The sequence below is a fragment of the Carcharodon carcharias genome, chromosome 19 (genome assembly GCF_017639515.1).
Source record: "Carcharodon carcharias isolate sCarCar2 chromosome 19, sCarCar2.pri, whole genome shotgun sequence".
Taxonomy (NCBI): domain Eukaryota; kingdom Metazoa; phylum Chordata; class Chondrichthyes; order Lamniformes; family Lamnidae; genus Carcharodon; species Carcharodon carcharias.
The window spans coordinates 9,984,874-10,056,962 of record NC_054485.1 but is presented as its reverse complement, the minus strand read 5'-3'; positions in this window follow the sequence as shown (position 1 = coordinate 10,056,962).

Genomic DNA, 72,089 nt, shown 5'->3' with positions numbered 1-72,089 from the left:
GAAATAGCATTTTATTGCAGGTGATTTGGTTGGTGCTAATTTTCTCGAAAGGTTTTGCCATTTTTAAACTTGGACCTGAAACCAGGAGTCATGCGCCAATAGAATACATCACTGTTAGTTCAAGATATTTGCACTTGTACATGGGATTGATGTTTGCGGTGCTTCCGAGTCTTTTGGATGTTGCTGTCTGGGTTTTGCATAGGACCAGGTTCAAAGAAGCGGCACTGGTTGCATAATATGAATGATGAAGTTGTGTGTAATTGTCTGACAAAGCAGTGGTTGTAAAGCATAACAAACTGAAACCTGAGCTTTTGATGGGCTTTATAAATAAAGGAACAGAGTACAAAAGCCAAGAAGTTTTGCTAAACCTCCATAAAATAGTTTGACCCCACAGTGACTATGGTTCCTAATGCTGGGCACCTGAAGCAAGTGAGAGGGAGGATTAAATGGCCTGGGTGTGGGGATAAGGGGCCTGGAAACAGAAAAGGAATAAGGGCCCTTGATTTCTCTCCCTGGCCCTGGCTTCAGTTTCTCAGGCTCATGCTCCAACCCCACTAACCTCTCTGCTTCTCCACCTTCCTTTTTAAGCTTGTCCATAAAACCCAACGCATTGACCAAATTTGTAGTCACCCCTCCTGATGTCACCCTCTTTTTGGCTAGGCTTCCTTTTTTTCAATTATGTACCTGTGAAGCCCCTTGGGCATTTGTCTCCATTAAGAGTGCTGTGTAAATATAAGTTCCTGATGTTGTTTTATATGGTTTTGATCCAATTAAATTGTTCACTATGGTGAAGGGTGTTGTACATTTTATATATCTCAGAGGGTTCAGAGTTAATACTAGTTTCTAAGTGTACAACAGGTTTATTTACAAGAGTTTTAAAATATCTCTGCAATCACAAAATGTCTGTATCATGCTTATCCCAGCTCTAGATTCTAGTTTCTAACAGCTTCTGTGGTGTGTTTACTTTTGCTCTGTGTCAACACCCAAGCTTAACCAATCAAGCACAGTGAGCATCGATCAGTTAACTGACTAAAAGGACGAAATCATCCCAGATTTGTACTCAGTGAGGTCGTGGGCAGGAAAAAGGACGTTTTACCCACCGGCTGCAATGGCCACATTTCTCGTCGCATTGTCCCATTCCCACCTCTTTCATGATGCATTCCCAGGAAACACACCAGATTGCGGGGAGGTGGGGGGTGGGGGGAGGGGGGGGACACAGCCTCCCCTGCCCCGCTGTCACCTCAGGCCTTCAGTAAACCGGGCACCATATTTAAAGGCCGCCCCTGCACAGAGCTAGCGCTGTTCAAGGGATAGGAAGCTGCTGCAAACTGATGGCTGCCAAAGCGAGGAAACATGCTGCCCCCAGATTCAGTGATGCCTCCCTCGGGCGCCTACTGGACACAGTGAAGGCCCCGCCGTGAAGTCCTCTAGCCCTGCTCTGGGTGAAGACCAGCAAGCAAGGTCACCAGTCCAGCATGGGAGGTGGTGGTCAGCGCCAACAACCTGCAAAAGAGGACAGCCACCCAGTGCCACAAGAGGATGAATGATCTCCTCCGTTCCGCCAGGGTAAGTCACTCTTCTCATCACTCTCAACTCACACATTCACAACCCATCACACATCCACAGGGATTTCACTCACTGCCAGTTCAAGGGGCATCACCATCCTTTCCCTCACACAGAAATTCATCTGCCCTATGGGTCATGTCCTCATCCCATCCTTGGCACCACTCACCACCCACACGTGCCAGGTATCCTTATTATCTGGCCTGACAGACACCCTGCTTACACTCTCTCCATCTCTATTTACACAGCACAAGCTGGCGCACAACAAGAGGGAGAGGTCACAGACTGATGGAGGAATGCCTGACATCAAGGTCCTCACAAACTTTGAAAATAAAACCATCCAGCTGGCCAGCAACAACCTGAACCATTTCTGTGCTGATGGTGATGTCGAAGGTGCTCAACCAAGCGAGGATCCAGCAGTGCAACATCCACCAGACAACCATGCTGTGAGTCAGTTCCCCTGTTCCGCAGTCCCCAGCTATGCACTAAGTATCTCTCCTTGCTTTCGCTGGCACATCTGGGAAGCTGCTGAAGGGGATCGACGACCCAGGTCCTGGACTCAAGACTTGAATAAGCCTCAGAAGAGGAATCTGATGACACCCTCATTGAAGTCCCGTCACAGCGCTCACCCCACACCCTCCACCAGCGCAGAGACACACACCTCGGTGGGATCTAGCTCTAGGGTAGCCTTGGGGTCACAATCCGGTGGGCACATTGCACTGTCTGACCCACAGCAGGCAGCAGCAGGGATTTCCCATGTCTCCAGCATTCGGAGGACTGCTGGAGGCCAGGGATCTGCTGAGTCCAAGTCAGATGACCAGCCTCTGGACTCGGTCATACCTCAGTTTTTGGAGCTGCAAAGGAAAGCTTGGGAACACCAGGAAGGGATGTCTGCTGCGCTCCTCAGATTGCAAGGCACAATGGAGGAGTCTGTTCGCCTTCACTCTGAGGTGATAGCACCAGCATGCCAACGCACCAAGGTCAACACTGGTAGAATGGCAGCCGCCATGGAGACCTTGGTCCAGGTCAAAGGTCTTGCACTGCTACGTGAGCTGAACTCCATCGCTGACACCATAGTTGGCCTCCAACAGTGTTGACATGAGAGGGGTGTGGGGCAGCTCTATCTACTCCAGCTTCCCCTTCTCCCCAAGGAGTGAGCCAGGGGCCCTCGGGCACCCATAGGGAGGAGGATCAGCAGGTGCACACCACAGGGCCATCCACCCAGGTGACTCCGGGAGTGTCCGGCCCATCTGAATCCCCTCTTCCCGTGACCTCAGCAGCTCCAGCTCCACAGGCAGAGGGGGGAGCCACTGCCACACATCAGGACCCCTAAAAGAAGTCCGGGGGCCCTCCAGGTATTGGCCCTCCAGTGGACTCCCATCAAGGTCATCACAGGCAGGGCGAGCAGTCAGCAGGCTGCCCCCACCTCCCCTGTGGATGTCCGGGCAGAACCAAGACGTAGCGGCAAGGTTAGGTAGGCAAAGAAAATGTAGTTGCACAGCCTGGGCGCAGGTGTTAATCACTTGTACATAACATTCACTATTGTAAATAAACTCCCAAGAATGTCTCCTTGTCTATGGCTCCTTGTTCTGATGAGCAGTGTTCGTGTCACTCCGATGTGAAACCATGGTTCCTGCACAGGATGAAGGAAGGCATCTCAGTCCAGGGCCTCTTCCCTGTGCTTTGTGCTACCTTCCCAGCACACTGACGGTGCACCTCCACAATCACTGGACACAGCAGTCGTGCCTGCACCTCGATGGGGCTTATCATCGCTGCCAGAATATCCTCAGCTGGCAACACAGAGCTCCATCGAGCTCTCTGTGTGCTCCCAGCACCTTTAAGGTGCAGCTGGCCCCCATCTCATCAGCATCTCTGACCAGTGACAGTGTGATCACAAAGGATGCCACAAACCCACCACAAACCTAGCAGCTATGAGGGCCTCCTGAGCACACCTGCCTCGTCTGACCAGTCTGAGGGCCGCATCGCCATCATTGCTGTCTTCAAGGACTTCCTCACCCTCATCCCCGTCAGCTTCCTTCTGGTCTGAGGAGACATCCAGCTCCTCCAGCTCCTCCTCAGCCAGAGTTTAGTGCACCGCACGGCTGCCCGAAACCCCACCCACCTCCGCCCCCACTCCACCTGACCGATTGGCAGCAGCTTTGCCCACTGGACTGCAGGCTGTGCTCTCAGCTCAGGCACAGGCATTCTCCTAACCCGCACTGCAAGTCTGCGCTGTTAGCTTGAACCATGAGGGGAGACTGGTCCAAACCGGGATGAAGACATTGCAAGGAGCTGTGAGCACCTCCACCAGTGACTGCTCCATGGCCAGCTTTAGCAAGGGGATTGTACAACGTGCACAGGCATCCAATTGTTCTGCAGTCCATTAAAATGATCATTAGTTTGCAGTCTGTGCCCGAGGGGTGAAAAGTTCTGGAGCACTTGGTGGCATTTTCATGCCTCTATGTTACTTGAGGGGGCAGATAAGCTAGAGGCCCGACTCCAATCATATCAATGTGGCCGCATCTGAACTGTCTCAGCTGCAGAGGACTAGTCACTTTATATAAGGTTTCCCTAATGCAGGGCCACTTCCCTCCTCCCTCCAACCCTGCATGTGTTTGTGCATCACCATCAGACCGGGCTGTCTTGCTGCCGCCCCCGCACCCCCCCACCACCAACACCATCCCCCCCCACCCCCCCACCCCCCCAACTCGCTTTGCCCTGGCCCTAACCACAATGCAGCCCTTGCTCCCGCACCAAACTGTCAGCCAACCGGAAAAATGTGACTTGCCCTCTGCCTTCGCCTGAATGCGCGGCGCCTCAACCTTGAAGTGGAAAAGGTGACCCTCGTGTGCCCTGCGCATTGTTACTGTGCACTCACCTCCGAGATTCCCTCGAAGTTCCATTTATCAGGTGCATGCATTTTAAATGCTGTTGTGAAACAGGCTGACGTGCCTAGATGATCTGGCATGGGGGAATGATCCAGACGGGCAGGGCTTATAATCGTATGCAGATGTATTATAATAGCTTTCCCGATGTCTGGTAGTGGGAAACGCCGCCTGTCATTAACGGGTGGATTGGATGATCGCACACTGGTTTCATGACGTCATGAAACCGATTTTTTGACCTTCCTGCCATATTGTCCATTCATGACTGTACTGATGCCCGCAGCAACAGGCACAGAAGATTCTGGCCATGTAGTCAAACACGGAACAATTGAACCGTACAAAGTGTTCAAATAGTAGAGAGCACAAATTAAAAATGAAGAAGTTTGGAGGAAATTTTTGTTCTGTCACAACCGCATGAGGAGGGGTGAAAATTTACCACTCCAGGTCTGACCATAACAGGGCTTTTTTGAATTTAGGAAGGATGTGCTTTGCCAATACTGCAGGAGCTCCACTATGTATGCTTTTGGATTATAAAGAATTAATCAGACAGATTTTCTGAGTTTAAATCAAAGAACGTGATAAGTTTATTGACACTACTCCCTGGATTATAATAAAACTAGGTAAATCCTCATTCATACGTCAAACACATTCTTTGGGCCCCACACACGCATTAGATGGCGGAACATGAGGATAGACATAAAGATGGTTACTCTGCAATATCCATGCACAATATTTCCAATAGAGAGAAAGAGAGAGGGAGAGAGATGGCTCTTTGTAGACTTTCAGTGTACTCTTCCGATCTCTGCCCTCCGGCTTGATAAATAGTTCTTAAAAAGCTTTGTTGGCTGTATATTCCGGAGGAATCCGATTACCGCGCCTGCTGTGGTCATTGTGTTATAGGACAAGTATTTATATTTTTGATGGCTCATCTCAGAACCATTTGACAAGTTTCAAGGTAGTGTGAAAGCCAACAGGGGATGGGGTCTTTCACACTCCTCAGGAGGGTTTGGGTGTCTTTTCCCTTTACATCCCACTTGGATGGAATGCAAGTTGTGTATTATGGCTGGCTAGCAGTTCCCCATTGTCTTAATAAGATTACAGTTTATTGTTTTTTTCTAAAATCCAGCCAGAAAAGAAGAATTAATAATTGTAACTTATTTTGTTTTAAAAGGTGCATCCTCATAACATTTGTTAAATGCACAAAGGGTAATTGACTTGAGGATTGAGTTACTAATGAGGACCATTGAAGTGGACAATATGAATAAAGTCAGCAGTCAACAGCTTGCTTTATTTTTTAGATAGAGGGCTTAAGTTGAGCGAGTTGATAAAAAGCTTGAATTAATTGATTCAATCCCATTAACCTTGTAGACAGGGGCTCTGTTAGTTGCAAACCATGGCAAAGTACTCTGTAAAATCCTGAATAACCCCATCCCTACTCTGTGAAGACTGAAGTAGAAACAGAATGGGAGTATTATCATTTCCATGATAACCGTCAATGCCCCAAGGTGTCTACATCACCGTTGAGCTTTGTCAAGTGATCTTTACAAGCTGTGTAGATTGCATGAAGCATGAAGTGAAAATATCACAAGGTCGTATTTTTTTAAACACACTAATATTATTAATGTCTATTTCTCTATTTAGAACTCTATTTCTCTATCATTTGAAAGAAAGTTACAGAGCAAATTTTTGTTTAAGTTTCTTCCTTACTGGGATGGGTTATAAAGGACATTTGCACTGCAGCCTGTGAGCATTGTGCAAATTCAGATACTGAAACATTCATTTTATTTTGAAATCATCTCAATGTACAAGCACTTGGGAGCTTGGTGCAAATTCACTCTCGAGAGCAATGTCTTCAGAACCACTTAACCCCGACTTTTGCCTTGTAATGCGTCTGTTTATAATACTGAACCACAGATCCACAACTCAATTGCTTTGTGTATTTCTCTTATTTGGACTTTATAGTGCTTAGCTATGAATCAGTAAGTGTAGAAAATCCTTTTCTTTTCTCGCTGGATGATAAGGACAGCTTGTAGCGAAAGCTATTCCCAGCTTAAGACGTCTGTGCAGCTCAATGTTTAAAAGGACTAATCCTCAATATCTTGAGGACAAATGATACTTTACCCAGCTGCTGTTCTGAGATCTACCATATGGAGGTCACAGACCCTCCCTTAATTGAGGAAGGACAATTGGAGGAAACATAGGAATGAGAATAGGCAGGCCATTCAGCCCCTTGAGTTTGTTTCACCATTCAGTGGTTTGGCTGATCTATAGCTTAAGTCTACCCATCTGCCTTGACTTCATTTCTTGTTATAATCTTGGCCAGCATAACTGTCAATCTCAGCTTTTAAATAATTAGCTAGGTTATACTGCTTTTTATTCCAAACTTCTACCCATGTGAACTTCTCTCCTGAATAGCCTTTCTCTGATTTAATGTTATGCCCCCTTGTCCTACACACTCTCACCTGCAGAAAAAGCTTCTCTCTAATTAATGTATCCATTCCTTTCAAAATTCCAAAAACTTTGATCAAATTATCCATTAACCTTCTATATTCCAGGAATACAAGCCTAGTTTATGTATTTTTTTCTCATAATCTAATCCGTAGAGCCCTGGTAACATTCTGGTGAATCTGCACGATGCTCTTTCCAGGACCAATATGTCCTGCTAAAAGCAAAATACTGCGGATGCTGGAAATCTGAAACAAACACAGAAAATGCTGGAAAAGCTCAGCAGGTCTGACAGCATCTGTGGAGCGAGAAACAGAGTTGACGCTTCCAGTCCATATGACCCTTCAGAAGATGCTGTCAGACCTGCTGAGTTTTTCCAGCATTTTCGGTGTTTGTTCCAATATATCCCGTGTTAGTTGCTGTGTCCAGAACTCTACACAATACTCCGAGATGTGACCTAACCTGGGCTCCTTAAGCTGTAGTGACCCAGCTTTATATTCTGAAAAGAAACAAATTGGGAGAGAAGGATGTCGGACCTCAGGACCAGCCAGGGGAACCGTTGATGCTAACCTGAGGACGGGCCTTACATTTAGGGTTTTCAAACCCTCCAGCAATGCCATGGAATCTCCAGGAATTAAAGAACATCCCCTGGAAAACCCTGGCAGGAAACAGTCTGAGCATTGAAAAGAAATGTGTCTTAGCTTTAATTTGTTTTAAACACTTTTGTTTGATAGCTATTCAAGCATTGCAGATGAAAGAGGCTGTTTGGATGGAGCGTTCGAAGGCAGGAGGCTACCATCAGTGAGATGTCCAAACCTCAGTGGTGACTTTACCTGCACTCACTATTTTGGCGGTGGAGATGTAGAAGACGCAAGATGGTTCACTTGGACCACTTAAATGTAAAGGAAACATAAGATGTGCAAAGGGAACTAGTACTCAGGATACAGAATTTCTGTGCTTTTGTTCCTTCTGTCAGACATGAAAAAAAATGTCAGATGGAAAATATTCTACACTCACTGCTCTTCACTCTCTAAGGTAAAACTCCATTACATCATATTTCTGCAGCACAATCCATTAATGGCAAGGCCTTTAGTTTACCAGCCTGTTCATATCAAAGTGATTTCAACAACAACAATCAGAGGAGCATCTATTTAGAACCACTTAGTAGTTAGCTGACAAATGCTACAAATGCTGCATTTCCTGTTTTACTTCAATACAAACTAGAATTTATGTAGAACAAAAATAAAAATACCTGGAAAAACTCAGCAGGTCTGGCAGCATCTGCGGAGAGGAACACAGTTAATGTTTCGGGTCCGTATGATTCTTCAAAAGAACTAAGATAAAATAGAAGAGAGGTGAAATATAAGCTGGTTTAAGGGAGGGTGGGACAAGTAGAGCTGGATAGAGGGCCAGTGATAGGTGGAATTGTCAAACGATGTCATAGACAAAAGGACAAGGAGGTGTTGAAGGTGGTGATATTATCTAAGGAATGTGATAGTTAAGGGTAGAAAGCAGGACGAGCAAGGTACAGATAGCCCTAGTGGGGCTGGAGTGGAGTGGGGTGAAGGAATCTAAAAAGGCTAAAAGGTAGAGATAAAACAATGGATGGAAATACATTTAAAAATAATGGAAATAGTTGGGAAAAGAAAAATCTATATAAAATATTGGAAAAAAATGGAGGGGGATCGGAAAGGGGGTGGGGATGGAGGACAGAGCTCATGATCTAAAATCGTTGAACTCAATATTCAGTCCGGAAGGCTGTAAAGTGCCTAATCAGAAGATGAGGTGCTGTTCCTCCAGTTTGCGTTGGGCTTCACTGGAACATTGCAGCAGGCCAAGGACGGACATGTGGGCATGAGAGCAGGGTGGTGTGTTGAAATGGCAAGCGACAGGGAGGTCTGGGTCATGCTTGCGGACAGACCGAAGGTGTTCTGCAAAGCGGTCACCCAGTCTGTGTTTGGTCTCTCCAATGTAGAGGAAACCGCATTGGGAGCAGCGAATGCAGTAGACTAAATTGGGGGAAATGTAAGTGAAATGCTATTTCACTTGAAAGGAGTGTTTGGGCCCTTGGATGGTGAAGAGAGGGGAAGTAAAGGGGCAGGTGTTGCACCTTCTGCGGTTGCATGGGAAGGTGCCATGGGAGGGGGTTGAGGTATAGGGGGTGATGGAGGAGTGGACCAGGGTGTCCCGGAGGGAGCGATCCTTGCGGAATGCTGCCGGGGAGATGAAGGGAAGATGTGTTTGGTGGTGGCATCATGATGGAATTGGCGGAAATGGCAGAGGATGATCCTTTGAACGCGGAGGCTGGTGGGGTGATAAGTGAGGACAAGGGGGTCCCTATCATGGTTCTGGGAGGGAGAGGAAGGTGTGAGGGTGGGTCCGCGGGAGATGGGCCGGACATGGTTGAGGGTCAACCTGTCAACGACCGTGGGTGGAAATCCTCAGTTAAGGAAGAAGGAGGACATGTCAGAGGAACTGTTTTTGAAAGTGGCATCATCATAATAGATGCAATGGAGGCGAAGGAACTGTGAGAATGGGATGGAGTCCTTACAGGAAACGGGGTGTGAGGAGCTGTAGTCGAGGTAGCTGTGGGAGTCGGTAGACTTGTAATGGATATTGATGGACACCAGAAATTGAGACAGAGAGTTCAAGGAAGTGAAGGGCAGTGCAGAGATGGACCATGTGAAAATGATGGAGGGGTGGAAATTGGAAGCAAAATTAATAAATTTTTCCAGGTCCAGACGAGAGCATGAAGCAGTACCGAAGCAATCATCGATATACCGGAGAAAGAGTTGTGGGAGGGAGCCGGAGTAGGACTGGAACAAGGAATGTTCCATATACCCCATAAAGAGACAGGCATAGCTGAGGCCCATGTAGGTACCCATAGCCACACCTTTTATTTGGAGGAAGTGAGAGGAGTTTAAGGAGAAATTGTTCAGTGTGAGAACAAGTTCAGCCAGACGGAGGAGAGTAGTGTTGGATGGGGATTGTTTGAGCCTCTGTTCGAGGAAGAAGCAGAGAGCCACCAGACCATCCCGTTGGGGGATGGAGGTGTGGAGGGATTGGACGTCCATGGTGAAGAGGAGGTGGTTGGGGCCAGGGAACTGGAAATTGTTGATATGATGTAGGGTGTCAGAGGAATCACGGATGTAGGTGAGAAGGGACTGGGCAAGGGGAGAGAGAATGGAGTCAAGATAGCAGGAAATGAGTTCCGTGGGGCAGGAACAGGCTGATACAATCGGTCTACTGGAACAGTCCTGTTTGTGGATTTTGGGTAGGAGGTAGAAGCGGGCCGTCCAAGGTTGGGAGACTATCAGGTTGGAAGCTGTGGAAGGAAGATCTCCAGAGGAGATGAGGTCAGTAACAGTCCTGGAAACAATGGCTTGCTGTTCAGTGGTGGGGTTACGGTCCGGGGGAGGTAGGAGGAAGTGTCTGCGAGTTGACGCTCAGCCTCCGCGATAAAAGCAAAGCAAAGATAAAAGCAAAAAACTGCCGATGCTGGAAATCCAAAACAAAAATAAAAATTCCTGGAAAACTCAGCAGGTCTGGCAGCATCTGCGGAGAGGAACACAGTTAACATTTCGAGTCCGAATGACCCTTCAACAGAACTAAGTAAAAATAGAACAGAGGTGAAATATAAGCTGGTTTAAGGGGGGCTGGGACAAGTAGAGCTGGATAGAGGGCCAGTGATAGGTGGAGATAGCCAAAAGATGTCACAAACAAAAGGACAAAGAGGTATTGAAGGTGGTGATATTATCTATGGATTTCCAGCATCGGCAGTTTTTTGCTTTTACCTTTGTATTTATGTAGCACCTGTAACGTTGTAAAACACCTCAAGGTGCTTCACAAGGACTTTGTCAAACAAAATTTAACACTGAGCCATATAAGGAGATATTAAGATGGATGATCAAAGATTGGTTGAAGTAGGTTTTAAGCAGAGCCTTATGGAGAGAAGAGTGGAAAGGCCGGCTTTAGGGAGGGGATTCTAGAGCTTAGGATCTAGCCAGGTGAAGGCATTGGCTGCCAGTTAAAATTGGGTATGCTTCAGAGGCCAGAATTGGAAGAACACAGAGATCTCAATGGAAGAGCCAGCAAATTTGCTTAGTTGCCGTTGCTGGTGTAGCACAGACCGAATAATATAAATTAAGACCCCTTTACATACTCATACATGTGATTCAACAATTTCAGTTAAACTCATTCAATTTATTGGCCATCAATTAAAAAGTGGTTACGAATTCCTGTTCTACATGTAGTCCTTATGACCTTTACTTTCCCAGTTTATGATACAATCATACAGCACAGTAGGAGGCCATTCAGCCCATCTTGCCTGTGCTGGTCCATTGTGCCTGTGGGGTATATTGATATGGCCTGTATTTTCTATAGTCATAGGAACATGTGACCGTGAAGAACAATGTGTGGTGAAGCTCGCTGTGGTCCAGACAGATTCACTGGTAATGGTATCAGTTGTGTAGCATGTGTATTCAAGTCTGTGGCCCTCAAACATTAAAAGCGTGAAAGTAGGGATTGCAGCAGGGAATAACGTTAAAAGGGAATGATGAAAGACTTGCTAGGAAGGCAAAAGTAAACAAAGGAATGCTTTATATAGCAATTTTCACAACCTCAGGACATCACAAAGTACTTCAAATAATGACGTACTTCTGAAGTACAGTCGCTGTTGTAATGTAGGATGCATGGCAATGAATTAGTGCACAGCAAGGTGCCAGAAACTGCAAGTGATAATAACCAGATAATCTGTTTCAGTGAATTTTGTTGAGGGATAAACATTAGCCAGGTTGGCTGGCCTTCAAATTGTACCATGGGATCCTTTATGTCAACCTAAGAAGTGATGAATAGGACCTCAGTTTAAAATCACAACCTCCAACAGTGTAGCACTCTTTCAGTGCTGGCAGTGGAGTGATTTTGTGCTCAAGTCTCTGGAGTGGAACTTGAACCCACAACCTTTTGACTCAGAGGTAAGGTGCCCTACCAACTGAGCCACTGCTGGCATTGGTGTCTTGGGAGAGAATAATGTGTCAAATGGTATAGGGATAAAGCCATCCACTAATCTGTCACCAGCTTAAAAATCCACCTCTGATTAATCACCAGCACGAAACTTGGGCCGTAAGTGCAGTGGAAACTCCACCTACACTTGGAATTTTGGTGGTGAAGTGGGTGCAGTTGTGAGGAAATTCCCAGCTATTGTTAAACAAAGTGATGGGTTGGGATGGTGCGGTGAACTAAATTTATATTCTCAATGGATAATTAATGTGGGTTGAATGTCTGCACTAATTTGTCTTCTTTTGTAAGAGAATCTAAAGAGTTTGCAGAGACTTATCCCACGTTGTGCTCACTGACTAAATTCAGCTACAAGCAGCCTTCTCATTCAATATCTTAATGACAAGAGCTTCATTCAAGCAATTCATAATGCTAAATCCTGGGATGTGTTGCTAGAAGCATCATGTTACCAGTCACATTACAGGTGTTGATGTAAACACGTGTAAATGTATCGATTGTGTGGTGAGGGAATGCATCTGGCACAGAATAACAGCTTGGTGGCAGCCAGCAGCTGTAATGAAACCAAGAGCTTTTAACAACATTGTTACTGATACAATTAAAGCCTGAGACAATTGCAGCTATCTGTTCTATATACATGAACACGTGCGGTCTTAGGTTTCATGAAACATTGCTTTACTGTGTTGCGTACAGAACTGCCAAGATTGGGCCTGTTTGTGTGATTATCAAATGTAGTAAGGTGCTATATCCCCAACAGCAGTAAAAGCATCGCTGCCTTTCTGCCTGCCGCTGGGCCAAGTGACTTTGCCTTAGAGACCCCAATCCTCCAGGGTTGCCCTGTATTCTCCACCAGGGTTAGTCCTCTGAACACTGTTGTAAGCAGCACAGGAGGAAAATCACAAGGGCAGTCAAAAAATGATGTTTCATCTTTTACTTATATGGTTTGAACTTCTATTTATTAATACAAAAGTATTGGAAATGGGCTGCTTGACTATGAAGGTTTGGAGGCAGGAGGTCTTTTGATGAAACCTCCAGCAATACGTCCAACCTGACGTGGCAACCCTGGCGCCCATGTAGGTCAGCACGTGGTTTAATTCTTGCTGGCCCGCGCAGACCACCCAGCCATTAATTGAGTGGTGTCTTACAAGTTCATTGTGTTTCTGTTCTGCTGGGAATCTGCCCTGTTGCTTCAACAGGAGGGTTATAGCATCAAAACACACGAGCAACCTTCCAAAACTATGGCTGCTAGGAGCAACTCTGCAGCGTAAATTGGCCACAACATGGCCCAGGCATTGAGGTACCAGTAAATGGCAGAGTACAGCAGAACACTGTCAAATAATAACGGAGATGCACTTCCTCTCCAGACCTGGTATCAGTTCCATTCAGGCTCTACATGCACTTTTTCTTCAGGGTCCTACTTTTGATGCATTTAGTTTTTCAAACACTTCCTTCCATTCTCCCCCTGAGTTTGAGGCTGCAATCTTCCAAATTCAGTGGCAGAACCAGGTGTCTACCAGGTTCCAGTGTCCGCTCGCTTCCAGGCACCATTTGCTTTCTGCATGCACAATACGTTATTGTTTGAGTGTGTGATTCATCACTCCAAATCCGGCTGGCTGATTGTTCACACCGTGCATTGAATATTTCTACATTGTGTGGGTATTTTCAATCTAGATGTCCCTTGACACTTTGCAAATCCTTCCTTGTGCAGAAATGGTTCGATTTACAAATATTAATAAGCGTGCGCTCCCTCTTGCTAGGCAGTGAGACTCTAAACTATCTCACAGAAAGTTAAACACTAATGAATATTTTATGGAAGATTCTGTCATATATTGAAACAATCATTCTCTGTGTACATACTTAGCTAAAACTGCTGAAGGATTTCTTTCTAATTCACGTACTTACAAGGTGGAGGTAATGCTTCATGCGATAAAAGTCATCCTTAATGGATTGGCCAAAAAGTAAAAACTGATATGAAGTTCAATTATCCAATTTTCCATTTCCTTGTCTCTTTGATACCACATGGCGTAGTTGAGGTGAATATCATTGATGCATTTAAAGGGAATTTTGATGGGTACACGAGGGAGAAAAGAATAGAAAGGTAAGATGAAGTAGAGTAAGAGGAGGCTTGGGTGGAACATGAACAGTTGGGCTGAATGGCCTGTTTCTGTGCTGTACGTTCTATATGTGATATGTATATCTTGTAAGACATGTTGCTAAGGGACCTACACAGAGATTCCACATTTTAGACCTTGGATCTTTTAGTCTGCGCTCCCTCCATAGCTCAGCCTCACTTTCTGAGTGGTAATTTGGCCAAGCATTTTGACCATTGTGGAACCCAACTGATTTTCATCATAGTGATTGCAATGGGATGAGCCTCACAGGTTGTATTAACAGGTGACGGTCCGCGCTGCCAGGTTATAACCCGAGCAGAGAAGATGAAAATTACCCCCATTCTGACCAGTTACATATTAATGATAAACATGTGGATTACCCAAGTAAAAGCTGGTAGGATGTAACAATGGCAGAATATTTTTAAAGCAACGCTGCCCTCCTTTCATAAACCTCTCATATTTTCCAGAAGATGAAATGTGGACAGATAGACCACAAACTTAATGATTGCTGGTGTCAAACCATTGATTTGCAATGCAAGATGTGCTTTCACTGAGATTACCAGAATGAACATTCCCTCCACATACAGCTCCACCAAGAGGCTGACACAGAACGAAAAGAAGGCTTACATGTATATCATGCCTTTTATGACCTTAGGATATCACAAAGCGCTTTTCAACCAATGAAATACCCCTGAAGAGTTACCACCATGTCTAATGCAGGTAACACAGCAGCCAGTTTCATCAGCAAATCCCCACAAACAGTAATGTGATAATGACTTGATAATCTGACACAGATCTGATAAACTGTAATTGTCACAGGAACATTCATTACTGTTGCAATATTAATGGACTAATTCTTACAGACAAGCAATAATCTCTTTTGAAAAATCAAATGCCCAATGGAAAAATGATTGACACAACTTTCTTCAGCAGCACAGCAGAACGTAATCTTTTATCATGTTTCCAGTGCCACAGGAGTGTGTGGATGAATTGGTTGCATGCATGGTGCTTTAGTAGACTGAACACATGTGCCCCAGAATATGTTTATTTTATATCTCTTGGCAGCAAATGGGAGAATTCTGGAGAAAACAATTTCACAGGATTTATAAATCCTCAACCACTGTGACTGATAATGAAACTGTATCCTTACTAAGCACATGCAATGTGACTACAATACATAACAGCCATCTGTTCTTAAAAGCAAAATACCATGGATGCTGGAAATCTAGAACAAACACAAAAACAAAAACAAAAATACCTGGAAAAACTCAGCAGGTCTGACAGCATCTGCGGAGAGGGATACAGTTGACGTTTCAAGTCCATATGACCCTTCATCAGAACTAAGACATATAGAAATGAGATGAAATATAAGCTGGTAGAAGGGGGTGGGACAGGTAGAGCTTGATAGGGGGCCAGTGATAGGTGGAGGCCATGAAGAGACTGCCAAAGATGTCATAGACAAAAGGGCAAAAGGGTGTTGACGGTGGTGAGATTATCTAAAGGATGTGCTAAGGGAAGCAAGCTAGTGGCAGATGGCCCTAGTGAGGGTGGGGTGGGGAGAAGGGAACGAAATGGGCTAAAAGATGGAGATGAAAAAATAGATCAAAATACATTTAAAAATAAGAGGGAAAAGAAAAAAATATAGTTGTAAAAAAATTATAAATTATTTGAAAAAGGGGGATCAGAAAGGGTTAGGGATGGAGGATAGAGTTCATGATCTGAAATTGTTGAACTCAGTATTCAGTCTGGAAGGCTGTAAAGTGCCAAGTCGGAAGATGAAGTGCTGTTCCTCCAGTTTGCGTTGAGCTTCACTAGAACAATGCAGCAGGCCAAGGACAGACATGTGGGCATGAGAACAGGGTGGAGTGTTGAAATGGCAAGTGACATGGAGGTCTGGGTCATGCTTGTGGACAGACCGAAGGTGTTCTGCAAAGTGGTCAACCAGTCTGCATTTGGTCTCTCCAATGTAGAGGAGACCGCATTGGGAGCAACGAATGCAGTAGACTAAATTGAGGGAAGTGCAAATGAAATGCTGCTTCACTTGAAAGGAGTGTTTGGGCCCTTGGACGGTGAGGAGAGGGGAAGTAAAGGGGCAGGTGTTGCACCTTCTGTGGTTGCATGGGAAGGTGCCGTGGGAGGGGGTTGAGGTGTTGGGGGTGATGGAGGATTGGACCAGGGTGTCCCGGAGGGAATGATCCCTGCAGAAAGCCACTGGGGTGGGGGGGTGGGTTGAAGGGAAGACGTGTTTGGTGGTGGCATCATGCTGGAGTTGGCAGAAATAGCGGAGGATAATCCTTTGAATGCGGAGGCTGGTGGGGTGATAAGTGAGGACAAGGGGGACCCTATCATGTTTCTGGGAGGGAGAGGAAGGTGTGAGGGCGGATGCGCGGGAGATGCGCCGGACACGGTTGAGGGCCCTGTCAACCACCATGGGTGGAAAACTTCAGTTAAGGAAGAAGGAAGACATGTTGGAGGAACTGTTTTGGAAAGTGGCATCATCAGAACAGATGCGATGGAGGCGAAGGAACTGAGAGAATGGGATGGACCATCTCTGTTCTTATCTGATGCTCTATATCTTGTACATTGGAGTTTTGAGGAAAAGTCAGATTGGACTTGAAACAATGGACTGAATATAATGGTGGGGTGGACTTGCTCCATGCCAGCCATGACATGCTGCGGGTGGGCAAAACAGGGGCCGAATGGGACTTCTGCCCCTCACTGGGGGGGATGTCCCACCCTTGGGAGCTGTTAGCAGCAAGCCTAATTGACCCTTGATTATCAATTTAAGTTTTATGCTTTTGGTTATCAAGTTGGCTTTGTCCGGCAAACGTTAGCCGCGACCTTGATATTAACACATTAGTTGGAGCTTGAAACAATATAGGCAGAGAGACTGATTAACTATACAAACACTGGTAGTTTATTGGAACTAAGAACAGAATTAACACCATGTTTGCTGCTTCAATCACCTCCAGCTCTAGACTTACAGTTACCCAAGAAGTCCGTGCTGTATAGCGATTGGTCAATATAGTCACATGGTCAACTAACTACATTCTCTTAAAGGCACATAGCACTCCACTCTACCACATTAAGTATGGCGGGTGGGCTGCTAATTTCGGGAGTTTTATGGGGGTTAGCTCAGGGTTTGGGTGGGAAGGTCAGAGGTGGAGTTGGGTCCTATAGTACATGTTGTCCCTGGCCGAAAACACACCCAGCAGGGGCACGGAAAATGCAGCCTTTGTTAACTCTTCCTTTCCCCACGGCTGCTTTAGTGATGTTGGTTGAGGGGTAACTACTGACCAGGACAGCAGAGAAAAAAAAACCCTGCTCTACTTCGACTAGTGCAGGTTTGCAACCAGATGAGAATCCAGAAGGAGCCTCAGTATCCCATCTCATCTGTAAGATAGCACTTTCAACAGTGCAGCACTCCCTCAGTGGTGTATTGCAGGATTATAGGCTGAATGAAAAGTCTGTTTGCCACCGAGTCCTTTCCACTACAGCTTTCAGCTGCTAATGGACATGCAGTAACAGTGTACAGTGTCAATGAAAGTTGATGGTTACCATTCCAAGGGGATGTTTAATTGGAAAGATCCCTTTGGTAATTGGTTGGAAAGGCCATCTGAGAGATGAACTAGCTTGTCTAAACAAAGCTGAAGAAATACCATCCTTTTCAATGTTTTTGTCAATTGTCTCGTTGTTTGGAATTACATTAGTCTAGAAATGCTGGTTTACAACACAGAGTGCAGAAATAATGTAATTAACTGAAGTAATCAGTTACGCAAATATTACATTAAACTGACATCCCACTAATTGAATCATTATCATGGCCATTCTGCACAGTTACATAACCTGTATTTTTAAACAGACACAATGTTAGCAGAAAACACTATCAACCCACAGATTGTAACTGATCGCTGATATCATTCAAGTACCTCCAGAAAAATAAGTGGAATGCATTTCCTCGGGAATGAGTAGTCACCAGCCTTGCGAGGGACCATAGCAGCATCCATTCAAAATGCCAAGGGCTAATTTTTCCATTCCTGTCAGTGGTGGAGATCGTGGCAGGTTGGGGGTGGGGGTGCGGGTGGCTGTGGTGAGGGGGCGGGGGGGGGTGGTGGCACTAAATTTGGCGTGAATGAAAAAGTCAGTTTCCTGCCGGTGGGAAAATAGTTTGGAATTTTGTGCTCCCGACTTTGATGGCAGGTTAAAGGCAGGTCAATGTCGGGAACCACGTTTGCATTCATTTCCATCTCATGAGTTCCCATTAAAAGGCCCGCTCGCAGGAATTACACCTCCCCCCCACCCCCCCACCTCCAAATTAAATGCCCCAGCAGCAGATAATTAGAATGTTCTGTTTCCTGACCATATATAAGTGAGCTTCACTTCATCCATGACTTGGAGGTCAGTGGACTTTGCTTCCACCTTCCTTTAACAATGTAACCGCTAAATATTGGGTGTCTATAGCACAAGCTGCCCCAAGGTTGGGAACGAGAGGCATGACCAGGAGGGAGGAGTGAGATGGAGGCAGGGCCAGTGCGGGTAGGAAGCCAGGAGGGGAGCGGTGATACGGAGACAGGACTGGTTGGGGGTGGGGGGAGAGGTTGGTTGGGGAAGGGGCCAAAGAACAGAGTGGAAGAGTGAAAGACTATCCGGGGCCAAGAATTAAAAGACAGCCCTGGACCTGAGGCTACTCCGCTGGGGGCATATTTCAGAGACTATCCTGGGGCTGTACAAGTCATGTTAGAGGGCTCTGCACATGGCATGCATGTCTTGGTCACGGTCTTGGGTTGGAGGAAGGCCTCTCTGGGCAGTGATGGGGTGTAGGGTGTGGTCAGTCACCTAAGCCATTCAGTTCTGGAGGTTCAAGTCATGGTATTGGAAAACAGGGGACACAGTAATGTTCAGGGGAGGCATCTGCATTTGGTATATCGGTAACTGAAGGGGTACTGGATGGTCTCATGGGGGCAGGGGGCGGTTGCTTGGGTTAAGGGGGCGGGTGTCCCGAAAAGTAAGTGTGCATGTGGCCTCGAGAAGGGCAGGGGTCAGGTCGACAAACGGTATGGGGACATTAACATTAAATGGTTCAGGGATGCGAATGGGATTACCCACATGGACAATGATAGGGTCAAGGGTAACAGGAGGAGACTGGATCGTTACAGGAGGAGTGGGAATTAGGAGGCAGTGACTATGGAGGAGGATGGAAGGAACTGGGTGGGTGATGGGGGGAGGTTGGAAGCTGGTCCAACTTACAAAAGTGATGGACACCATGTTCACAATCACGAATGAGTGACACAGTTGGAAAGACAAGATTGAAAAAATCAATAGTGGAGGAGTCTCAGGATATGTGGAAGGAATTCAACGCAACAATTTTGGCTGATTGAAGGGGCACCCTGTTAGTTTCCTGCTCAAACCATGGAAAGCACGGCTCATCTGAGTGCTGGACTCGTGGGTCTAATGCATAATGAACGAGTTTTGTTCCTTTATTAATGGTGCACATTCAAGCAAGAATCCATTAGGTTTTGGTGCTGCAGTGCAGTTGGTCTTAGTGGCCACCTGATCCTCATAGAGCAATGTGAAAAGGGAAAGAGGATCAAACAATCAAGGGCCACAGCTGCTGCTTAAAAGCTAAATGGACCCTACAAGCCTCAATGTTCCCAGTGTACTGGTCATGGATTACAAGGCACCGTGTTTACAGGCATGACATAAGGACAAGGATTGGGTTTCGATAGTTATTGTCCAGGCTACTGGAGGAGAACTGACAAGAGCCTGACTGAGGCACATGAGCCTAATGAAGATCCTCATTGTGAATGTGCAGTAAGGTCTGAGAGGGATGCTCAGCCACCTGTCGACATCCAGAATGTAATCAGCCTGCAAGGGGTGGCCTTTATATGCCATGTACATACTGAGGGCAGGTCAAGGACTTGAGACTGGACTCCTGCCTTGCGAATGGAGGGAGGTCATTCAAGAGGAACTACCATTGATTGCTCAATTGTATCCATTCACAGGTACAAGGAGGAGTTAGAATTCAGGCAGTAGGAAATACTGCCTTGTTAATAGCTTTCATTAGAATGAGGAGCAGAATCACAGACTCACAGAATCACACAGTGCAGAAGAGGCCCTTCAGCCCATCGAGTCTGCACTGACACGTGAGAAATACCTGACCTACCTACCTAATCCCCTTTACCAGCACTTGGCCCATAGCCTTGAATGTTATGATGTGCCAAGTGCTCATCCAGGTACTTTTTAAAGTATGTGAGACAACCCGCCTCCACCACCCACCCAGGCAGTGCATTCCAGACCGTCACCACCCTCTGGGTAAAAAAGCTTTTCCTCACATCCCCCCTAAACCTCCTGTCCCTCACCTTGAACTTATGTCCCCTCGTGACTGACCCTTCAACTAAGGTGAACAGCTGCTCCCTATCCACCCTGTCCCTGCCCCTCATAATCTTGTACACCTCGATCAGGTCGCCCCTCAGTCTTCTCTGCTCCAACGAAAACAACCCAAGTCTATCCAACCTCTCTTCATAACTTAAATGTTTCATCCCAGGCAACATCCTGGTGAATCTCCTCTGCACCCCCTCCAGTACAATCACATCCTTCCTATAATGTGGCAACCAGAACTGCACACAATACTCCAGCTGTAGCCTCACCAAGGTTCTATACAACTCCAACATGACCTCCCTACTTTTGTAATCTATGCCTCGATTGATAAAGGCAAGTGTCCCATATGCCTTTTTCACCACCCCACTAACATGCCCCTCTGCCTTCAGAGATCTATGGACACACAAACCAAGGTCCCTTTCTTCCTCAGAATGGCCCATTGCCAATTGGCACAGCTCAGAGAAGATCATCACCCTGAGGAGCAAGAGTCGGCAGGACCCCAGGAAGTCCCAGTTGCTTGCAAGGAAGGGCAAAATCCACAAAGACGTTTGGCGTGATCAAGGGTCTACAGAAAATGGAGCTCGTACATGGAGATTAGTGAAAGACAGTGCCACAGATGCCTTTGATTATCTAGGGATGTGGTAGCTCATATTTGCCACCTTCTCCGTGAGGATCCCATGCACAAGGACTTGGAGAGCATCCCAGGCTGGTGGCTTTGAAGGTTACTGCAGCACTGAACTTTTTTGCCAGAGGGCCCTTCCAGGGCTCCACTGGGGACCTTTGTGGAATCTCACAATCAGCGACACACAAATGCATAAGAGTGGTGACCAATGCCCTTTTCAGTAAGGCTCACCGTTACGTGCAGTTCCACAGTGGATAATGCAAGCCAGGCTGCCAAATCTGTGGATCTGTGATCTCAGGTTTTCCACAAGTGCAGGGCACCATCAACTGCATACATGTGGCCTTAAGAGCTCCCTGGCAGCAGCCTGTGAGATTAATTAATAGAAAATGATTTCACTCTCTAAATATCCAACTAATTTGTGATCACAGAAAGCAGATCCGGCAGCTTTATGGCAGGTACTAAGGGAGCTCTCATGACCCTCACATCTTGAGTCACTCACTCTTGCCACAAATCTTTGAGGGAACTCGGCGCTTAGAGGATTGGCTCCTCAGTGGCAAAGGGTACCCCCAGAAGACATGGCTGATGACACCCATTCATTGGCCATAGAGTGCATATAAGGGGAGATACAATGCAGCACATTCCGCCGCAAGGTCCTGAATTAAGCAAACTATTGGCCCCCTGAAGATACATTTTGGATGGTTAGACCAGTCAGGCGCGGCTCTCCAATACTCACCACGGAGAGTGCCCACATCATCGTTGTTTGCTGCACAACCTTGTGCTGTAAAGGGGGGGGATGTGTTTCCTGAAGGAGATATTGAGGAGCGAGATGACTCCTTGAACGAAAGGGTTGACTCTGAAGAGGGTGAAGGTTCCGATGAGCCACATGAGGATGCCACTGCATGGGCATGACATGGCAGATGTGCCCATGACAACTTTAGAGCTACAAGATTCCAGGGGGAATGAGGTGAGGGCAAATTTTCACTTTTGCCGGGGGTGAAACAACCCCTTAAACCTCAGCTTGAACAGTTCAGGAAAGGTCAGGAATCTCACAATGAAGCAGCATTAGTCACTTTTTCCCTAATGATGGGGTCATCCTTGGAAGGCAACATGTGCTTGCTGTGGAATGTGATTAGCACCCCCTTAGCACACATCCTTAAGCAATTCCACGTGGTGCATTTCTTTCATTCCTTGGTGTCACCAAGTCAGTATGCATGGCAGCTTGCAAACGGCTGAGAAACCAGTTCACACATGGATGCACTCATGTCTGTATGACACCAGCTTAGTAAGGCAACCCCAGCGCAAATAACATTCGCCCATCATTTGGTCCTTGGACATCTCAAGAGGGAGCAGCATCCAAAGAACACCATCTATTCCAACGCCAGCTCTCATGGATGAATAGTGGGCTGAAGTTTGCACCTTGTGGGTGGGCTCTTGCCTGGTCCAGTTGGGCGTAAAATAGTGTGAGATGATGTCGGGCAAGTGCCCTGACGTTATCCTGCGCTTGTGCGATATTATGGTCGGCGGACACGCTTCGGACTTTTGCGCTCGCCCTCAGACTGAAATTACAAGGGCAATTAAGCCCATTAATGTCGCAATTGACTCCGATTTTTTGTTGCCCGCCCAACATTTGCTTTTCTCATCAAAACTCATCCACCGGCAGGATGAGATTTCCACGATGAAATAAAATATAAATAAATTTCTGTGGACAGCATTTTCATTCGTTAAATTCTCGGGTGATTGATTATGACACATGGACACTTTTTATCAGCTTTTGAAACCTTTATTTTTGCTCTTTCAGGCCTTCAGCTCCCTCAAGCAGCTCTCTGCCCTCAGGGAGATTTCTGTCAGGGCTGGCCAGCGCCTGCATTGCTGTCATCGCCCGGCTCCTCCCACCCCCACCCCGGTAGCACCGAGCTGTTCAGCATGTGTTTCGCACTGCTCCGGTGGCAAGTGCACCCTCCTCGGTCTGATCTGCTCGAATTGATGGGGTCACTGGCAGAGGGGAGTTAGAGTGGCAGGGCATCCTTGGACTGTCCTGGGTGGATGCTCCCAGGATGCCTGGCTGGCACTCCTCCCTTCGGGTGCCCAATGGCCCCTCCCTGACTCCTTGAGGAGAAGGGGCACCTGGAGGGAGGTCGAGGTGCCCCCATCCCTCTCTCACTCAGCCACTGTTGGCGAGGGCGATGGTGTGTAGGCCTGAGCTCAAATCCAGCAGAAACTGCAGGGCCTGAGTCTCCAACGAGGCCGCCAACCTTCCAGTGGACACTTTGATACTCTCGTATGTCAGAGCCGCAACATCAGACAGAACATGGACAGACTCCTCCCTCTTTCGTTCCTCTGACAGCTCTGCCTGATGTTCCCCTGCCTGTCTCTACACCTCCAACATTTTTCTTGGTGCCAATTCCAGATGCTCATCATCAGACTCGGTCTCAGCAGGGGCCTCGTCTCCAGCAGTCCACCGAGAGTCAGAGACCTCGACTGCCACTGCCTCCACCTGCTGTGTACCTGTGCCTGTGAGGTGATGACCCAGATTGTGAACCCAAACCTAGTCTGGAACTAGGACCCATTGAGGTGTGTGTATCTGCGCCGGTGGAGGGTGCAGGTGAATGGAGTGTCTGATCTTCTGCTGAGGGTAGGTCTGCTTCCTCCACAGAGGTGGTCTGGGGGCTGGGGCTGAGTCTTATTGTCAAGGATGTTCCCCCTTATTTTCTTGCTGGTACCTGGAATAGAGAGAAGAGAGAATTAGTGATTGACTAGGCAGGTCGGCCACATTAAAGATCACTCATAGTCATTGTCCACATGTTTTTGATGTATAATTGGGGGAAGCCGATCTCGCCTTTCACTTAGGAATGATTCATATCTTCATAGCTTAGTGGCCACATCTGGAATGGTGAGAGGGTCCTCAACTCTAGGGTTCCCCTGTGTTGGATCCAGTGCCCTGGTTTGTTGGGACTAAAGGATCCACATTGCAGGCTTGTTTTAGAGTGACTGAGTTGGTACCTAGACAGAGAAGATCTGTAGACCATTCTTAGAAGAAACACATTCTGCTTATTTACAAAGGAACTCAGCAGCTACACGTGTGTGCTTACAACTCAAAATTCTTTACTCTTCAGACTCTAACTCAAGATTACTGACTAGCGTGGTAGCCCACGCTACTCTACCATTGGATACCAAGTTCATGTGATCTAACATTACAACATTTGGCTTAAAGGTATATTACACATCAGATTACTACACCCCGCCAGTCTTGGCTCTCTCCCATTTGTTATGGGCAATCTTGTCCTGCATGAAGACAGATGGATTGACTGTGGGCGCTATGGATAAAAAGGCAGTTCAGAAGCATGCAGGCTTGTTGTGTCTGCTGAGCCCTCCCCAGTAAGGGATTAAGATGCCGTTTGTGTAGGATCTTACATGAGATGGTGATCTTAAAGTGGTTGGCAGACATTCAGTGCTGATGTCCCATCTGCTGGTAGTGTGTGACATCCCTGTTCACTCTAATCCCTGGACTGCCTGGCGGCCCTATGAGAGTGTAAGTTTGGAGTGAGGAGAAGTTTTTGCTTACCCTGGCGGAGCAGAGCAGATCAGATCATTCATCCTTTTGTGGCACTGCAGGGCAGGCCTTTCTTGTTTGCCACAGGCGCTAACGTCCCTGGTGACCTCTCCCCTCAGGTCGGCTTGGTCAGGGGACGACCTCCTGCTCCCATCCCGAGGAAGGAGGACTGCCCACCTTTCCTGGGGAAGAACGCCCAAGGAGGCTTCACTGATCTGTGGTGCCATATGGTTCGGTCCTCACTGGCGCCACTGATTCCCTGTGCAGCACCACACCTGGCCTGCAGTGAGTGAGCGTCTGTCTGGGTGCCATGTAAATACGGCACCAGGACCTTCGACCCTATGAGGTAATGGTGGGTGGGCGAATCCCTGCCCGCCTTGCCACGAGATATGCTGAGCTCCTCACAGGTGCGTAATTATTGAGCCGAAAAGTGGAAGATTACACATGTCCAGCCGCCTGCTGCCCCACAGAAATCACACCGAATTTCCTGCCTGTCCCGGGACTTAGTCTCCAGAATGGAAAGTTCCGCCCCACGTATAAAAAGCAATTTTCATGTAGATGATACCATGAGTAAATGAATGCACTGAGTCCTTGCCTTCCTCTAATCTACTTTATAAAACTCAATAGCAGGAGCGCTTGTTCTTTGCAATTACATTCCTTATTGTGAGTTTCAAAGAGTGGCTTTTTATACAAATCCTTGGAAATGAAGGTCACATTTTGAAATAAAAAGAGAAACACCTCAGTAAAGCTCCAACCCTGCTGCTATCTTAGGCACTCCACTTTAAGGTGGTTTGATTATGAATTAGAAGTCCTTCTTTGCAAAGGAGAAACCTCGTCTGAGTCTGAAGTTTTAATTCAGGCTGTGTTGAAGGGTCATGAGGACTCGAAACGTCAACTGTGATCTTCTCCGCCGATGCTGCCAGACCTGTTGAGTTTTTCCAGGTATTTCTGTTTCTGTTTTTGTTTTGGATTTCCAGCATCCGCAGTTTTTTGTTTTTGTCATCAGTAGAAATTCAATTTCTGAGGATGGCAAGCCCATCTCTCACTGACAGTTTGAGGTGGGTTATTTTGTTCAGTTAAATCAGATGGTGGATAGAACAAAAACAGAATTACCTGGAAAAACTCAGCAGGTCTGGCAGCATCGGCGGAGAAGAAAAGAGTTGACGTTTCGAGTCCTCATGACCCTTCAATAGAACCACTTACTTGAAAAGCTAACATATGCGGATTGAAAGACAACACAATGAACAATTCTAATCATTCTGAACGCTGAGCAGCTTGGGGGAAATGTATGAAGGAGAACTCAATGTCCAGAAATTAACACCTCACCCTACCAGACATAAAAGATCCATTAAACTGTGTCTGTTTATTGATGTCAGTGAAATAGCCAGAATATGAATTAGCATAAATTACAATTCTGGATGTTCTGTATGCGTCTTGGAAAGAGATTTGAACTCTTTGAGTTTACTTGAATTTCCATTTCCTTAATACATGATCGCATCTTGGATTCTACCAAAGAAATTGGCTACCCAGAAATAATAGCATGGTGGTCAAAGGAAGCGCTACAAGGACACTCTGAAGGCTTCACTTAAGTGTTTTGATATCGACTCCAAGTACTGGGTGAATCTCGCCCAGGATCGCTGCATCTGCTGCAAACAAATGAAAAACAGTGGAGCTTATTTCAAAAGGAAACGCAAGGAGGGGAAATCCTGAGTCAGCAACCAGCCCGAAACCCAAGCGTCCGCAGCACCCTGTCCTATTTGCAGAAGAACCCTCCGGGCGCAGATCGGCCTAAGCAATCATCTATGTACCCACAGGAACCTTATACCAAACACCCGATAAACAAGGTCATTTTAAACGCTCATCTGGTAGATCTCTTCAGCACCCTTTCCAAGGCCTTGGCATCATGTGTGCATGTGTGTGTGTGTGCTTGTGCAGTCATGTGTGTGCATGTGCATAGACGTGTGTATCTCTGTATGTGTATGCATACTTGTTCATCTATGCCTCCGTACGTGTTTGTGTGCATGTCAATGTGCTTGTATGTGTGTCCATGTTTGTGCATGTGTGTCTCTTCATGTGTGTGATGTATGTCTCTGCTTGTGTGTGCCTATAGGCATGCAAGTGCATGCATGTGTGTTTATGCAGCATCTGTGTAACTGTGCATGGGTGCCAGTGCAAAATGCATGGATGTGCACATGTATGTGTGTGTATGCAGTGTGTGGATGTTGGGTGAGGACAGGATCAAATTTATCTTTGATATCCTACTCCACTAAACAACCTATCAAAGCTCATCATCTAGATTCATACAAGAGGATGGAACGAGGTACTGGAAAGATGCCAATATCTATGGAACCAGATCATCCATGAACTGCAGGAGAAAAACTGGGGGATAAAGCACTCCTGGTGGTGAAATTCTCTCTTTAATGCAGCAGCGATTCTGAGCAAACATCTCTGCCTCACAGAAGGAAGAAAAAATTAGAATGCAATAGAGCAAAAACAGTACAGTATATATTTAAAAATTAAAATAACTTGCAGTTGCCTAACAGATGATAATTAATGGCTGTAGTTTTAGTTGAAGGTTTATCCTTTAATTACAAACTGCTGCATTCCCATGTGTCCATGATATTGCCTAATTAAATGACAGGCTTATAATAACAATTCTGGCCTATCTCACAGTTTCATGGTATAACATCTGAAGTTTGTTAAATGCACTGAAAGCAGCAGAGACTGCCATTTTTTTAGAATCGTTAAAGATTGGCTAACAATATGGGTGCTGGCAACTGTACAGTATAAAATCCAGCAAACATATTGTGAAAGAAGGGTTTTCAAAATGTCAAGCAAGTACACACGCATTTACTGCAGGTAAAAAATATATATATTTTGATCCCTAATTATAAATTATACAAGCTTTTGTGGTGTAATGCAGCATTCCTGTCTCTGAGCCAGAGTTCTGCTCTGGGTTCTTGAGTTCCACTGCAGGACTTGATGGCCAAGGAAGGTGCACTCATAATGCAACCAAACAGGCTGAGCATCTATATGCAAATTCTTCCAACATACACCAATGACAGGCGGTAAGAGCGGGAGAGATTCCTGGTCAGTTTTTCCATATGGATATGCAGGATTCCTGGTCAGCCATGTGAGAGAGAGAAAATTTGAGCCTCTACCATCCCTGTTCATAGATCCAGACTGCAACACACATGTAAAATTGTATGTAAAGTGTATGTTGCCACAGCAGCTTGGACAGCCGCTATGGATCAGGTTGGTGCTAACAGATTGGGGTTTGAACCCCGTTTCTGCTCGGGACCTACCTCAATGCCCTAACTGTGATGGAGATCGTGGCGCTGTGGGTCAGGACTGCCTACAGGCAGAGAGCTGAACTAGAAGAATTATGGTATAGCAAAGGACATTGAACCAATGCCCAGCAAGATTCCCCATTCCAACACTTGCCTGGTGTCAACTGTGGCTGTTGAGAACTCGTCCCTCTGCACCAAAGGTTTGTGGGTTCAAGTTCCACTCCAGGGCTTGAGCACGTAGTCTTGGCCAAGGCTTCGGTGCAGGACTGAGGGAATGCTGCACAGCTGGAGGTGTTGTTTTCAGCCGAGACATTAATCTGAGGCCCCTTTCTGCCCTGGATGTAAGAGAATCCACGGCACTATTCAAAGGAGAACAGGGCAAGGCTCCCTGGAACAGAAGAAAAATTCTGTGGATGCTGGAAACTTGAAACAAGAATGGAGAATCTGTGGAGAGGGAAAGGGAGCTAACTACACTGTGAAAATGGGTGGGTTTTGAGTTAAATTCATTTATTCCGAATTTCCAGGTCGATGACCTTTTGTCAGTACTGGAAAATATTAAAGATGTAGCAAGTTTTAAGTAAGTGCAAAAGTAGGGGGAAAGATAAAGTGGAAGGCCAGTGATAGGAGGAAGGGCAGCAGAGATTGCATCATTGTCCCGTTTGCTTTTTAACATGAGAACATCGCTCGCTGATTGTTCTTCCCTCTCTGGTACTCGCTACGCGGGATCAGCGAATCCCATACCGACTGGAAACAAGCCTCCTTGGTCCAGGGTAACCAACTCTTATAAGTAAAATGAAGGGCGCTTGGACTGTGGGGCAGTGAGGCGTTGGTGCTGGTGACCAATTGAGAGAGGCGAGGAGTTTGCTGGTGGCCATGAGAGCAGGGTGGAGACATGCTGATGAGCATGAGAGTGGGTGGGGAGAGAGGGGTGGATTTCTGCTGACCATAGGGGTGCTACGGGGGGTGTGCAGGAGAGGTCTTGTTTAAACCACCAACACTTGCAACTTACCTTGTGGAGTCTCTCTGCTGGCTAACTCACAGACTTGCAGTCCCGCTCCAACAACTCAACTGAGATCCCCAAGCTCAGTCTCCCACAGGCTGTCCTATACATAAGGGATCTATGGAATTCATTGCCACAGAAGGTTGTGGAGGCCAGGTCATTGAGTGTATTTAAGACCGAGATAGATAGGTTCTTGATTGGTAAGGGGATCAAAGGTTACGGAGAGAAGGCGGGGTTGAGAAACTTATCAGCCATGATTGAATGGCGGAGCAGACTCGATGGGCTGAATGGTCTAATTTCTGCTCCAATGTCTTATGGTCTTATGGATCACGGGCCAAACAGTCAAAAAAAGGGACAATCCCTTAAAATACGATACAGTTGGTCACCCTGGAATGTCTCAGTTGCACTGAAACAGTGTACCCTGCAGTACAGTAACTGTGACAAAGACTTACAGGGAACTTTGAACCATATTTTAAAAATCCGCAGCTGCAGGGATATTCCCATTATGATGTTCAATAGCTACTCAATCAAGTCTTAGTGTTTGTTAATGCCGTGCCTTGTCCATAGGCCATTGACATAGCAAAAGACCAATTAACAAACAATGGAATGAATCATTAACAGTGTAAAAGTGAAGCCGTGATACAGCTCAGGGGTAATTTAACTGACACCGAGTTAGTATTTCCATATGGATCTACAGGACTTATTTTGTTAAAATATTTTATCATAAAGCAATCAATAAAAGTTCAAAACAACAAGCCACATGTACAATACAGTATGTCGGCGGGCAGAACTCTGAGCTCCATATGGGGGTGAGAATGGAGGTGGGCAGGAGCATGGTTTCACACCACCAGCTGGAGCAGTTTGCCGGGCCATTCTCCCAGAGGCGTGATTAGGGGATGTAGGGCAATCTGCCTACAAGCAGAAAATAACCAACTAAAGGTCATTATATGGCTAACCAAGGCTAATTATCGAAGGCCGACTGGAATTTTCCAGCGGGTTCTCCCATTTGCTTTAAACACGTCTGTTTCTCAGTTCTAAAAGCAGAGAAGGGAGAATGTCGTTCATATAACAGTCATGGGTCATCCAGTCGGATAATGAAGAATCTGATCAGTTTCCAATTGGTATGGGAAGGCTGCGAGGTTGCACATATTGGGTGAGTAATGTTGGGAGCGCAGGTGTGATGAAAGCTCCAGGGCTGCATCCAAGCAGAGTTGGCAACCCTGATTGACTGTCACTCCGAGATTTGTTAAAATTTGGGATTTTGGGATTCCAGCTGAAGCCGAGAATCTGGCCTGATCCTCCAACTGTTGCAGACCCTTTTAATGGTGACATAAAGATACAGCAACTTGCAGAAGGAGGCAGCCATGTCTTTTGACCATCCGCTTGCTGAGTGGCTGGAGGATGTGTGCTCTTCCTGTATAACCAGCAAAGCTGCTCTTCCCGTCCCCGACCCCATGCCAAATTCGCAACCAGAAATATAAACCGGTTGCTTTAACAATCGTCCCATAATAATAAACTGGCCCATTTTCTATACCTACAGGAACTGCAGCTGGCAGTTAAAACAGTGTCAGGAAGCAGTTTTGTGATATGGATGTGTCACAGAGTATCGAGGCTGCTAAAGGTACAATACCAGCATGGAAAAAAGATTTCTGCTCCTGGAAGAGACAATTTGCATGATTTTCTTAGCTGTTCAGAGAGAACCTCAAGTAGATAATTCTGAATATGTTGCTTTAAACTCAAAGTGTGCAAAATATGGATGGCTGGGATTAATTTATGGATACAATCCCAAGCTTTAAAACAGAGTTCAATGTTCATTTTAGATCAAGAAGCAGATTCTGCTCTTAATTAATGTCTCGCTAATCAAGAGGCAATTTCCTTTTCGTTTTCCTATCTGTGGTGGGGTGACTGACAGCCATTGACATCAAGGCAACATTTGATCGAGTGTGGCATCAAGGAGCCCTAGCTAAACTGAACTCAATAGGAATCAGGGAGAAAACTCTCCACTGGTTGGAGTCATACCTAGCACAAAGGCAAATGGTTCTGGCTGTTGGAGGTCAGTCATCTCTGCTCCAGGACATCATTGCAGGAGTTCCTCAGGGTAGGGTCCTCGGCCCAACCATCTTCAGCTGATTCATCAATGACCTTCCTTCCATCATAAGGTCAGAAGTGGGGATGTTCACTGATGATTGCACAATGTTCAGCACCATTTGCAACTCCTCAGATACTGAAGTAGCCATGTCCAAGTGCAGCAAGACTTGGACAATATCCAGGCTTGGGCTGACAAATGGCAACTAACACTCTTGCCACCCAAGTGCCAGGCAATGACCATCTTCAACAAGAGAGAATCTAACCATCCCTAATTGCCCTTGAGAAGGCGGTGGTGAGCTGTCTTCTTGAACCACTGACATCCATGTGGTGTAGGTACACCCACAGTGCTGTTAGGGAGGGAGCTCCAGGAATTTGATGCAGCGACAGTGAAGGAACGGCGATATATTTCCAAGTCAGGATGGTGTGTGGCTTAGAGGGGAAATTCGAGGTGGTGGTGTTCCCATGTATCTGTTGCCCTTGTCCTTCTAGATGGTAGTGGTCATGAATTTGGAAGGTGACCCCTTATTTTGAAACTGTGCCTCTTAGTTCTAGATTTCCGCACAAGAGGAAACATCCTCTCAGAATTTATCCTGTCAAGCCCCCTCAGGATCTTGTATGTTTCAAAAAGTTCACCCCCCATTCTTTTAGAATCCAGTGAGAATACACCCAATATACAGTCTTTCCTCATAACCCCTTCATTCCAGCTATCAGGCTAGTGAATTTCTTCTCTGAACTGGCTCCACAATGTAAGTATGTCCTTCTTTAAGTAAGGTGACCAAAACTGTACACAGTACTCTAAGGAGCGGTCTCACCAATGCACTGTATAGCTGTAGCAAGACTTCCTTACTTTTATACTTCACCGCACTTTGCCATAAAGGCCAACATTCCATTTACCGTCCTAATTACTTCCTGCACCTGCATGCTAACTTTTTGTGATTCAGATACAAGGATACCCAGATCCCTCTATACTATAGCATTCTGCAGTCTCTCTCCATTTAAATAATCCTTTGCTTTTTCATTCTTCCTGCCAAAGTGGACAACATCACATTTTGTCACAATTATACTCTGTCTGCCAAATTTTTGCCCACTCATTTAATCCATCCATATCCCTTTGCAAACTCTTTGTATCCTCCACACAACTTGCTTCCACATGGAGTGGTTGAAAGGAACAGCGTAGATGCACTTAAGGGGAAACTAGATAAGTACATGAGTGAGAAAGGAATAGATATGGAAAGATGAAGTAAGGTGTGGAAAGAGGATTGTGTGCAGCATAAACAACAGGACAAATCTGTTGGGAGAGTCTGGACCTGGAAAAATTTATTAATTTTGCTTCCAATTTCCACCCTTCCATCGTTTTCACATGGTCCATCACTGACACTTCCCTTCCCTTCCTTGACCTCTCTGTTTCAATTTCTGGTGATAGACTGTCCACCAATATCCATTATAAGCATACCGACACCCACAGCTACCTCGACTACAGCTCCTCACACCCCACTTCCTGTAAGGACTCCTCCCATTCTCTCAGTTCCCTTGTCTCCGTTGCAGCTGTTCTGATGATGCTACCTTCAAAAGCAGTTCCTCTGACATGTCCTCCTTCTTCCTTAACCAAGGTTTTCCACCCACGGTGGTTGACAGGGCCCTCAACCGTGTCCGGCCCATCTCCCGCGCATCCGCCCTCATGCCTTCTCCTCCCTCCCAGAAATATGATAGGGTCCCCCTTGTCCAAACCTATCACCCCACCAGCCTCCGCATTCAAAGGATCATCCTCTGCTATTTCCGCCAACTCCAGCATGATGCCACCACCAAACACATCTTCCCTTCACCCCCCCGGCGGCATTCCGCATGGATCGTTCCCTCCGTGACACCCTGGTCCATTCCTCCATCACCCCCTACACCTCAACCCCCTCCCACCGCACCTTCCCATGAAACCACAGAAGGTGTAACACCTGCCCCTTTACTTCCCCTCTCCTCACCGTCCAAGGGCTCAAACACTCCTTTCAAGTGAAGCAGCATTTCACTTGCACTTCCCTCAATTTAGTCTACTGCATTCGTTGCTCCCAATGCAGTTTCCTCTACATTGGGGAGACCAAACGCAGACTGGGTGACCACTTTGCAGAACACCTTCGGTCTATCTGTAAGCATGACCCAGACCTCCCTGTCACTTGCCATTTCAACACTCCACCCTGTTCTCATGCCCACATGTCTGTCCTTGGCCTGCTGCATTGTTCCAGTGAAGCTCAAAGCAAACTGGAGGAACAGCACCTCATCTCCCGACTAGGCACTTTACAGCCTTCCGGCCTGAATATTGAGTTCAACAATTTTAGATCATGAACTCTCTCTTCCATCCCCACCCTTTTTCCAATCCCCCCCCTTTTTTTTCCAATAATCTATATAGGTTTTTCTTTTCCCACCTATTTCCATTATTTTTAAATGTATTTCCATCCATTGTTTTATCTCTACCTTTTAGCCAATTTCGATCCCTTCCCTTCACCCCACCCCACCCCCACTAGGGCTATCTGTAACTTGCTTGTCCTGCTTTCAACCCTTAATTAGCACATTCCTTAGATAATATCACCACCGTCAACACCTCCTTTTGTCCTTTCTCTATGACATCTTTAGGTTATCTCCACCTATCACTGGCCGTCTATCCAGCTACCCCCCCCCTCCCCAACCTTCTCAAACCAGCTTATATTTCACCTTTTTTCTATTTTTACTTAGTTCTGTTGAAGGGTCATTCAGACTCGAAATGTTAACTGTGTTCCTCTCCGCAGATGCTGCCAGACCTGCTGAGTTTTTCCAGGTATTTTTGTTTTTGTCTCTGTTGGGAGAGTGGTCTGTTTCTGTGTTGTAAAATTCTATATAATTCAATGTAACTGACATCCCTGAAGTAAATCACTGAATGATTAATGACTTGCAATCATCCTAGAACTTTAGCAAAAATGAAAATAAGAGACTAAGGTAAAATTCAAAGCTAGCAACCCTTTTAACCATTGGAAAATTATCAGTGACAGAACATTTTCAGCTCAGTTTGTGTTTTTAGTTAAGTGATTCGCACTTGTAGTTCCCTAATTATATGCGCGAGACTTATTCAGCTGCTGTTTGATACACAAAGGGGCTGGAGAGGTGATGCACATTCCTGTCTGAGGCATTCCCTGTCATCTGCTGGTTCATTAATTAAATCGTTACATACAGCATGGAGCCCCAGAGTCATTCTTAGATCCCTGCCAGTGGTTCTTGACACTGCCAAAGCTGAATAATACATGGATCATTATTGCCTGTGCTGTGTACTTTTACCAGTCAATCTGCAGCAGGATGTTATGTGAAAAGCCATTGAATTTCACAGTGAAAGGCCCCTGACCTCCCAACGGGACTGTAGGCTGCATTTGTAATGTAACATCTTTACCAATTTCACATGGCAGCCATTTTGGATTATTTATGTACCTGTCCAAATAAAGGGGAAGACATCAGCTGCCACTTTCATTTATGTAGCACCTTTAACGTTGTGAAACATCCCAAGCTGCATCTCAGGAGTGATTATCAAACAACATTTGAAATCCAGCCATATAAATGGAAGTTAAGACCAAAGGCTTGGTCAAAGAGGTTAGTTTTAAGGAGCATCTTAAAGGTGGAGACACAGATAGCGATGTTTAAAATAGAAGTTTCAGAGTATGGAGCTCAGTGCCTGTAATGTGAGGTCTCCTTGCATTGTCCATGGGTGTTGTCTCTATCATTCCATTTCATAAAATCTATAAGCAAAGACATCACTTCTAGAACTGTAATTTTTACAGAGACAACGTCTCCAAACCTGCCTTCATGCAGTATTAATCACCAGCTTCTTTAAATATACAGTAGAATGGAATGCAATTATGAAAACAGTTATAAAAATGGTTGTTTTCTTGCACTTCCTAAAGTTAGTCTGTGCAGAATCCAGTTAATGGCTATCATCTTAGACTTTAAAAAAAAATCACTGATTCATATTTGGAGAAATGAATGTGGGTGAATGTGACAGTATCTGCCTAATTAACCTCTGTCAAATATACTTTAATGGCCTGCATGATTAACATATTTGTCAGTTGGTAGCACTTTCACTTCAGAGTCCGAAGGTTTCGGATTTAAACCCCACTCTAGAGACCTAAGCACAAAATCTAAGCCAATACTTCAGTACAGTATTGAGGAGTGCAGCAAGGTCAGATGTGCCATCTTTCAGATGAGACGTTAAAGCCAAAGCAACATCTGCCCTTTCTGGTGGGTATAAAAGATCACAAGACACTATTTTGAAGAATAGCAGAGGAGTGTCACATTGTCCAGGCCAATATTTATTCTGCAACAGACGCCTAAAAACAGATTACCTGGTCACTACCGCATCACTACCTGTGGGAGCTTGCTCTGCACAAATTCCATATTTATCCTACGGTAGAACAGTGGCTAGACTTCAAAAAGTAAGTCATGGACTGTAAAGCACTTAAGGGAGCACTCTGAGTTTGTGAAAGGCGCAATATAAATGCAAGTCTTTCTATTATAAAAATAAGGATAAATGGCAACCTGACATATCTAAGGCAATTCTTTTCTCTCAGTCATGGCTGATTGGTGTTAATCTTCCTCTTTTTCTTTCAACTTCTCCCGTTTTATTTGGGGTCACCACAACGCTGGTTGATCACCCTTCTTCCTGTCAGTCACCCACTCCTCTTCCAATCCCACCATGTTTAAGTCTCTCACCAGCGCAGCTTTCCAGCTGGCCTAAGGGGAGGTGGGTGCCCAAGCCAAGTGCTATTGAAATGCACAGTTCAACTCCTGAACGCAAAGGGAGAGGCACATGCTTTTGGATTTGCAGAGTCACTGTCTCATTGTCTTTGCAGAGAGTTGGGTGGGGTGGGGGGAGTTGGGGACAGGAAGGTGGCAGCCATAGTGAGCAGCAACTGCAGTCAAAATGCTGATGGAAGCTCATCTTTTGGTTGAAGAGATGGATCCAGCAGAAATGTAAGGACTCTGAAAGTTTCACCCAGGTGTGGCTGGGGGAAGGAGTCACTGGAGTGAGCCATGCGGCTGGAGGCTGGGTCAGGATCTCCCAGCAAGCTGTGCAAAAGGACTTTCAAAGGTCACTTGGCGTTTCAACTCAGTGCAACAGGAAGAAGTGAGCCTGTTGGAAGCTGAGAATAACCTTGGACTGGGTCCTGTAAAGACTGTTAATCTGTGACAAAAGTGGGGTTCTCAGTCATGCTAAGAAACAAATGAGGGATTTTTAAAAATTCATTCATGGGATGTGGGCGTCGCTGGCTTGGCCAGCATTTATTACCCATCCCTAATTGCCCTTGTTCAGAGGGCATTTAAGAGACAATCACATTGCTGTGGGTTTGGAGTCACACACAAGCCAGACCAGGTAAGGATGGCAGGTTTCCTTCCCTAAAGGACATTAATGAACCAGATGGGTTTTTACAATATTCAACAATGGATTCATGGTGATCATTAGACTTTTAATCCCCAGAGGGTGTCCCTGGGTCCCTGAATTTCTCGTCCAGCGATAACACCACGACATCAGTGCCTTCCCCATATTAATTGACCCGCCATGTCTTTACTGTAGTTTAGTGCATTAGTTATCTACTAAGTAATGTCATACGACATTGCTTTTAGTTTGTTTGTTACAGCCAAAGTCTTAAAACTTGAAATCTTGTTGTCCGATTCCTTTAAATTGGTCACTGGGAATTCAGATATCTTTTTAAAAGCTATTGGTCTCTATGGGGATTGTAACAATACCATTTCAACCTCTTCTTGGCTACTTTCTACCACAATCTTCACTGATCCCCTGTTGTGCTGGTTCCTGACTTTGCCCTTTCTCATTACTCCACACGTTCATCTCACCATCCACAGTTCAGTCGTACCCAGTCATTGTTCCCCCCTTCTGGACATTAGCAAGGCTGGTCTCCCAACTGTCTTGTAGGTTCTTCCTTTAGTTTAAGTGATACTCTTCCATCACATAACACGGCACCAACCAGAACAAATCTGTTATTTAATTTCCATTTCCATCCTTTGCCACCACTGACACCAGGGGCAGAATTTTGCCCTCGTTGGGAGCGAGCGGGAGCAGTCAGGAAGCCGACCATCCCCCGCGATCGGGCCGCCACAGCGATTTCACATTGACGGGCCAATTATGGCCCACCCAGCGTGAACGCCGGTTGCCGAGCGTCCGAGAAGGGGCGGACGGGGGGTGGGGGTCCGGGGGTGGGGAACCATTGGCCGCCGGGTCCAACGACGACCCAGCGGCCGATTCAAAAATGGCGCAGGGAGCACCAGGGGGCCTACACGCCCGGACCGCAGAGCGACATGGCTGCAAACGAAAATGTAGAGACCAGGGATGTGAGGTCGGCTGGGCGCTCATCCCCCTATTTTTCCATTGAGTGCCTTACTGCCTTCCTGTCCCCAGAGATAGGAGATGGGAGGAGGGAGCCACCGCACCTCACAAAGGGGGCGGGGGAGGAGCTGGCGGCCTAGGTGAGCAGCCATGATGTGGTCCAGGTGCACCTGGGTGCAGTGCTGGAAGTGCTTCAATGACCTGCTGCACTCAGGAAGGGTGAACCATGTTGGCATGGGTCAGTGTGTTCAATTGTTTTGGGCTGGCCATCCCCCTGTGGAGCTCAGGGGTGTTAGAGCGTGAGTGCCAATTGTCAATGACAGCGGAGATGGCCAAGGGGCTGGGCTGGGCCCTGGCTGCTTTGACTGAGCGCCTTGCCCCTTGAGGGCCACGACTCTGATGTGCCCTCAAGGTGTACCTCAGCTGGGGTTGTCCAGGCTGCGATGGTGCTCCAGGTGGAGAGTGGATTAATCAATGCTCCTCTATCCTTTCAGGAGAAGACATCCCATAACAATATTGTGAAGTCGTGGACCGGCAGAGGATCCCCACACCTCCTCATTCTCTGCCGGTATGAGCAAGAGCCCTTGGAGCTTGAGAGGCACCATGCACCTCGATCAACTGGCTGCAGTGAGGCTGGGGTGTCAGACGAAGCTGAGAGTGCAGTGCACTGAGGTGAGAGTTTCAGATGCTGCAAACAATCTCGTGCAGTCTCATCATTGACGAGAGCCTCCAGACCGGATTCCTCATTGATCGTTGAAAGACCATGGCACCATGATGCAGATCTCCATTGTCTCACCAGGCTGCCTGGCTTGCACAGTGACAACGTCATGACTTAAACTAATGACATATCCTTCTTCTCCTTGAGGTTTGCTGCCAAGCAGCCAAGCACAGGACCACCAGGAGCCACCCCTGTCACCGGAGGACTACCATGTTCCCAAAGCTCCTGCGTGACACCCACTCTCTGAGCTAGACACCAGCACAGATACCAGCACCTCGGTGGGCATTAGTTCAGCAGCTAGTATCTCTATGCAAGCTCGTGAAGGCACTTCACACCTGCTTGAGGTGCCAACGAAGGCAGAGAGTGCCCAGGGTGCCAGCAGTCGAAGGGCGGCTCGGGACCAGGATGAAGCTCAGTCGTAGGCTGATGATGGACCTCTGGAGTCATCCATTAGGCAGCAGATGCTGGACATAAAGTAGGGTGTGCGGGAGGATCTGGCAGAGATCCAAAAGGGAATGCCATGGTCTCTGTTGCGCAGGAGTCCCTGTGGAGCATGGGCACTGCATTGGCCCTCATGTCTGAGTGCAATGCCTCCTCCATGGATAGCGTGGCAACCCTTATGGAGAGGCTGCTCCAGGACCAGCATCAGGCCTTCCTCGTGTTGCACTCGGACCTGCAAGTCCTCACACGGGCACTGACTTCAGCTGGTCAGTGTCCATGTATGAGATGGATGAGGCAAACAGATTTCCAGCTAGGTGCTCATCCATCAATGGTGAACAAGGAGGTCCACAACGACCTCACGTTGGCACACGAGCTGCCTGTCGTTCTCTGTGGGCCTGAATCAAGGCGCTCTGGATGGTGGCTGCAGCTCCTCCTCCCCTCTGCCATTGACCGTGGCATCTGATGAGGCTGCGGCAAATGGGGAGATGCCAGCCATGGCCACTCTACCAGGTGGGGCCAGCACAGGCTCCACTGGCCGGTGGATGACCGCCAAGGTCATCAAGGCCAACAAGACAGCAGAGTCAGCAGGCTGTCTCCAATGCTGGTGCCAGCAATGGGGGAGCACCTAGATATAGCACCAGTAAACATAAGTTTAAAGCACCTTAAGTCCCACAGGTCGCTCCCCTGGAAGCTGTATTGGGACATCTGGCCTCCTCTCCCTTCTGCCCCCTTTCTTCCTCCTAAGAGGAGGTGCCTCCAGCGGAGACCACAATCTCCATTACCAGGGCAAGGGGAGGCTGTCTGATACCGGGAAGGGTCCACATGGTCTGAATCCTCAGGGGGCCTTGAAGACACCAGTGAGTCCTGAAATGGCGCGTGGAAATGCTAAGACTGAAGGCCCGATCAGCGATTAACTTGACAAATGCCAGTAAGCAACCAGCAGCAAGTTATCTCCAAGACTCCTCATTGCTCACAGTGGCCAAGCTGCTGACCCTTTTTGTCCCGCCCGTGGATGAGGTTTTGCAAATCGTGGGCTGCCCGCTTTCCCCTTTTGATGAGCGACAAATCACAGGGGCAACGTCAAATCGCCATCAGTTGGGTTGTCAAGGGCCTTAACTGGCCTCTTAATGAAAGGCAGGCGCAGCTCGGACTTCAGTGCGCACCCGCTGATCGAAATATTGCGCGAGTGCATGATGACATCGGGACGCTCGTTCAGGTGGGTGACAAGTGAAAAATTCTGCCCCAGGTATTTGAAACTGCCCACTTTCTCCAAGTCTTCATTGAGATCTAAACACCTTCACTCTGACCTTCTTCCCTTAAGCTCAAACTGACAGCCCTTAAATTGAGCCTTTGGTTCCCTTATCATATCTCTGCCTTTCAGTGTTTTTCCCCAGTTCTCCAGATATTGGCTTACTGGTGTCAAGCATCATGCATAAAAGCATAGCTGTGTTAAATACAACATGGAAAAGGCAAACTTTGCAGTCACAGGGCCAAGACAACGGTTACTACAAAAATAATCATTTGAAGGTCAGTGGCAGACACAGGAGATAATGGATCAGAGACAGATGGAGTCTGACACATTGCTTCACCCCACTGAATTACCACAGCAAGGAAAAATCTAAGAGGAGTGTAAACGTTTTCTCCCCAGCGATACCATCACAATTTCTTTGAAGAGGCTCAATAGGGGCGTCCCTTACATTATTTTATTAATGGTCTGAAACTCCCATCCCTGAATGTCAACGGGTTCTACATCAAGTGAATATATTCCATTTCCAAAGAGACATGATTGAGTCAGATTGTCATGTTAACCCCAATGATGTCAGTCTGAGCAATGTCTGTGCTCATCAGATCAGCCGAGACTAATACTAATTGAATGGTGGAACAGGCTCAAGGATCTGAATGGCCTACTCCATGGTCCTAGGTTGCAATGCTGGGAACTGAATTGACAGTTCCTGAATTAATCTGGTTCAGAGTCTTGGATGGAGATCAGAATGAAGAGAATTTTGTTCCATTAAGGGGTTGAAAATACAATTAAAATTTGCAGAGGCCAGAGGTCCACAATACGCTTGGGGCAGGATTTTGCCCTTAGCAGGGGTGCTTGGTGGGGGTGGGTGGGTGTGGGGGGGCAAGCGGGGGAGAGCGGGGGTGGGCGGGGGTGGGTGGGGGGGCTTGCAGGGACTGACCGCCGCCCACAATCGGCACCGCACCGCCATCTTACGCAGGCGGGACAACTAAGGCCTGCCCAGCGTAGAAAGCGAGCGGCAGAGCTCAGCACTGCCTGTGCGGGCGGGGGTAGGAGGGTGAGAGCGCCCCAGCGTGAACATCGCACACGCTCGCGCGAGAAAGAGCGCTTCAATCTCCCCGAAAAACGGAGCTGCCTCAGGGAGAGGAAGCGCTCTTCCAATAAACCTGATGAACCAAATGAAAACGTCACGGGTAGGGGGCATGTTTTTAACTCCAGTGTGAAATTTTTGTTTTATTTTTATTGGCTTGAGGGAACCCCATCCAGCCCGGGGATGCGATTTGTTAAAAAGGTCCAGAGGCCGCTTGGTGTTTCAGCCTGCCCACCAACCGTTAGGTTGGACGGACAGCGTAAATTTGAAATGAATTACCTTTTTAATGTCCTTGATAGGCCTTTAAATTGTCGGCGGGCGCGCTGCCAACTCCGGCACATGCCCACCGAGTGAAATATCGGGTGACTGTGCGATGCCGTTGGGACACTCGCCTGACATCATCACGCTCGGCCGGCTCGGGAGTGGGGGGGGGGGGGGCGGGGGGGTCCTCCTGCCAAGCTCAATATTCTGCCGTTGGTGTGCCCCAAGCGGCAGCAACAACAATCTATATTTATAGGGCTCCTTTAACGTAATAAAATGTCCCTAAGGAACTTGACAGGGGCATTATAAAACAAAATATGACATTGAGTCATCTGAGGAGATGTTGGTCAGCTGACCAAAAGATGAGGTGGATTTTAAGGAGTGTCTTAAAGGAGGAACGTGAGGTAAAGAGGCGGCGAGGTGGAAGGATCCGAGCACTAAGGGTCTAAGCAATCATCGCTATGGAAACAGAGGCTGTACTTCTTAAACCACATTTACTTTAAGCAGCTGCCTTAATGCAGCTGCAGCAGCTTATTTGGAAATGCACATTGAAGGGCAGACAATTTTACAAGTTAAAAAAGATGCCCCCGGGACAATAAACGTTTTGCGCAGCTGGAGGGAAGTAACACTAGAGCAGATAGTTCCAATCGAACACTGGGCGCAGGCACAGACGCTGGATAACATTTATGTGAAGTGCCTTGAGATGTTTTATAAATGCAGGTTGGTGCTGTTGAATGTTCTTCTGTGCCCTAAGTTCTATGAGGTTGATTTTCGCCTTAAGATTGCCCCCTTTTTAGGCATAAATTGGGTGACAGGAGGACGAAAGTCAGGGGTTAAAGACCTGTGAACCTACACTGGAGGTCCACTGCTTTCTTTTCAGGTAAGAACTCGATCTGGAGCAGTCAGCACTCCCATTGGAAACAGGTGGTTGTGGGGCGTCGGGGTGGGGGGTAAGTGGCCATATTAGTGCAGGAAAATAGGTGTGAAGTGACTTCTTCAGGGCCCTCTTGCCATTTATGTCTCCACCTCCATCGCTAGCACCACTACACCTCCACTGCAGTCAGTACTGGTCAGGAAGAAGCCATTTCCAGCAGTATTTGAAGGCTTGCTCACCTACTCTCAGCTGAAAAAGTTTGGGAGGTAGGATCCGAAACAGGTAGAGGGACAGGTAGAAGCAGGCATGCCTGCAGGAACCCTTAGCCTCTCAAAAGACGTGTATGCCAGGGTAAATAACTTTCTCACTTTCCCCATGGACATTGGGTAGCAGCAGGATAGGTTTCATCAACCTGAAACATTCTCTCTGTTTCTCTCTCCACACATGCTGCCTGACCTGCTGAGTATTTCCAGCAATTTTTGTCTTTATTTCATCATCTGCGGTATTTTGTTTTTGTATCGCCACATTTTCTCCTTTAAGCACTTACCAAATACCGTGTTGAATGTGGAATTTTAAACCACCACCCTATCAAGCAGTGCACTCCAAATTCTAAACAATTGTGTAGAAATGTTTGCCCTCATGATACTTCTGGTTCTTTTGTCGATCCCAAGTTTCAGCATGTTGCTTCCCTCTTTGTAATCAGTCCAACACAGTCAAGAGCAGGATTGGTGAGCTGCTGCCCTCAAGCAGAATAACAGTTAGGATGATAGAGATTGGGGCCTTTTATCTTGCAGTGAGAACACCAATCGAATGAAACCTTCGCTCTCGCGCAGCATTGTTTGCATATTCAGGATTCACACCTCTTGGTGAAGTGCAATACAACGTGGTGTTCACAATCTGTTTCCCTCGTCTTTATTAACCCCCCTTTCCCAATTGCATTACTGACACTCTTCCTGACATATGGAGGGAACATAAATCACCCCTGCGGCAGGGACAGCTCCTGCTGAACATCTCCCTCGGGTAAAGGATATTGTTCACACGTGGATAGCGACATGCCAAACTTTGCTCTGTATTATGTAACCTGATTAATTTCCAGGTTGTGCGCTGATTCATTTTCACTGGACTGAGCATTAATCCGTAGTAATTTCCAGGCTACAAAGCTGGAAAGAACATTTGTGTTTTGGAACAATTCAGCAGCAGAAGGTGGCTGAAGCTTAACAGTATCACTTGAATTCAAGAAGAAACCCAAGTGCATTTCTGGGAAGAACAGAGATGTAAAGATATGATGAGAATTCAGGTCAGCTTACATCAATGAACAATGGGATTGGTTATTTCCTGTTGGTAAATATTTTCATGCAAAACTCTTTTACATCCATCCCTATTAGAATCATCCCATTCCAGAGCAGTAAACACCTTACTGAATATAACTCTTTTTGAATGTCAACAGTAGCTTGCAAATTCTCTCAGGATTCTATTGATCTCCCACCATCACTTCAGTGGGAAATTGACAGAATTTCTAGAGAAACAGCATAAAAGGCAATTTACCGTGTTTCTCTTTGGGTTCTATTAATCTCCAGATGAAGTTATGGAGATCATTCATAACCTTCAAGACGTTCATGTGACTAGCTCAGGTAGTGTTGAATATAACTATATGCTGAAGTCAACTGCTCATGACGCAACATTGGTAGGAACCATTGAATCAGTTATGCTCAGCTGGTAGCCACTCATTCTGTGAGCAAAAGCTTGTGGGTTCAAGCCCCGCAATAGGATTTGAAGACTGGGGCCCGAATTTTCACCAAATTTGAAGGTTCCGCACCTTAGCCAAAATGGCACTGGATCCCCAACTCCATAAGTCCTGCTCCCGAACCCGCCACCAACCATTTTCGCCAAAGTGGGGATGGAGGCGGGCTGTAGTTTGCACATTCATGGCTGCACATATAAAAGTGGAGGGAGGTCAGGTGCCCTTTGGGATTGTTAAAGGTAGACGTGAATATGTGTAAAAAGTTGATAAACTGTCAAGTGATCAAGGCATTGAAATCCCCAACTTCTTTAATTTTGGGGTGGGGGGGAAAGAAACAGCTTGCAGCTGAATAAAAAGTGCTTGCAATTTCACTAGCTTTCTGTTGCCATAAGGCTGAGGGTTGTCATTATAGGATTAGTGCTGCTTGACTGATTCCACAACCTTTCATTATCATATTGGAGGGCCTGTAATTTCACAGTTTGACAGCTTCAACTGGCTATCCAGTCTTTGATGTGGGGCTATGAATACAAATGTTTGTTTTCATAAGAGATTAAGTACATGAAGGAATTTAAATGTATTAAATGGATTTTTCAGAATAAGAATGTACCTTTGAATAGTGAAATGATCAATTGACACTTAGAACTTTATTTTTTTCCACCTCACCATGGCTCCTGATGTCTGCCCATAGTGGATATTAGCTGAGTCGGCATGAAGGGTGTAAAGTGGATGGAGAGGAGCATGGGTTGGCATGAGTTGGCACTAAGTTGGTATAGAGGCTGTAAAAGACTGGGGGATAGGTAGAGGGCATAAGTTGCCATGGATGATATGAGGGGTCATGGGGGTCAGTTGGGGGGACATAGATTGACAAGGACAGCATGAGAGGCCATTGGGGTGGTTGGGGGCATGAGCTGGCATGTGTTGGCATACTTGTGATGTCAAGACAACATTCTTCCCTCAAGCAACACTATCAAAAACAGACTAACTTATCATTCATTTCATTGCTGTTGATGGGACTTTGCTGTGTGCAACTGTGAGGTCATCCAGTAATATATGGACCTAAGAACAATAAATTGGAATATTTTCTAACTGGTGAGAAATTAGGGTCTAGGGTGGAACAAAGAGATGTGCGAACACAGGTACAGAAATAATTTGATGCTGGAAGAGACATACACAAATGTTGGCCTTTACCTCAAGGGTACTGGATGACAAGGTGGAGAAAGTTAAAAACAGCATTGGACAGACTCCATCTGGAGCACAGTTTTGAGCACTATGCCTCAGGAAGAGTATATTGGCCTTTGAAGAGAGGCAGGTTTACTAGAATGACACCAGTGCTTAGAGGGTTAAATTATGATGAGGACAGGTTACACAAACCTGACGCGTATTCCCTTGAGTTCGAAGATTGAGGGATGATCTGATCGAGAGGCTGCATAGACCTGTCCTTTTCCTAAAGTGTCTCATTTGTCTACATAACTTAAAGCAATTCATTGTATAAGAAGCACTTTGGGGATGTACTCCAAGTGATGTAATGAATGGAAACATAAATACAAGGCACTCTATAATTGCATGGCCGTTTCTGAAATGTTGCATAGCCTGGGGTCCACAAGTCATTAATTAAACTAAGTATGTTTCAGTCTTAAATAGGAGTACTACTTTATATATGTTAAGTATCCCTTGTGGTAGAAACTACTGATAAGAGGCAGAGGGCGCCAAGGAAGGCTTATCATTGAATGTTGATTGTAGGCTTTGGCGTTGATTCAGAAATACAAACCCGTTTGTGTTTTGATTTTTTGCTATAAATATTTAGTTGTGTTGCATTTTATCTGGCTACTAAACATAATGCCCATTAACAAATGGCCCTGGCTTCAGTCTTCTCCATCTGCCAAGGCCTAATTAATATGTAAATTGAGCAACGTTATGCAAATAGGACACAAGTCCAATGTTAATCAGCCTTTACTGGGCAACAGAAACCTGGGACTATGGAAGCAGAACAGGGAAAAATAATTGGCCTTTGTAGCATGTTCTCTTCAGTTGAGTTGGTTGCAAACCTGGCAATGTTGCTGTAGAATATAAGAACTGTCCTATAGTGCTCCTCGATTAGGAGGCAGTACAATTCACAGGAAAGGTGGGAGAGAGACTTAGTCTCCAACTCTGGAATTATCCCAGATTTGCACTAGGTGCAGTAGCAGATGGGAAAAAAGGACATTTTACCTGCCGGCCTCAATGGCGACTTTTCATGTCTTATTGTCTCAAGCCCGCCTCATTAATCCTGCATTCCCGGGAAAAACGCCATTTTGATGGCGGGCAGGGTCTCTGTCGCTCACCATGTCCAGCCCAGGACTGCTGCACAGAAGACATGGTCCCAGAAGGCAAGAAGACTGCAGCCCTCCAGTTTAATGACATGTCCCTCGAGTGCCTTTCGGACGCAGTGGAGGCCGGTTGTGATGTCCTCTGCCCTTGCTCTGGCTGCAGGAGGGGCAGCGACATCAATAATTCAGCATGGGAGGTGGTGGCAGCGGTGGTCAACACCAATGCCCTGCAAAAGAGGACAGCCACCCAGTGCCGCAAGAGGATGAATGATCTCTTTCGTTCCGCCAGGGTAAGTCATTCTTCTCATCACTCTCAACTCACACACTTACAAACCCAACACACATCCACAGGGATTGCACTCACTGCCAGTTCAAGGGACATCGTCATTCACTCTCTCACACTCACCGTCATCGACCTCATCTCATCCATGGGACCACTCAGCATCCACACATGCCAGGCATACTTTTCATCTGGCCTGGCAGGCACCTAGCTTACACTCTCTCCATCTTTATCCATGCAGGACAAGCTGGCACACAACAAGAGGGAGAGGTCGCAGACCGGTGGAGGAATGCCTGAAATCAAGGTCCTCAAGGACTTTGAAAACAGAGTCATCCAGCTAGCTGGCGAGGATCTGGACCATTCCTGTGCTGACGGTGAGGTTGGCGATACTCAACCAAGTGAGGATCCAGCAGTGCAACGTCCATCAGACAACCATACTGTGAGTGATGTGTCCTCTTTCACAGGCCACTGCCATGCACTAATTATCTCCCCTTGCTTTCGCAGACACATCTGGGAAACAACTGACAGAGTCCATGACCCAGGGCTTCCAATCAAGCCCCGAAGAAACCTCGGAAGAGGAATCTGAAGGCAGCTTCATTGAAGAATCATCACAGCGCTCACCCACAGTCTCCACCAGCACAGGGACATACACCTCAGTGGGACCTAACTTTGGAGTAGCCTTGAGAGCACAATCTGGGGAGCACATCGCGCTGTCTGATCCGCAGCAGGCGGAGGCAGGGACTTCCCAGGTCCTCAGCACTCGGAGGGCTGCTGGAGACAGAGTTGGATGACAATCTTCTGGACTGAGTCATGTCTCAGTTGCTGGAGCTGCAAAGGCAAGCTCAGGAACATCAGGAAGGAGTGTCCACTGCACTCCTCACATTGGAAGGCACGATGGAGGAGTCCGTTCGTCTTCAGTCTGAGGTTGATAGCACCGGCATGCCAACTCACCGAGGGCAACACTGGTAGGATGGCAGTTGCCATGGAGATCTTGGTCCAGGGCATCGCTCCTGCACTGGTGCGCAGGCTCAACTCTGTCGCTGATGCCAATGTTGGCCTCCAACAATATGTACGCGGGAGGGGTGTGGGGCAGCTCGACCTCACTCCAGCTTCCCCTTCTGCTCAAGGAGTCAGCCAGGGGCCCTCGGGCACCCATAGGGAGGAGGATCAGCAGGTACACACCCCGGAGCCATCCACCCAGGCGACTCCAGGAGTGTCCAGCCCATCTGAATCCCCTCTTCCCGTGAACCACCAGCTCCAGCTCCACAGGTCAGGGTGGGTGCCACTGCTACATTGCAGGAACCAGGCCTGGGCCCTCCAAGTCTCAGTCCTCCAGAGGACGCCTGCCATGGTCATCACAGACAGGGTGTAGCAGTCAGCAGGCTGCCTCCACCTCCACTGTAGAAGTCGGGAGGGTTAGGAAGGATAAGAAGACGTGATTGCACAGCCTGGACACGGGTGTTAATCACTTGTACATAATGTTCATTATTGTAAATAAACTCCCAACAATGTCTCTCTGCCTATGGCTCCTCGTTCTGATGAGCAGTGTTCGTGTCACTCAGATGTGAAACCTTGGTTCCTGCACAAGATAAAGGCAGGTGTCTCAGTCCAGGGTCTCTTCCCTGTGCAGTGTGTAACCTTCAAACCACAGTGATGGTCCAGCTTCACACTCCCTGGACACATTACTGATTTCTGCACCTCGATGGTGCTGGTTATTGCTGCCAGAATGTCGTGGCCAGGTGTCACAGAGTTCCATCATTCTCTCTGTGTGCTCTCAGCACCTTTAAGGTGGGGCTGGCCCCCCATCTCTTCAGCATCTGTGACCAGTGATGCTGTGCTCCTGAAGGGCTCAGGTGCTGAAGGCTGACAAAGGATCAGATGCGCTTAAAGTTTTGCGGCTGCATCTCCATGATATGACCCTGATCACAGAGCACAAGCGAGCTGCCCTCAGCCAGACAGGAGTCAGACATTCTCAGAGGCTATGTGAAGATCTATGGAGTGTCCTCACTGCAGGTCATCATCAACTTCCTGTGATCGAGCGACTATTAGGGCCTCTGCTGCATTTTCATGTCAGGAGCCTTGTCATAGAGGCTATGTGTGCTGCCATCAGCCAGACTGGAGTCAAACGTTCACAGATGTAATGTGAGGAGCTATGTTGTCTCCTCACTGCATGTCGTCATCATCATCCCCGAATCTGGCAGCTATGAGGGCCTCCCAAACGTGTCTGCCTTGACTGGCCAGTGCAGGGGCCTCACCACTGTCATCTTCACCTTCGAGGACCTCTTCACCCTGATCCTTGTCAATGTCCCCTCCCTTGGAGGGCACCTCCAGCTCCTCCATCTCCCCCTCAGCCAGTTCCTCCCCCTGTTACAGTACCTGGTTGTAAAGTGGTGCAGCAGATGACGATGATGCGTGACACCCTCTGTGGACTGTATTGCAGGGCTCCACCAGACTGGCCCAGGCACCGGAACCTCACCTTCAGGATCCCAATAGTCTGCTCCACCAAGCTGTGAGTTGCAGAATGAGCCTCATTATACCTTCGCTCTGCTTCAGTCTGAGGCTGTCGTATGGGTGTTATCAGTCACGGCCTCTGTTGGTAGTCCTTGTTCCTGAGGACCCAACCCTGCAACCTCTGTGGACCCTGGAAGATGTCAGGGATCTGAGACCAACTGAGAATGTAGGGGTCGCGCACAATCCCTGGGAATCATGCATACGCCTGCAGGATGCATTTGTGGTGGCTGCACACCAGCTGCATATTCAGCGAACGGAAGCTCTTGTGGTTGACATAATTGACTGCTTGTTGCCATGGAGAGCTGAGCACCACATGAGTGTAGTCGATGGTACCCTTTACCTATGGGAAACCCAAGATCTGGGCAAATTCCATCGCTCTTGCACCCTGGCTGTCCTGGTCCTGGGCGAAAAGCTCTGTGCCCTCATGAAGGTGGCGTCCGCGACCTCATGGGTGCATTCGTAAGTGGATGCTTGCGAGATCCCACACTTCCTGTGGAGCCCTGAAAGGAACCACTGGTGCAAAAATTGAGCGCCCCTGTCACTTTCATGGCCACTGGCTAGTGGATGCCCTCAATGTCCCCGTGGCACCAAATCCTGCACCAGGCAGCAGATGTGACTGACCAGTTCCCTAGACATGCGCAGTCTTCAGCGACACTGATTGTCAGTCATCTGCAGGAATGAAAGGCAGGACCTATAAACCAGGGGTCTAGCAACGGTTCACTGTGGCTCTTCAGTGGCGTGTACGGCAGCCCCAGCCGCCCCTTCTTGTTGAGGGTGCTGTTCCTCCCTCTGCCCAACCAGGTTCCTCATTCGATCTCTGCTCCTTCACTACTGCTCTCTGTAGGCCATGAGGCATATAGCCAGGCTCCAGGCTCCTGATGTACTTCTCCTGTAGGATGAAAGAGAGAGAGAGACATGGGTTAGCTTGGGTGTTCTAAGAACCTGTCTTTGTTAAGTCTGAAGGCCTCTTAACGCATCCCAGAGAGTGCTGGCCACCACTTGGATGGCCAGAGTTTAGTGCGCTGTATGGCTGCCCAAAACCTCACCACCTCCACCCCCACTCCACCTGACCGATTGGCAGCAGCTTTGCCCACTGGACTGCAGGCTGTGCTCTCAGCTCAGGCACAGGCATTCTCCTAACCCGCACTGCAAGGCTGCCCTGTTGGCTTGAACCATGAGGGGAGACTGGTCCAAACCGGGATGATGACATTGTAAAGGGGCTGTGAGCACCTCCACCAGTGACTGCTCCATGGCCAGTTTTTGCAAGGAGATTGTATAACATGCCGAGGCATCCAACTGTTCTGCAGTCCACTAAAATGCTCATTAGTTTGCAGTCTGTACCCAAGGGGTGAAAAGGTCTGGAGCACTTGGTGGCATTTTCGTGCCTCTGTGTTGCTTGAGGGGGCAGATAAGCTAGAGGCCCGAATCCAAACATGTCAAGGTGGCCGCGTCTAAACTGTCTCAGCTGCAGAGGAATGGCCACTTTATATAAGGTTTCCCTAACATGTGGCCGCTTCCCTCCCTCCCCCATCCCACACGTGCTCATGTACCACTATTAACCGAGAACACTTCTGGATTCTAAACACAAGGTTAAGAAGAATAATGGGAAAGTTCAACAATAAAGATTCTGCACGTTTTCAGAATTGCATTTTGAGAAACTAATCTGAACACATTACTCTGCAAATAGCAGGATAGAAATCAGATCTAGTATTGTTTAATAATCATTCAGTCGTTATACCTCTGAAGCAGCGTGTATCTGTACAACTTTCTGTGTTTCCCCTCAGATTGGCAGAACTTGCAGTTTGATTTTGAAATCTCTGGAGATCTGCACCATTGCTGGTTGTCACAGAGTTCAATTTTTCCAACCTACCCCCAATGGGAGGTGTCGTTGATTGATTTGTATAACAGCAGGTGGCAGGAAAAGATGTCCAACCTTCATTGTCTCACTGTGCGAGGAGGAGAGTTGAGAACTGTTCCCATGGTAACTGCAGTAGAATATAAAGCAGATAATCAGAAGGACTTGGTCATCATGACAGGACACCATCATTCTGGAAATACGAATTCACGGAGGAGTGGTTTCAGCATTGATGTGAAGCTGCTGAGGCAATAATTTCCTTTCCCCCTCCTTTAAGTCCCTTCTGCTGCAATACATGCAGGATAAATCAATTATCAAGGGCTCCTAGCCTATTGCAGGGTCAAAGGTTCTTGAGAGCTCATATCAATGGCCTTTTGGGTCATCTTATGAATGAATTACCTGCAGTGTAACATGCTCCAATGTACAAAATACATGGCATTGGAAGTAACTAAAACTACTTTTTGTCCATAAAATTGTGTCCTGCATGGTTATGCTCAAGTTAAACTCTAAATCTGTGATGTAATCCTGTTTGGGGAACCCAATGCGTGAACATTTACTACAGCTTACAGCGGTCTTTCTGTACCAGAGTGGAAAGATCGGCCTTGAGGAAAGTACAAGGATTGTACAATGTTTCACTCATTATATTATAATATTCATCACTGCACTTATACTCCCCAACTGGAGTTAGACCATTAGGCTTTTAGGCTCTTATTGAATATTTCTCTCATATTCAGCATCAAAAATCATTCCCATAAAAGAATGCTTGTCCCTACAAACCATTGTCTGTCTCTATATACACAACATCTGGCATTGTTGCACTGCCCAGTTGACAAATAGACAAGCCTGACTGGAACGTCATGTGGAATTGGTGCAAACCTTCCTATGTTCTCCTTTGGAAGGGAATGAACACTATCAGACTGAGTGGTTAACAGCTATAAGTCAGATTTATTAAAGGTAAGGATTAAACAATAACCTATTGTTGTTGTGGAATTTCTAACCTATACATAAGTACAAAAGCAACAAAAAGATTTTACTAATAACGTTTTTTTTTATAAACCAGCACCAATCATGAACCCTAGTCTGCATGAGGGCACTTTTAAAAGGTAAGTTCAAAGTTATGCCCCTCGGCCCTATCCCTTTATCTGCTTATGCTCCCTATGCCACATTCTGTCCTTCAACTCACCCCCTCAGGTCCCTCATGGCCCCTGTGCTAAGGGCTGGCACTTCGATGCCCATTAACCCACTGTATACTTTCGAAAATCAACAGTGGAATCTGTAAAAAAAAGCTTTGAGAAAACAGAGTCCATTCTCCTGTGAAACAAAAGTCTGGATCAAGCTAATAAAAGTATTAATCATCCAGGCCTTTTGAAGTTTCAAAAACCACAAACTCTTGAAACTACTTAACTTATGTCAACAGGTGTTGTGAAAATGACTGCAAAGATCAGAGAGCCTGAGCTGTCAATCAAACAATATTTCTTCAGTGGAGAGCAGGTGTTCTCATATTGTAATAGCTGTCTGGGCTGTCAGCCAAGCCTCATTATTTACACTGTTTCAAAGATTTTTTTATAGATCCCACTATACACAATAGTATTCATTGGTTCTAGAAAGTGTATAGTGGATCAAAGGCATGAAAGTGTCAGGGCTTGACATAGGGGCTATGGGGGACATAAAAGATGGATGGAAGGGCAGAGCTTGGCATAGTGGAGCCAACATGCTCTATGTCGACCTGCCCCACAGCCATAAAGCGCTGTGGAGCAGACTAATGAGTGGGACTTCAGCTCTTCATTGGGGCAGAAGTCCTACCCTCTGGTGTTACTGGCCAATCCAATCAGCCGGCAGCTCCATCACTCCTGGCAGTGCCAGGAAAGTGCCACTGGCTGCTGCTGGGACTACAGAAGGAAAAGAAGATCAAGGCCCATGGATCCCCGGAGCGGGTAAGTCCGGGGTCTTGGAGTGGGAGGGTTTGAATAGGTTAGATACAGAGCGGGGAAGACGGAGGTAGGTTTAAGGGAGCAGCTAGGAAGGGGGGGGCGTTGTTCAGTCTAAGGGGGGCCATCCTGAGATTGGCAAAGAGCAGCCCCTGGAGAGCGATCCCCTTCCTTCCTGCCCTTTATGCATTTCAGTTCAAAAACTGAGCTTCCCACTCCTGCCCTGTTGCCCACGCCAAATATTTTATGGCCTGGGCAGCGCATTATCAGGGTCAATTGGCTTGATAATGTGCCAAATTGACCCTTAATTATTCATTTGAATATGGTGGGTTGGTTGCCGATTTCTGTGCCTGTCCCCCCACCCCCCACCCCCTCGTGGGGGTGAGCTCAGGGATGGGTGGGAAGGTGGTGGGATGGATGCCCACCTCATTTTACGTGTTCCCCCCCTCCCCCCACAGGAAACACACCCACCGGGAGCATGTAAAATTCAGCCCAGAGAGTGGAGGGGAGGCATGAAGTGATTTGGGTGGGGCATGGGCTGTGTGTTTGGGGGGGAGGGGGGGGTGGTAAAGAGGGTGTGAGGGTGTGAGGGGTGAGGGCTGGACAAAGTCCCATGGCACTGAGACAGGCCTTTTAAACAGCCGGCCTCCGCACCAGGCTTCCTCTGCTCTTCTCTCCAGATCAGCTGGCCTGACTCCAGCCTGCACTCCACCCCTGGCAATGAAGATCCCCACCAACGCCCCCCTCCACCCCACCCCCACCCCACCCCCACCCCACACCCCCCACATTGTGGGCACTTTCTCCTGAGGCGGACAGGCCGAGCTGGGAATTTTACCAACTCGAGGATGAAAATCCAAGCTGATATGCATCAAGTGTAGTGTGCTTGGGAGTAAAACAGTGACTTTGGACCTCTGGTTCCCAAAGTTTTCCAGCACTGGCAGTTTTTTTTTTCACCTCATGCCTGTTGCAGACTCATTGATCGAGATTGATCAGTATGATTAGTCCACAATTCCATTGTCATTGTATCACGCGACTGCCAAGATGGTAGAAGGAGAACTAGACGGATTTAGGAATTACTGGAAAAAAAAATCAATGTTCCTAGTCTTTTATCTACACCCTCTTCTTCCAGACCCTTCGATCTGTGAAATAAATCTGTTCCTGTCTGCTCTGCCTTCATCCCTTCTTAATGTTAAACACTTTTGCAAACTGCTGGATAACCTCCTTTGCTGTGAGTATTCAGCTCGGTTTTGTGCGACTAAGGAGAACTGATGAGCTGGGGAAGGTTGTCCCATCTACTCCTGCAGAATCAGTAACATCTAATTATGAAGATGCCAGTCAAGTGTACTTCAATGAAGCCAGACACTTGCCCTCCAAAACTGGCCTTCAGCCAACCACACTGAGACGCTGACAAACAGAGGAAGCCAGACTCCGCCTGCTAATGACTACAGATAGTCATGGTGCCTTTCTGCTGAGATCAATGCTAATGACCATGTAGTGCAAAGGTATTAACACATCAAGACCAAATAACATCATGCACATTATGTGTGGTCTTCCGCCGAATGCAAAATTTAGCCACACTCACTGAAAAGTGAAATCGCGATGGGTCAAACTTAGTTGACACGAAATTCCAGTTATGTCGAAGTTGTCAACCATTCCCACCGGCAGAAAAGCAAATCCCATAGAATGATGCCCGTGATAAGCAAAAATTCCACACTGGTTGATCTGGATTAGCTGAGCTTGTCTTATGACCATGCTGACCAATCAGAGCGGAATCAGACCGCACCAGAGCACAAATTCATGGAGCGCTGAGATAGCCATCATTTGACATCAAAGCCTCCCTGTGAGAGGATGTGCTAAACCTGTGAGAAAGTTAGAAGTGTCGTTGATCGGAGAGACGGTGATACTGCAAGTGGAAAACAAGGGTGCGGAGCAGACATCACGAAGAAGTGGGAGATTCCACCATTATGATACACAGGGTTAACATCTTGGAACCGTTTGACAAACAGGCATTATCTCCAGCAAGGAAGAGGATAACAATGTTTGTCTATCCCAATGTTAATGTGGTTCAAGGCAGCCCGAGCAGAGAATGTTGCCTTCTCTGGTCCAATCCTTTTACGAGGTCAGACCATTGTAAGGTGTGAACAAATTGAACTAAGACTTTTTCACACATTTACTGCTTTACTGCGTTTTCATTTGTAATTCGAATCTGTTGTTTTTAACATACACTGCGTTTGTAGGCATATCAAATTACATAGAGATGCATTCATGTGGGAATGGGGTTTCCTCGGCTTTTACAAAGCTTCGCATGGATTTGTGGGTGGGTCCCCTGGGATTCGGTTCGCCGGGGTTTTACTGTATATTAAATAAAAACAGAAAATGTTCAAAATACTTAGAAGGTCAGGCAGCATCTGTGACGATGAACTGCACTTCAACCCAGACATACTGGGATCAATTATGTTTGCTGTTGTACCCCAAAAATGGATGCCAATGGGACTTAAGGCAGCAGTAAATGTCTCGGTGACCAGTTTGAACTGATCTCAGCCTATTCTTCACCCTGTAGCATTTCATAATGGATGTCAAAGCAATTACCTGAAGCTCCTGACAACATATGTTGGGAACTTCATTATCGTAGTCAGTTAAGGGAGGGGAAGTTTTAGGAGTAATTCCCTACACACAGGTGTGCATGACTCCAGCTAAATACACTTTGACCATTTTTGGGTTGTTGTCTTCTCTTTTTTTTTGCTAATGACACTCATCCATGTATCAGACTTTGTGCCAGTTGTCCTTTATGCTTTATTTTTTTTTCCCCAGCATTCTACAGGCATCAATGGGTTCCCCAAGGGAAACTCTTGCAGCTGACATATTCAGAGGAAGAGGAGGAGCAATAAAGCATTGCGAGGTAGGCCAGACTGCACAAGAGGTGTGCTGCACTCAACCACTGGTGCAGGCTTCTCAATCTTGCAAGCATTATTAGGACTTGGCCTGCAGACACTTGCCCCATTCTGAAATCCCACATAGATGCCCTTGTAGCACTGACACAGGGCAGCACAGGTGTTCTTTAGTTGGCTCTGTTCCCGGGATTCAGGATGACGCCAAGGTGAGATGGTAATCCCATCCCTCTTCCCCTCAAGCGAGAGAGAGGGACTTCCGGAGTCACAATTCCCTCAACCTCTAACATGTATTAATGGCTTAGAAACCACTGTCAGTGACGCTAGTGGATGAATGCTAAATGAGATTGGTTGAGATCCCTTATTTTGACCCAGAAGGTGGTGGCGTAGGGACATTGTCACAGGACTAGTGATCCAGAGACCCAGGGTTATGCTCTGGGGACCTGGGTTTGAATCCCACCATGGCAGATGGTGAAATTTGAATTCAATAAAAATCTGCGATTAAAAGTCTAAAGGTAACCATGAAATCATTGTCATAAAAACCCATCTGGTTCACTAATGCCCTTTAGGGAAGGAAATCTGCCATCTTTACCTTGTCTGGCCTACATGTGACTCCAGACCCACAGCAATGTGGCTGACTCTTAAATGGTCTCGCAAACCACTCAGTTGTATAACCATTGCCCCTTGATAATCAATGGTATTACCTTTGCTGAATCCCCCGCTATCAACGCCCCGGGCTTAACCTTAAACCAGAAATTGAACAGGACTAGCCATATAAACATTCTGCTGAAGGGTCATTCGGACTCGAAACGTTAACTGTACTCCTCTCCGCAGATGCTGCCAGACCTGCTGAGTTTTTCCAGGTATTTTTGTTTTTGTTTTTGTTTTAGCCATATAAACACTTTGGCTACAAGAACAGGTCAGAGGCTAGGAATTCTGTGGTGGGTAGCTCACTTCCTGATTCCCAAAGTCTGTCTACCATCTACAAGGCACAAGTCCATTTGCCTGGATGAGTGCAGCTCCCAAGCTCAAGAAGTTCGCCACCATCCAGGACAAAGCAGCCCATTTGATTGGCACCCCATCCACAAACGTTCACTCCCTCTACCACCAACGAACAGTAGCAGCAGTGTGTACCATCTACAAGATGCACTGCAGGAACTCACCAAGCCTCCTTAGGAAACTCACGACCACTACCATCTAGAAGGACAAGGGCAGCAGACACATGGGAACACCAGCACCTGGAAGTTCCCCTCCAAGTCACTCACCATCCTGGCTTGGAAATATATCGCCGTTCCTTCACTGTCACTGGGTCAAAATCTTGGCACTCCATCCCTAACAGCACTGTGGGTGTACCTACACCATGGAGACTGCAGCGGTTCAAGAAGGCAGCTAACTACCACCTTCTCAAGGGCAATTAGGGATGGGCAATGAATGTTGGCCTAGCCAGCGATGCCCACATCCTGAGAATTAATTTTTAAAAATTAATGCAAGTGGCTTAACTCCTCTGCTAAAATGGAGGACAGGAAGTCAAATAAGCAAGTTAAATGATATCGTGCTCATTTCATCAACAGTCATTTCTAGGCCTCTATAACAAAATACATTGTTCAACAAGAGTGTCATTTTCAAAAATATATATTTGCAGTCTGTAGGTGCTGCTTCTGTTTAAATTTTTGGTGAGTGACAGCAAAAACTGTTTTTCAAAGTGTCTGTCAGAAAAATGTTTCAACGTGAAAATCTAGCTAGGTGACATTTCAATGCTTCAATGTCAGAGACGTCATGGAGCAGCAGATGAACTGTCAACATTCATAATGGTCAAAAAATTTGGTTCTGTAATAATGACCTTTACAAAACTGTACAAGAGAGGTGGAGGAATCAGTCAAATGCTGCCTGAAAGCAGAGGGGCCAGGGTGAGACAATCAAATTCACAGGCTCTTTCTTAATATGTGCCAATTACTAGCTCACTTACGTTCAGTTGCCCAGAGCTGCCACTTATAAATATAACATTTTTATAGCTCCTTAATGCATCTCATCTCTCTCAGAAATGCCTCAAAGTTCTTTATGCAGTTGATTATCTCATAGTGTGTTAGCCCTTGTTATGGAGGTTAACACAGTGGTAATGTGCGGCAGTAGTGCTCCCCACACAACGCCGAGCTGAATAACAACTCTACTCCAATTATTGGTGACACTGGCTGAGGTAGGAATTGGGATATTTACCTGAACTGCCAGAACAGGCAGACAAGGCCGCAATTTCTCATCCAAAGCATTGTCCCTCTAACAATATAACATTCCCTCCATATGGTGGTGGAGAATCAGCTCAGACTGATCTGCACTCAAAGCAGGATGTGGGATTTCATGTCATGATCATTGGGCCCTAAAGAAGAGAGTCAACCTAGCAACTTAAAGTAGCAAAATAGTAAGTCTCCCTGTGGCTGTACCTTTGGCTAGAATGCTTCTGTCCCAAAGTAATGTTATCTTGGCCCTGGAGAAAGTGTTGGGCTTTGGTTAAGCACACGGCTGCACTAAGTTTCTTTCAAGGCAGTGGGGTGATTCTGATTGGCTCACATGGCTGCTTGCATCCTTCATGTCCAGGTGTAGACAAGAGGAGGCTGTGTGCCATGAAGGCATTACGGAGACAAGTTGATAATCAGGAAATGAAATTCGTTGCACGTTTACATGTCAGACAGTCTGTTAATCCATTACTCAGGACTTTTTAAAATAAGCCACCTGGACACACAGTCATCCATGATCTCCCTAGATTTAATTCAATGTTTATTGAGTAGTGTACTCTTTTTTAGAAAACATCACTGTCAATTTCAAAGTTCTGCACAGTACACAATTGAAGGTGAAAGTCTGAGATGTTCAAACTGCGGATTGTGCACCCACGCACTGGGATTCAGACTTCCAAAATCTTAAGCAGCTCAGTGCCTTACCTGATTATGTTTTTACTGTTACAGTTGTTTCCCCACACCTGCCTCTATCTGCCCACCAACACCCCCCCAGCACCCCAACCTCCATTCCCCATGAGAATATTGTGTGACTGAAAGTTTGTAAAGGGCTCCTCATGTTTTCATAATCAGAGAAATCAAAAATCAGAACATTGCTCTATTCTAACAGTAACTTAAGAGATATTACAGTGAATGGGAACATACATCTGTGTGCACCACAGGGCACAGATAGTGCTGAAGGTAAGGTTGTTGGTAAATTCTACCTTTTATTGAACATTATACTAACTATGTACAACACAGACTCAGCATGAGGCACTATGTAGAACTATCTCTCTCCATGCTCTGATCATGTGATCTTACATCACTGATGATGTAGACTATCTATTTACATATTTAACATTAGCCCTTTATACTACAAAGTGCTGGCCAGGACAGCATCATGAATGTTCCCAGTCCATTTTCCTGACACGTGGTTTTCCACTGTGAGCTCATTCAAGTTACACGCACTGGGCCAATGATATTCTATCCATTTAATGATGAAACTTGGCTTTACAATATTTCTCATGGATAATCAATCTGAACAATTGTGTGAAAGATAAACCCTTTTGAAGTACCTTTATTGCAAATATTCACCTACTTTCTATCTAATGTTTACCTTCGATTCAGTCCTGAACATACATCTGTGTGCACCATGAGGCAAAAAATGTTGAACACCCCAGCACTAACCAGCTGCCCTTTATTGACCCCAAAATGGTGAAACCAGAAAGAATCAAGAATAGGAAGTTTATATATCATCTCTTAAGTAGACTGTCTCCAAGCACCTTACAAGAGACTAAGAAGGACACTGAACAGGAGTTGAGGAGCAATGGAAAGAAATGCTTTTCAGGGCTACCAGATGTCTCAAAGCGCTTTACAGCCAATGAAGTACTTTTGAAGTGTGGCCACCGTTGCAATGTAGGAAACACAGCAGCCAATTTGCAGACAGCAAGCTCCCACAAACAGCAATGTGAAACAACCAGACAATCTGTTGTTTTGTGACGTTAATTGAAGGATAATTATTGGCCAAGACACCTGGGATAACTCCCATCCTCTTCTTTGAAATAATACCATGGGATTTTCTACATCCACCGAAGCAGGCAGATGGGGCTTTGGTTTAACATCTCCCCTGAAAGACAGCACCTCCAGCAGCACAACTCTCCCTCAATATTGCACTATGTGTCAGCCTGGACTTTTTTGCTTATCTTCTGGAGTGGTACTTATACTTTGAACCCAGTGACCCAGAGGCAAGAATGTTACCAACTGAGTCACAGCAAGGATAAAGGACTTTTAGAGAGTTTTTTTAGAGAGGAAGAGAGAGCAGTAGCAAAGGGCAGTGGTCAGTCGAAAGACTGTGAAAAAGTAACGGTGCAGTGACTGCAAGATCAGCGATTGTTGGCAGAACAGAGATTGTGAACAATGAACAGTGACCCAGCGTCAGAAGGTTTTTGAGTGTGGGTTGGAATTCAATCACAGAACTTCTTTTCTTATATTAAAGTGGAACAAATGACCCATGAGCCTTCATGAGGACAAACACAGCAATGTTGCACAGAGCCTGACTAGACAGCAACCCAGGCTGGTGACAGGGCAGTTATCCAATACATAATGCAGGTAGATGAACAAGGCTCCATGTTAAGAGGTGCAAGATTACTGAATACACACCATTGTGTGAGAAATCTTTGAAAATAAAATTCTCTAAGAGTGATGAAGAAGTCATTTATCAGCTTCACATTCTCCCATCTGGGACTGTCAGTCATAGGAATGAGAAAATAGATTGGTATTTCAAGTGACTGGTTTTTGCTTTGCTGAATCGAAGGTAAACATTAGATAGAAAGCAGGTGAATATTTGCAACAAAGGAACTTCAAAAGGGGTTATTTTTCTCCCATGATTATCCATGAGAAATATTGTAAAGTCAAGTTTCATTTAATGGATAGAATATCATTGGCCCAGTATGTGTAACTTTAATAAGCTCACAGTGGGAAACCACGTGTCAGGAATATGGACTGGGAACATTCATGGTGCTGTATTGGCCAGCACTTTGTAGTATAAAGGGTTAATGTTAGATATGTAAATAGATAGCCTGCATCATCAGTGATCTAAGATCACATGATAACAGAGCATGGAGAAAGATAATTCTACATAGTGCCTCATGCTGAGTCTGTATTGTACATAATTAGTATAATGTTCAATAAAAGGTAGAATTTATCAACAACCTTGCCTCCAATGTTATCAGTAAGTCCAGGTCATGAACAATCCCCTCTAAGACCCATGACGATGATAACAGACAGTGATAGCAGAAAACACAACTAAAGGAGCAACAAGTGAAGAGTTCAGCGACTGGAAGAAACAGCAAGAGAAATAATTGCAGAACAAGGACAGCACAGGAAAATCTTCATCAGAACTCAGCGAAGGGAAGCCATGGAGAAAATCCTACCTTGAACAGAGAGCTTTGACCATGTGGAAGGCTCAGATCAAGTTGAAGAGTGGCAGAACTGGCATTGCAGGTTTACCAGGTACAAAACAGCTTTGGGACTAGCAGGGAAGACTAGCAAGGAACAGGTCAGTACCTTACTGTAGGCTATAGGCCGTAGGGCAGATGACATAATGATCAGACAGGACATAAGCAAAGAACGGCAACATATGAAAAAGTTATCAAAGCCTTCGATACTTATTTTATTCTTTGAAGGAACACCATTTTAAAGAGGGCAAAATTCAACAGGCGCACTCAAAGACCAGGAGAGAGTGTAGATTTTTTCGTTAACGATTTATATCGATTAGCTGAGAATTGTAAATATGGAGCCCTGAAAGACGAATTCATTCATTATTGCATTATTGTCGAAGTCTTAGAGGAAACTTTATAGGATGTCCTGCAGCTGAGGGTAGATTTGATCATAGCGAAGGCTGTGCACTTAACAAGGCAGGCAGAAGCGAGAAGGCAAAACCAGATTTTTATTTGAGGCTAAGAAGCAACATTGTGGAGAAAAACAGCTGATACGGTGCAGTTTATAAAACATAGAAGTAACAGTGCACCTAATCCCAAACAGGGAAAGAGTGAAGCAGGCATGGTAGCCACCATTATTGAATGTTTTCATTGTAGTAGAAAAGGCTGCATCGGCATGAAGTATGATCCACTGAAAATGAAGAGTGACATTCCTGCAAGAAGAGAGGCCATTTTAAATTGGTATGCTGCACCAAAAAGCTCCTAACATGAAAATTAAAGGAGAAACAACTAAGACCATGTAGCATTCAAGAAGCTGAAGAAGAAAAAGATAAGGAAGTACCATTCTTGGGAGAAATTACAGGATCAAATGGGAAATATTGGAGCACAGATATTATGGTCAATAATCATAAAACAAACTTCAAATTAGACACTGGAGCAGGAGTTTCAATTTTTTCAGAGACAGAACAGCGGTTAAAACAAGACTTCCTCCAACTATCGACCATCCATCTCCACAGTCCAGAAGGCATTCAACTGAAAGTCAAGGAGCAGCTACCTTTGGATGAGGAATCCAAACCACTGACTATATTTATCACACTCTTCAGAAGATATTGCTTCAATTGCCTGCCCTCTGGAATCAGTTTGGCTCCAGAGATTTTTCAAAGAACAATGACAGGCATTTTGGAGGGATTAGAAGGGGTTTCATCTGCCACATGGTTGTCATCCTGATCCACAGGTCCATTACACTGGAGCATGATCCAAGAGTGAGAGCAGTGTTGTAACAGTTGGAAGCAGTAGGGCCAACTCTCAACAATAGGTTTGAGTTCTCACAGTCAACCATTAAATTTCTGGGACATCAGGTATCAGGGCTGATCCCCAAAGACCTAGGCAATCAAAGATCTTCCACCACCCGACAACATTAGTTGAACTAGGGAAGTTCCTCCCTAATCTATCATAGGTGGATGAACCACTATGACAATTGTTCAGACAAGAGCAAGCATGAGTTCAACAACTTCAGACCATGAACTGTCTCCTCCATCCTCACCCCTTTTTATCCCCTTTTTTCAATATTCATTATTATTTATTTATTTATAATATTTTCCCACTTTTTTCACTTATTTTTATTATTATTTTTAAAATTTATTTGCATTTTTATTAATTGTTTTATCCCCACCTTTCAGCCTATTTTCAATCTTTTTTCCCAACACTGTCCCCTCCCCCCAACCCAACCGCACTAGGGCCATCTGTCACTTGCTCATGTTGTTCTATCCAGGGTGCTTACTTTTGTCTGGCTATTATCACATTCTGCTTCCTATCCTTAATGCCACCATTAGCACCTCCTTCCCAACACTGTCCCCTCCCCCCAACCCAACCGCACTAGGGCCATCTGTCACTTGCTCATGTTGTTCTATCCAGGGTGCTTACCTTTGTCTGGCTATTATCACATTCTGCTTCCTATCCTTAATGCCACCATTAGCACCTCCTTTAGCTAGTACCACCACCATCAACCTTTTGTTTATGACATCTTTGTCAACCTCTCCTTTGCCTCCACCAATCACTGGCCTTCTATCCAACCTCACCTGCTCCACACCCCTTAAACCATATAAATTTCATCACATTTTTACTTCTCTTACTCTGAAGAAGAGTCACACGGACTTGAAACATTAACTCTGTCTTTCTCTTCACAGATGCTATTAGACCCGCTGAGTTTTTCCTGCATTTTTTGTTTCTGTTTCAGATTTCCAGCATCCACAGTATTTTGCCTTTATCTTAAGACCAAGCACGGTTTTGGGGAGAAGGTCAACAAATTATGTTCCAGAATATAAAGGAGATGCTCATTTCACCAGATATATCGATGCTCTATGACCTGGAATTGTCCATGATAGTTGTTGCAGATACATCAGCAACTGGACTAGGAGCAGTACTCTTTCAAATCCAGAAAGATGGAACACACACAGCAGTTTATTATGCGTCTCGGCCATTGACTGAAATGGAACAAAGATACGCTGTAATGGAAAAAGAGCCACATTAGCAGCCACATGGCCCTGTGTGAAGATAGCCAACTATGCCTTAGACCTGCAGTTTACCACTGAGACTGAGCACAAGCCATTGGTCACATTATTAAATACCAAAGAGCGAGCAAAGATGCCACCTAGAGTCCAGAGATTTCAGCTGTGACTCATGGGATTCAATGCTAAGACTGAATATATTCAAGGCAAACAGTAAACAACACCAGATGCCTTGTTACACATTGCTGCTGAGAGGCCTGAACACAAGGACATAGAGTCACACACCTCATTGACTACAAAATTCCTACCAGCAACAACACAGGAGTTGAATGAAACCAGACAAGCACAAAAAGCAGATGAAGAATGTGCTAAAATTAGGGAATACTGCAAAAATGGATGGCCAGAATATGGTCCAAACCATCTCATCCTGAAACAATACCTCGAGCAATGCAAACACATCAGTGTTGTGCTTGACTTGCTAATTTATGATGAGAGGTTGGTCATACCCGGAGTCCTCAGACTTGAGATCCTTCAGAGAATATACCAGGGACACCTAAGCATTACAAAGTGTTGTGCTAGATGTGAAATTTAGTCTGGCGGCCATGAATCTCAAAATCACTAGAGAAAATGATTTCAAACTGCATCACCTGTGCAATTCATCACCAAGAACCATTGACAGTACCCTCATTTCCATCCAGAAGGTCTCAGAAAGGACCTTTCTGAGCTCAAGGGGAAGACATTCCTCATAGTTGTTGACCATTATTCCAGATAGGTTGACGTTAAATGTCTTCATGGTACAACCTCAGCAGCAGTCACTAATTCATTAAAATAAATGTTTACCACACATGGGCTGGTGAATCCTGCCTCAGACACCATGAAGTGGATTTTGGAGTCTTGAGTATGTTCACAGCAAGGATCTCTTAACAACTCATAATTATATATGCAGTAGAGGGTACAAGTATGAAGCTGATTCCTTTCTAGGTCTTTACACATCCCTGTCCATCTCTAGGCTGAACCTGGCTCTGGGCCATGTGCCTTCTTACATCGCTTTGTGAGTGGTACTGTACTCAGTCCCACATTAACCCTTTATGTACCAGACCCCACTACTGCAATGGTATTCTAGATCTTGTCATTTCAGACAAAGTTGAAGAAATTTACAAAAGACTAAAGATTTGTTCAGATAGCTAGTTCACCCAGGTACCCACAAGCAAATGGAGAGGCTAAAAGAGGAATAAGAATAGTAAAAGCTTTGTTGAAAAAGGTTGATGATATCAGCTTGGCACTGCTGAGCTACCATTCCACGCCACTTTAGAATGGTTTGGCTCCGTAAGAACTTCTGATGAGAGAAAGACTACAGACTCAACTTACTGACCAACATTCTCCCCCCGTTGGGGGGGATGTGCGGGAGTGGGCACGGGGGTGGGGGGGGTGGTGGTGGGGCAGGTTCCCGATTGGCGCCCCCAATCAGTGACGGCCACCATTTTATGTGGGTGGGCCAATTAAGGCCAGCCCAGCGTGACGTCTGCCAGGAAGTGCTATGCGCTCCCTGTATGGGCGGGGTGGGGGGTATGGGGTTGGGGGGGGGATTCCCTCAGCCAGGAGTGGGCTCTTTCGTGCATGCACGTGAAAGAGCACACAGATCCCCTGAGGCAAAGCGCTGCCTCATGGAGATCGGCTCCGATTTAAAACTATCAATAAAGGTGATTAAAAAATTTCCCTGCCATGTCCCCTCATGTGACACTGTCACATGAGTCGGGACATGTCCATAACTTTTATTTTGAAATATTCTGAGATTTTTTAATCACTCCTGAAACCCCATCCTGCCCGTGGATGAGTTTTGATGCTTTTTCAGAAGCCCCACAAGGCTCCTGGTCTGTCCGCCAACCCTAAGGTTGGACGAGCAGGTCCATTAATGGTTTCAATTAGTTTTCTAATGGCCTTAATAGGCCGTTGACAGGTCGGCCTGAAAATCTAAATGACGCAGGGTGACATCGGGACGCATGCCCGGCTTCACCCTGCGTCATTTTACGCGTCGATGAGTGGGCCCCACCCCTGCTCGCTGAACAGAAGATTCTGCCCACTGTTCTTCCACGTACGCTTATGCCATGTCTGAAAGCAGCTGATATTAAGCTAGCAAGGGAGAAGGAAGATGAGTATCAGGAAAATCAGACCAGAAACTACAATCGACGCCCTTGGAGTGCACGATTTACCAGAACTCCAACCAGGTGAACCAATCTGGATTAGGGGCCAGAATCAAGAAGGCCAAGTACTGGAAAAGACAAAGTCCGAGATCTTGTCTTCTAGAGACTGAAAATGGAATAGTGAGAAGAAATAGAAGTGCATTTATATCTACAAGGAGAAGACCATCAGTGGAATGAGCTAACTACTCATATGATCAGGGAGACAACATGCCCGGAGAATAGTACCTGATGATTCACATATGCCTCTACAGGCTTTGAAAGGGAGCATGGAGAACTTGAATCCTATGTAACCTCTGAGACAGAGGAAAACAAGATCGGTGAGATTGATGGAGCCACCACAATGCTTACCTCTGTGAACCCAAGCTGATGTCAGAGACTTTGGGAGGAGATGCAGTATAAAGGGTTAATGTTAAATATGTAAATGTAAGATTACATGATAACAGTGCATGGAGAGAGATCATTCTATATAGATCCTCATGCTAAACCCATAATGCTCATAGTTAGTACAGTATTCAATAAAATACAAAGTTTACCAACAACCTTACCTCCAGCATTACCTCCAGTAAGTCTGGATCATGAACAAACCCGTCTAAGACCCAAAATAATGCCAACTTATCTTTCAGTTGACACCACTGAAACAGATTATCTGATTATTATCACATTGTTATTTGTGGGAGGTTACTGTGTGTAAATTGACTGCCAGGTTTCCTGTATTCCCTGTGGTTGTGAATGGTGCCACACAATTAAAAATTCCTACTTTATGTGTAAGGATGCCTGTGTGTAGAAGATCAAATCCAACGTGGTTCTTGCTAAATCTAAATGCAAGCCTAGGTTGGAGAATCGGTGCTCTAGTTTTGTAGCCATTTTACAGGCCTTCCCTTCCTGCAAACACTGAATTTTCCTGACTGAACCAAAATGTGATGGGTATAATTTCTTCCCAGGATCATATGGCTCTGGATCATCTTTTAAACAGGGCAAAGTTCCCATTGCAACCAAACAATCCATTTTGCAGAGACATATGCCTGCCTCACTGTCACTGCTACCAGAGTGGCTAGGCAGGTTCTTCTTTAAAGTGTTAAAGTATTTTACTGTAAACATTAAGCACAAATCATGCCAGAGTTCTTTGCAGAAGAAAATAAACCTTTTAACTAAATATAACCATTTTACATCTCTAAATATATGAGAAAGAGAGTTTTCCATCAAATACAGAGTAGCACACCCTGCCATTGTATTCTGTTTGAAACAGGATGTTGCTGTGAAATCATTCTTCTGTTGAGTGCAAGACAGCCCATCATTCAATTGAGGACCAGACCCTTCCCATCATTCAATTGAGAACCAGACCCTTCCCATCATTCAACCCAACCCCAAACCCTTTCCATCATTCAATCCAACTCCAAATCCGTCCCATCATTCAACCCAACCCCAAACCCTTTCCATCATTCAACCCAACCCCAAACCCTTCCCATCATTCAATCCAACTCCAAACCCCTACCAACATTCAACCCAACCCTAAACCCTTCCCATTATTCAACCCAACCCCAAACCCTTCCCATCATTCAATCCAACTCCAAATCCGTCCCATCATTCAACCCAACTCCAAACCCTTCCCATCATTCAACCCAACTCCAAACCCTTCCCATCATTCAATCCAACTCCAAATCCTTCCCATCATTCAACCCAACTCCAAACCCTTCCCATCATTCAACCCAACTCCAAACCCTTCCCATCATTCAACCCAACTCCAAACCCTTCCCATCATTCAACCCAGCTCCAAATCTTTCCCATCATTCAACCCAACTCCAAACCCTTCCCATCATTCAACCCAACCCCAAACCCTTCCCATCGTTCAACCCAACTCCAAACCCTTCCCATCATTCAATCCAACTCCAAACCCTTCCCATCATTCAACCCATCCCCAAACCCATCCTATAATTCAATCCAACACCAAACCCTTCCCATCATTCAATCCGACTCCAAACCCTTCCCATCATTCAACCCAGCTCCAAATCTTTCCCATCATTCAACCCAACTCCAAATCTTTCCCATCATTCAACCCAACTCCAAACCCTTCCCATCATTCAACCCAACTCCAAACCCTTCCCATCATTCAACCCAGCTCCAAATCTTTCCCATCATTCAACCCAACTCCAAACCCTTCCCATCGTTCAACCCAGCTCCAAATCTTTCCCATCATTCAACCCAACTCCAAACCCTTCCCATCATTCAACCCAACTCCAAACCCTTCCCATCATTCAACCCAGCTCCAAACCCTTCCCATCGTTCAACCCAGCTCCAAACCCTTCCCATCATTCAACCCAACTCCAAACCCTTCCCATCATTCAATCCAACTCCAAATCCTTCCCATCATTCAACCCAACTCTAAATCCTTCCCATCATTCAACCCAACTCCAAACCCTTCCCATCATTCAATCCAACTCCAAACCCTTCCCATCATTCAACCCAACTCCAAACCCTTCCCATCATTCAACCCAGCTCCAAATCTTTCCCATCATTCAACCCAACTCTAAATCCTTCCCATCATTCAACCCAACTCCAAATCCTTCCCATCATTCAATCCAACCCCAAACCCTTCCCATCGTTCAACCCAACTCCAAACCCTTCCTATCATTCAATCCAACTCCAAACCCTTCCCATCATTCAACCCAACTCCAAACCCTTCCCATCATTCAATCCAACTCCAAACCCTTCCCATCATTCAACCCAACTCCAAACCCTTCCCATCATTCAACCCAACTCCAAACCCTTCCCATCATTCAACCCAGCTCCAAATCTTTCCCATCATTCAACCCAACTCCAAATCCTTCCCATCATTCAACCCAACTCCAAATCCTTCCCATCATTCAACCCAACTCCAAACCCTTCCCATCATTCAACCCAACTCCAAACCCTTCCCATCATTCAACCCAACTCCAAACCCTTCCCATCATTCAATCCAACTCCAATCCCTTCCCATCATTCAACCCAACACCAAACCCTTCCCATCATTCAATCCAACTCCAAACCCTTCCCATCATTCAACCCAACTCCAAACCCTTCCCATCATTCAACCCAACCCCAAACCCTTCCCATCATTCAACCCAGCTCCAAACCCTTCCCATCATTCAACCCAGCTCCAAACCCTTCCCATCATTCAATCCAACTCCAAACCCTTCCCATCATTCAATCCAACTCCAAACCCTTCCCATAATTCCATCCAACTCCAAATCCTTCCCATCATTCAATCCAACTCCAAACCCTTCCCATCATTCAACCCAACTCCAAACCCTTCCCATCATTCAATCTAATTAGAAACCCTTCCCATCATTCAATCCAACTCCAAATCCTTCCCATCGTTCACTGCAGCACCAAATCTTGGCAGTCTGTTTACATGGGGAGGGAAGCAATTTTAACTTTGGATGAGTAAATGGTCGATATCGATTGAGCTGTCCATACTATACCACGCTCGGATTTCCTTTCTACTGAAGTAAACAATAGGAAAATGAGAGCGAATTGGGTGTAGCATGGGCAATCCAATTTAATTGTTCATCTTAGAGCATTGGCCAAAATTAAAGTGACCCTGCATCCAAGAATTAACTAAACGCACATTCACAGAAAGACAGATCAGCAAATGTCAATGGACTTAGACTGGTAAAGGATATCATAGGCTTTTATCTACTGCCTATAAATTCTGGCTTTTCCCATCTGTTTTATTTTAGACAGTAGATTGTAGCTGTGTGGGCAGCCAGTCAGCTGAACTTGCATTCTTTTCACATCGCTCGCAGGATGTTGTCTGGCCCCTGGCTCTTCACTTTGCTACTGGCCTCCAAACAAAGGAGAGAAATGTAAAGAATCCGTGCGTCAGATTGTCCAGGAAATTCTTGACACCAGGCCGATTGAGGCAGAAAACCAATTTCCTGTGATTCTTTGGCACGTCCAGATTATGATGTGTAACTCCAGTTCTCAGAACTCCAGAGCTGATTAATATTCCTTCCCTTCTTTGCTCTCCCATTTGCGTCCTTCTCAAGCCTCTAGAATGGAGCTTGAACCCATGGCCTTCTGGCTTTTGGAAAAAGCGTACGGCTATTTAGTGCCTTTTACAAGCTCAGGATGTTCCCAAAGCACTTTTACAGCTATAGAAGTACTTTTGAAGTTTAGCTACTGTTGTAATAAATGGAAAAAAATCAACTGCATCTTTAAGATATTTGTGTTTCAATGCTTCCACCAAGAATTAATTCCACCCTTGCTAGTCTACAAAGTCCTAAATGTTTCAAAACAAATAGCAAAATTATTGAAGGACCGCAGTGCATCAGATTGATAGTTAAATAATGAAATCACCATTTCAGTTCATTGTGCTTGATGGTCCAATAGTTGGGTACAATTTTGCACAGAACGCTATTAAACATTCACTGAAAATTCATAGAAAACTGGAAAGGCCAACAGGTGTTGATGCACTTGCAAACTTTACATCTTCCAAAATTAACTAGCTTGCAAAAACAAAATAGTAACCTTGTTTCTAATATACTTTGATCCCATGAATTACATTGCAATGTTTCATTTGAATCATAAAATATAAATAATGCAAAGGTTCCCCAGTGAATATGTGCGCTGTCTAGTTTGTTACCGAGCATCACAGAACAAGAAGATCACAGGCTCCGCCTTGGGCTGTGCTGTGTTGACTGATCTTAACCAGAGTGATACTTCGGCGCAACTGTATTAGATTCACACCTTTGGGTTGGGATAAAGAATAAGCTGCTGGAAGAGTGAGACCCTAAGGTAATGCTAACACTGTCGGCCGGCCTATCCATAAACACTAACGAATATGTGAATTATGATCAATTGTGCCAGATATTGGAGATTGACCGGCAACTTTGCGACTGGAGCCCAGCAAAGGGGTCAATGCCACCAGGAAGGGCAAAAAAAAAACAGTAGATGGTGGAGAAAAAATAAAGTTAATGGGAAAACAGCATTGTCCCCTCCCTGTGATCAGGCAATACTCACCTAGATATAAAACACAGCATCTCAATGAACCCATGGACTGAATTCCTCCAGCCCCCCCAGAGGGGGATTTGAGGCTGGGGGGAAGGGGCTGGGAAGTTTTGAAGCAATCGTGCCAGGCTGATTCTGTGACATTCCCCTCCTCTGTGTGCCTTACCCGGAGGTAGGTTCCCAGTGGTGACAGCTGCCTGTCTGGCAGCAGCGGGTAACCAATAGGGCAGTCAGTTCCCATTCTGGTAATGGCTGGGAATTTTCTCAATGGCGCATGGCCCCCTCCTCACTGACAGACGCACGGCACAGCAGCATAGGTGGTCTCACCGCGGGAGGTCCAAGGTAGGAAACACTGAGGCCTTTCATTAATTCTCCAGCAGCAAATCACAACACTCAGGTTTCATTGGAAGGCACACCAACGCAGACGCTTCTTGGAGGCTGGTGTCTCAGCTAGTGCTGCAAAGGTAGAAGCCCCTTTCCCAATGGAGGCGCTTCCTAGACGAAGCTGCTGCTCCTGCTGCTGCGCCTTCGGCAATGCCTACACTGTGAAGTAGGCCGGTGGCTCTGTACAGGGGCCATGTTGAGTAGGCCTCCCGGTGCTGCTGGAACCCGCCCGCTGTCCCTAATTGGATGGGGCTCCTGGGGGGGGCAGCTTTTTAATTGGCCTGCTCCCAGAAGATTGCACCTGCTACATCCGGCTACAGTCACACCCAGGTTCCCGACCCAGAACTGAGGTTGATGTTGGAATCATGGCTCAAGCAGCGCATGAGTGCCAGAGATGGAGGGCCGGATTTTCACGGAATCAGCTGACTCCAGAGGGCCTTTAAGACTGACGGTCGGGACTCGGGTACAGAAGCCCCCACCCCCCCATTTATGGCAGATCCCATTTTGCCGGTAGAGGAAAGGCAGGAAACCTGAACTCAGCAGGCCCATTTGAAGTTAAAAATATACCAACCGTGCAGTAGCAAAGCGCTAAGGTTAACCGAAATGTGTTGCTTTTAACAACAAATTTCAACATTTCCTGGGAGAACGTGCCCCCAGATTATTCCTTCCACTTCCGAAAAGAGCAGCGCCAACTTTGCACCTTCGACATTAATGGCAACAGGAAATGCTGGGGGCAAATCCTTCAGCTCCAGCGGGCAGTGGTCTGCGCCCGACTTACTCGAGGGTAAAATGATGCGCGTTGCTGTGCGGTGAGCATACCGACATCTACGCGCAGTTGCATGATATTTCAGTCAGCAGGCCACACAGGAATCGGCAGTGCACCCGCTGGCAATTAAAAGGCCTGTTAAGGCCATTGAAAAGAAAATTGACTGACATTTTCCACTGCCCGGTTGGACTGGACAGGCAAAAAGGCCAAGCAAAGCCTTTGGACTTTTTAGGAAACCTCATCCACGTGCGGGATGAGGTTTCCAACAGCAAATAAAAATAAATTAACAGTTTAAAAATATAATTGATAATATGTCATTGCTCATGTGACAGAGTCACACAAGGGGACATGTTTTATTACATTATTAGAACCATAGAACCATAGAACACTACAGCA